At 35.5% G+C, this 60,948-nt stretch overlaps 3 protein-coding genes, 2 non-coding genes and 2 pseudogenes across 5 annotated transcripts; 3 read left to right on the top strand and 4 right to left on the bottom strand.

Moving 5' to 3' along the window:
* Positions 1 to 1,247: 1,247 nt before the first annotated feature.
* Positions 1,248 to 1,994, top strand: LOC127900729 (uncharacterized). Its single transcript, XM_052435932.1, has one exon. It carries the CDS (start codon positions 1,248 to 1,250, stop codon positions 1,992 to 1,994), a length of 747 nt encoding a protein of 248 aa, XP_052291892.1.
* A 5,203-nt stretch (positions 1,995 to 7,197) lies between these two features.
* LOC102609973 (transcription elongation factor SPT6 homolog) lies at positions 7,198 to 15,559 on the bottom strand (annotated as a pseudogene).
* Positions 15,560 to 18,683: 3,124 nt separating this feature from the next.
* On the top strand, positions 18,684 to 23,433 carry LOC127900728 (agamous-like MADS-box protein AGL11; annotated as a pseudogene).
* A 660-nt stretch (positions 23,434 to 24,093) lies between these two features.
* LOC102619108 (immune-associated nucleotide-binding protein 9-like) lies at positions 24,094 to 28,584 on the bottom strand. Its single transcript, XM_052435806.1, has 6 exons — positions 28,475 to 28,584; positions 27,677 to 27,930; positions 27,310 to 27,587; positions 25,741 to 25,905; positions 25,518 to 25,652; positions 24,094 to 24,550 (listed from the first exon to the last, which is right to left on the bottom strand). Exons 2-6 carry the CDS (start codon positions 27,909 to 27,911, stop codon positions 24,338 to 24,340), a joined length of 1,026 nt encoding a protein of 341 aa, XP_052291766.1. The 5' UTR covers positions 27,912 to 27,930; positions 28,475 to 28,584; the 3' UTR covers positions 24,094 to 24,337.
* A 3,188-nt stretch (positions 28,585 to 31,772) lies between these two features.
* LOC127900633 (immune-associated nucleotide-binding protein 9-like) lies at positions 31,773 to 36,737 on the bottom strand. The gene is made up of 6 exons (XM_052435807.1): positions 36,597 to 36,737; positions 35,380 to 35,633; positions 35,013 to 35,290; positions 33,458 to 33,622; positions 33,306 to 33,371; positions 31,773 to 32,253 (listed from the first exon to the last, which is right to left on the bottom strand). Exons 2-6 carry the CDS (start codon positions 35,612 to 35,614, stop codon positions 32,062 to 32,064), a joined length of 936 nt encoding a protein of 311 aa, XP_052291767.1. The 5' UTR covers positions 35,615 to 35,633; positions 36,597 to 36,737; the 3' UTR covers positions 31,773 to 32,061.
* A 5,234-nt stretch (positions 36,738 to 41,971) lies between these two features.
* LOC127901703 (small nucleolar RNA R71) lies at positions 41,972 to 42,078 on the bottom strand. The gene has a single exon (XR_008053947.1). It is a non-coding gene; the product is annotated as a small nucleolar RNA R71 (small nucleolar RNA).
* Positions 42,079 to 54,848: 12,770 nt separating this feature from the next.
* LOC127901657 (small nucleolar RNA R71) lies at positions 54,849 to 54,952 on the top strand. The gene has a single exon (XR_008053901.1). It is a non-coding gene; the product is annotated as a small nucleolar RNA R71 (small nucleolar RNA).
* The last annotated feature ends 5,996 nt before the right edge of the window (positions 54,953 to 60,948 follow it).

The raw sequence follows: 60,948 nt of genomic DNA, 5'->3' as shown, positions 1-60,948 counted from the left end.
TGTTCAATAGTGTGCAAGGCATGAACTCAATTACAAAAGTTGATGATAAGGGCATTGATCATTATGATATTCCTATCAATGATGAGGATGAGCATCAGTATGATATTCCTATTAACTATAGAGACAACCGACCTATTCCTCCGATGGCCTGTTCGAGGAGGAGGACAACAGTTAATCCCTTGGTGAGTCTTGCTCCAATTTTGCCTTCAAATTTCGTTGCTCCAGACTTAGTTAGAAGCTGTAATTCTGCTGACATTGGTGTGGGAAAGTTGTTCGCTGAGAAGAATGAGTTAATACTGGAATTGCCCAAAGTGGCCTTGCAGGAAAAGTTTGATTTCAAGATTGCACGGTCCACAACGACACGCTTTGAGGCTTACTGTTCTTCGGAAGCATGTAATTGACGTCTTCATGCAATGAGAGGTTCAGATGAGCAGAATGTTCCTTTGGTAGTGAGAAGAGTTGACAATGTTTATACGTGCTCTAATGAGGTTTTGCCTAGTGGCCTCCGTCAAGTTAGGAGTCGGGTTGTTGGTCATCTTATCGCGGATAAATTTATTCAGGATAAATGGATATACACGCTAAATGACATTAGAGCAGACATACAGCAAGAATACGTGGTCCAGTTAACATATCAGCAAGCATATCGGGCTAAAGAAGTCGGTCTTGAAATAGTATGAGGGAACCCTGCAGAGTCATACAACTTACTTCCCAAATACTCTCACATTTTGACCAAAGCGAATGAGGGCACAGTGACACACCTCCAGCGGGATGGAGATGATAATTTCTTATATTACTTTGTTGCGCTGGGATCTTCCATCAAGGGCTTCGCGCAGTACATTAGGACTGTGATCGCTGTAGATGGCACTCATATAAAAGGGCTATATCGTGGAAGCATGTTTGTAGCAACATATCTGGATGGTAATAATCAGCTGTATCCGTTAGCTATTGGGGTTATGGATTCAGAAAATAATGATGTTTGGGAATGGTTTATGACGAAATTACATGAAGTGATTGGTGATAAGGCAGAGTTAGTATTTATCTTTGATCGATGCACTGGCATCAAGAGAGCCGTTTTAAAAGTATTTCACATTGCTGCTCATGGGGTTTATTTTTACCATGTCAAAGGCAACATTAAGTCTAAATTCAGGATGTCTAAAGCTATTTGGGATTAATTCGAGCCATCATTTATTAATGCAGCAAAGACATATGGACACGAAGAATTTAAAAGACAACTTGAAGGGTTGTGGATGCTCCACTCGAGCGCAGCTGATTACTTAGAGAATAATGTGGGTACGTGTAATTGGGCAAGGTCTGAATTTAAAGGTAGGAAATACAACATACTTACCACCAACATTGTGGAAAGTGTGAACTCTTTAATGAGGGAACCACGGAAATTTCTTGTAACTCATCTGGTTGATCACTTTAGAAAAACATTACAGCAATGGTTTTATGATAGAAAAATTGTGGCTGAATCGATGAGTACTCGTCTAACGACGTGGGCAGATGAGATAGTCAGCGAAAGGAGAATTTTGGCCGAAAGATTGACCGTTCAGCCTATGTCTCAGCATCGATTTCATGTTTTGGATGGAGGTATGAAGGAAGGGATATTTGACATTCATGAAAGAACTTGCTCCTGTAGAGTATTCCAACTCGATCAGCTTATTTGTGCGAATGTAATTACTGTTTGTCTGACCGTCCGTGTGGATTACATAAGTCTTTGCTCTGATTATTACTCTAAATATTCATTGGTCATGGCATATGCAGAACTAGTGGAGCCGGTTAGTGACATGACAGATTGGGACATTCCAGAAGAAATCCAGAAAATCAAAGTTAACTCACCGATCGAAGCACCACCACCTGGTCGTCGTCCAGAGTTAAGAATTCTTTCTATCGGTGAGGATGTTAGCCGAAGAACTGTGAGATGCGATCGATGCAACCAACCAGGTCATAACCGCAAGAGATGTAAAAATCTCATTGTGTCGAATCCAAACTGACTGTATCATTGTAACTAATTATGGATTCTGAACTCTTATTATAATTTATTTTATAATTATATGTAATGAGGTATATTATTTTATATTCATTTGCATAATGAGTACTAAAGTAGATCAACAATTACTTATAGCTAAATATATGAATATATCAAAAGTTTATATCTATTAGAAAAGTAATCTACATCCATACATCAAGTCTGAACACAATACAATGACTTACAAGGCAATATTGCCTGTGAATATATCTACAACAATTTTCTTCCTGAAGTAATGCCCGTGGCTACTATCAAAATCAAGTTTTAGCCCGAACATCAAATGCATTGTAAACATCAACATAAATACGCCGCAATCACCACTTCCAGATTCTTGTTGGGGCACATCCTTAACGATTCTTACTTTCAAGGGTTGGCACTCTGCAACTCAAGTCGGATGTTGTAGAATCCAACATCTTGAAGCTATTGAGGGAAGACGACCTGAAGAGGTTTGAATTTACGAAAATATATTTTGTCATTGCAAAAGGTAACCAATGAGTCGTAAATCCGTACCCTCTTCGCGCGAAGAGCCGCTCAAGCTAGTACCCAATGATCACCGCCCAAATTCACAGGGATGAATATCTACATTAAAAAAAATGCTAAATTAGTATATTTTATACACAATTACCATAAGATTGAGTGACAATTCTTACCATATCGACGTCTGTAAACGGTTTGGACATGATATCTTCTCGCCCATCCATATAGCAGTTTAAGTTGTTGTCATATTATAATGAATGGACATCACAACTACCATTATTCCATAATTACTTTAGGAACACCTATTACATGATGAGTAGAAAATTAATAACATTTCGAGATATTTAAAATATCAAAATTATAGTTAATGATTATAGAGTTCGTGAACATGCCCAAAAATATGTATCTGTATGCGTGACGCGCTGCAGTAGAGCATTTGGAAACTGCCGTTGCTTTTCTCTGATCAAGCGGTAATACGTGTGAATATGCTGTGAAGGGATTAAACCAAGTAAATTTAGAACATAATCCATTGCAGTAGAAATATGAACAATATTGTAATGTACTGATCATTAAACACACTTACCTCGTCACCAAGCCACCCCATCGAAGCATTGCCTATGAGTATTTCAAAAAAATTTCAGGACTGTTAGACAGGCCGATCTAAGAAAAATTTACCGGCGAACCACTGATCAAACTCCTCATATAGTCTTGAATCTTCTAGTCCCCTAAGCAGATTCATATCCACACTCGATCTTTCATCAATTTCATAGTCCGTAATGTTGAGTGCGGGTAAAGGCCTGACATTCCTAACTCTCTTGAAATGAGGAATGAAGTAAGGACTGCCAAAGATATACGACGGTCAGTACGGACGACCAAACTTACTAACGCTGGGAGGTGCCTCCGTGAATATCTGTACACTATCACAACTTATGTCCCCATATAGAATATACAACGACATGGGGTGTGCTTGTTGTCATTACCAGCATCAGTATGCGTACCGTAGCCAGCATCAACGTTCGGACCATAGCCATCTGAGGCCTGTTGTTTCGAAGAGATGAACATATTAAAATAATTTCGGGTTTGAAATCATAATAACATAACAAAAGCATATGAAACTTGCTCACCGTGTGTGAGGGGCCAAACGAAGAATCACTGTACGCGCCATTTGAAGAACCTGTGCCAAACGAAGCCATAAACCCCATGACCGCTTCTCTATATTGTTGTGCTTCTCTGTGTTCTGCCAGAAGTTCTGACCTCAGTTCGTTAATGGAACTGTGTGCAGTCTGAAGTTCCGACCTCAACTCGTGAATGGAAGACTCTATTTTATCCAGTCATTGAATGAAATAATCATTGCGGAACTTAGTCCTTGCCTATTATTACAAAATAAGAAAGTAATGACAAAGTGCTGAAATTAGGTATATGTGATGAAACAAAATGTTCAGGACGACAGAAGTTACCTCCGGCTCATTTCTGTCATCTGAATCGTGTGTGGATTCATAATGGTCGTCGGCAGCACAGGCATCCTCAACAAGACTCTGCTGCAGTCCTATTTGGCTCGTGGTGTCATGATCCGCCTCGTTTGGCCCTGTAATGGATGCCGCGTTGATTGAAGGTTGGTGCTGCACCAAGTAAAACAGAAAACAATAAATACAAAAAAAAACAAACGTATAAATGACTTTGCATCCGGTTTTCAATGATACTATAATGGATACCCACATTACGGACCCAACTTGGCAAATATGGCACGTAATCCTCGACACTCTTCCAATAATTTGTGGCTCTTTCCTTTGCATTCGGTTTGAGGGTTTGGAAAATGGTGCCATCATGTCGTAAAGAATACCAAATTTTTAATTAGTATAACCATCTATTATTTAACTGTTATATACAGACATACATATAAATAACTTACAAGACGCTCATTGAGGTATGAATAGATTTCGCCGAAGTTTATATTTGAAGAAGCCATAGGCTTCCATTGCACGATCTGAGGACCCTTCCTCCTAATTTTCACCACACACTATGATGGTAGTCCTCCAATCGCATCAAAAACCCATGCCTTTAACAAGGAAAGATACGAAGTAAAAAATCGTGTCATTAAATAATTATTATAACAAAACTAAGTTATAAAAAAAATTCTTCACTCACATGCACTGTAGACGTAAAGCCGTAAAAATTATATTTCTCAATTCTATGTAAGGAATTTTCTGCACTTGCCCTCTTAAATTTATTGGCTTTGCCGTTCAATGCATTATCAAGGCTTTTATATACTGTTTCTTACGACAAACGACCCCACAAACAACTTTAAAAGTGATTTATGTCATCTACCCCATTAAGCAACTTGAAATTGATTTGACAATGATCTTTTCTTCTGTTTAGTACTGTATTAGCAAAGTAAAACATGGCGATTTTTAACCATCGGTGTCATCCATAGTCTTGAACTCTAAGTTCATAAATCTTTCCTCGAACTGGCCAAGATTTATATCGCGATTCCTACCTCCAAAGTACTTCTTAAGTAACCTATGACTTGTTTTATGCTTCGTCAGGACGACATTTTTGCCATAGCAAATTCCCGTTACTAGGCACCACTCTCCAAACGATAGCCGTATCAAATGGTCGGCAACTTGAAACCATAACTCATTCTTTTCATTTCCAGTGCCATAGGACATTTGCCGAAGTAATATATTGTGCACAATTACGCCTCTGAATGGATAGCTTCGGCACTGTAGGAAATGCCCAAATATATTGTCTTTGAACAATTGTAATTGTTGCTTTGTTAATTTTTCCGGAATGGCATTAACAACGACATCTAATTTGCACATACTCGTGATACAACCGGGAAAGTGATCAGCATAAGGTATATTCATCATTCCTGGTTCTTTCGTCGGTCCGGGTGGGTTATGCAATGCTATTTTTGATTTGCCCATTTATCTGGTACAAGTTAAAAGTATTATATGTTAATAAATTATGAACAGAAGCAAACAACACGCTATCTTTTGGTGCGATGGAGTGCCCGTCGCACCAAGAGGCAGCACCTCTTGGTGCGACAGGCACCAAGAGTCAGCACCAAGTTCGCTGCCTCTTGGTGCGATGGGGTGCCTGTCGCACCAAGAGGCTACGCCAAGCACGCGTGAGTTGCGCGCAGGTTGGCAAGCGTCTCGCCCGCGGCATGTGCATCTCGCGCGTGCGAATGGGCCAGTCGCGCGCATCTTGTGTGCGACAGGCGTGGCCTCGCGCGCGCGAGGCGCATGTCCTTTTCTCTTCCTTTCCCTTTCCCACATGCATCTCACCCACCACCGCCATTAAACACCACCACCACCACCACCACCAACAACAACAACAACAACAACGGCAATAACAACTCACCTAGGGTTTCCAATTTTTGTCTTTGATTTTAGAGATCTCCGAAGATTTTCAATGTGATTTAGCTTGTTTCAGCCGCCGACGATGTATACAGGATTTTGGTGATGAGATTTTGGTGAGAGGGGGAGGAATTTGCTTGAGGGAAACGTGAGAATGATGAGGGCAATTTTGTCCACAATTTGGTGTTTGGCTAATGTTGATAGAAAAAATTTGGGGGGGTTAAAGTTGAAAAACGCTTAATGTTTTTGGCTATTTTTGTAAATTTCCCGTGTTTTATCGCTTTCATTAAAAAATAAAAAATAAAACCCCAATCATTAATCCATACTCAAATTTGATTTTAAAATGCACTAGTTGGTGAAACATATTAATTAATGTCTAATTGTTTTTTGGTTTGAACTATGAGGTGATTCTGAATGGATCTCAACTATGAGAGGCATCTTTAAGTCCGTACTACAACCTAGACTAATCCCTACTCGCACCGGATCGACTCGTAAAAGATAAAGTGCTGGTCAAAATAGTAATATCTAATTATTTTTTAAAATATTAGTGATAGTTGGTAAATGTGACTAGCAATATTCCCTCTCTCTTTGAGCTCTAAAATTCTTTTGACATTAAATCCTTCACTATTTTGGAAAAAAAAAAGAAAATAAAAAAGATAGTTAAACCAACTGACCCGAACGATATATATTTAATAGTTAAACCAACTGACCCGAACGATATTTAACCTTTTTTTTCCTACTAAACTCATTCGCAAAGTTAATTAATGGCTTATGTTGTAGTCGTAGGCTCGTGAATATTTATAAATTGATCAATTGCTAATATGAAGTAAAAGATTTCAACTTTAACACCATAAATTACATACAAAGGAAAATATGAATAGCGATACCAAAACTGCCAATTGATGGGTACAAAGATTTCTAAAGATCGTTATTCCATCATCTAAGAAAGCAAATCATATGCCCACTTCTAATGAAAAAAACTGAAATGACAATTGGCTCGTCGGTTTGATTTGATTTGATTTGATTTTAATTCAATTTAGTTTATAAATTTAGTCTGGCTCGGTTTAATTTACGAACTCTCAATTTTAAAAAAGAAAATACTTTTAAATACATCGATCATAAATAATAAGTAGATGTGAGGTTATTACATTAAATAATGATCTAAACTTAAAATGTAAAACCCAACTACCTCATTAACAAAAAAGTACAAACCAAACCAAACCAAATTAATCTGCATGGTTTGATTTACAAATTCGGTTTGAATTGCCAATTGCCCTAGCAGCTTCATAAGACACATAAACCTACAGCTATTTACATATGTAAAATGGAAAACTATTTCCCTAGATTTTCATGAGAGATGCTAAAACAATACAATATCCTTGTAGGAAACTCTGCTTTCTCAATCCGTAAAAGCTCATCGACCTCTTCTTTACTGCCTTTTCTGAACTTGCGATAGCTAAGCATTGCCTTGAGGTGGGAAACTAAGAGACCAACATATCGATCCATTACCTACATTTAATAGAAAATGGAAGCAAATATGTCGGCTTTTACTTCACTCGTGGCAGGTCAGATACCAAAAGGCACATTTTCACACCCACAGATGAAAATGGTATTCTATTCCCTGTGAAAAGAAGAGTGACTGACCTCATCCAAGTCCTCAAAGGTATCCTCCCCAATCTTCAACATATTCCCAAGACGAAACAAGTTTTTGATGTCTTTGTGATCCTTTCCTAATGTAGGATGCCTTTGTGGGCATATACTCCGCCATAAACTTTGCGACTTAACATTATATAACGAGGCCTGCATGAACTAGGTGGAAAGATGATTTCACCAGCATACTTGTCAAATAATTTCTATTGAAGAAGACAAGAGAAAGGCAAAAAAAAAAATGCTGAGTAATGTAATGAAACACAGATGCATTAGCCACAGTTATGAGAAAGTCTAAAAAGAACGAATTATAGAACCATATTCTAGCAATCAGAATTGAAACTGGCAGTAGCAGTCCACCAATCTCAAAATGCATAAACAAAGAATCTAAAACGTAGTTACCATTTATGAATCAATGAATATAGCTTGAGGACCTTTCTTTTTACTGGCAAAAGAAAAGAACAGGGCTGTAGAAAGATGCAATATTTTGCATTACGTATTAAAGAGTAACTGCAAGATCTAGTCTCGGAAAGAACTTAGGAAAAAAATGTGGAGACACAAAGCCGTGCTAGCATTTGAAATTCAAGGGATGAACAAAGTCATTGCAAAGTTCAGCTTAAGATAAAGAGAACAACTCCATCTTCAAATTTAACGAGTGAGTGTCTCATACACTCGCACAGATTATTACCAACCACAAGAATGTCACTGGCTAAAAACTGTGTAGAATTTTGATGATGTAAGAAACCTAGGGCAGACTTGCGAGATACACAACTCATTTACTTTCTATGGTTCTACAAACTAAAGAAATATAGGATATCGTTCGACATAAATTTTGAAATCATTAATGCACAAACCTACTAGTATATAGTCCTGTTATCATGCCAAGATTTTCAACAATTGCTGTGCCGAACATCGCTTTTGCCATGATATTTTCTAAAAGCAATATTTCAGACATATTTTTTCATTTGGAAAGTGAAGAAAATAATACTTGTTCTTTATGGTTTATACTTTAAAAAGTATCCCATCGGTGACAAAGCCTGTTATGCAACATTATAATTGATCAATATATTACTAATTTGAGAATCAGCGGCATACCTTTATCACAGCATCAGCTTTTATATTCTCAAAGTGGGGATGAAAAGATCATTCGTTGCTTAATATGTTTCTTTGCAAACACCTTTCTGAGAGTTTTTCTTTGCTCCATCTTATGACTGCTACTGTCTTCAAGATAGACAGGATCAAGGTCTCGAATATGCTGATGAGACTGGTACCTTCACGCAGCCTTATCAGAAAAATCAGAAATCTTCTTTTAATCATCCAAATAGTCTTCTTTCATTAGCATCCCAGTCAATCGTGACTCAAGTACACATATAGCTCTTTGACCTTGCACTCTGCGGACTATGGCTTGTACAACCCTCCTTTCAGCTAGTGCGTCTTCACTTTCACCCAAAATCATATTAAATTTTTCATCTTGACTTTTGGTTCTTTGTAATGATTTCGCCAGTCCTGAAAACCATGTACAAATTTCCTTCTGATCAGAAATAATATCTCTCTTTTATTCTCACTCCTCTTCTCTTTAATATGTCTGTCCAGAAGATAGGTCTTCAATAAGTCAGGGAGGTTGCTGACATATTCTATAGCCATCTCCAATGCATCTTCAGGACCATTCATATGGCCTTCAGTGTCCCATTTATGTCCCTCCTTGGCCAACTCTTATGCAAGACCATAATATTCTGAATGTATTCTCGTATCATCCAATAAATCAGTAAATTGACTGCTTGCTGCTGGCAGCCTGCCCACTCCGCAGGACGCGCAAAAAACCAGCCACATTGACAAACACCTTTTTACCAAGTCTATGAGCTGTCACAAAGTCTTTGCAAGAAAATACTGCTCCAGCTCTTACAAGGGATCTCTGCGAAAAATGCTGCCTTTCTGGGGCCAAGGCAGGATATGAATTGCAAGGAAGCAAATAGTCGTTCACGGAGCATAGCCAAATTAATGTCCAAACCCCACCTAGTTCGTAACATCTACCATAACCTGTTCAACCATTGCATACTTCCATCAGTGTGAAGGCAGCTCATTATTCAAGTAGCTCAGTAAAGCCACGTCAGCAGCAAATTGTCAGTGAAGAATGACAGCTCAGCATGATTGGTTAACAGTCACTAATCCAGCTCATGTAAACTGTGATGTAACAAATTGTAGTTGGTTTTGGTTGTTAAGAAAGTTAGTTAGTCACGAGTTATTCACATGTGTAAGTGATTGTATATAAGCTTGTGATTGACTTATGAATTAATAAGAATTGAATCTTCTGAAATCACTTCTTCATTTTCTCTGTAATTTTCCTTTAAACCAAACAGTATATTTCTGTTTTCTTTCATGGTATCAGAGCCACAAATGGCTAGCTCAAGTAATACAACTTCAAATCAACCAATCATAAACTCAATTCCAACCACGCAAACTTCATTTACCTTTGCTGCAACTGTGAAACTTGATCGATCAAATTTCTTACTCTGGCATAAGCAAGTGTTAACGTCAATCAGAGGAAATCGTCTTGAACGTTTTATCTCGGAGCCACAAGTTGTTCCAGATCAGTATCTGTCTGGAGGATCTGGTGAGAGCATTGAAAATCCAGCTTACATCAACTGGAGAGCGCAGGATCAAACACTTCTCGGCTGGCTACTGTCAACTGTCAGTGAAGGTATACTAAGTTCTGTTCTCAACCATGACACTTCCTTTGATATGTGGAGATCTATTGAAAAACAGTTTGGAGTTCAATCTGAAGCTAAGATAATGCAACTTCGATATGAAATGAATATTCTGAGAAAAGATTCAATGAATGTTGAGGAATACTGTGCCAAAATGAAATTGCTTGCTAATAAATTAGCTTGTGCTGGTGATATAATTACTGAAAAGGATCTGTTAATGAGAGTGTTAAATGGATTAGGTCCAGGATATCTAGATTTAGCCTCAATAATCACTGCAAATAAGATGAGTTTTGATGATGCTTATGCACTATTGTTGACACATGAGGCTAGGCTTGAGCAAAATCAGAGTACCAAAACTATGTTTAATGCAAATTACAGCACAGTGAATGTGAGTCATCCCTATATGAGAGGAAATTTTAGAAGAGGTGGTTTCGGAAATGGACATTATGGTCGATCTGTGAATAGAGGTTTCAATACTGGCAGAGGCATGTTTCATAACCAATATCCAAGAGGTGTTTCAGCTGGTTTTGGTAACTTTGGGGGTTATGGCAGAGGACAAATGATGCAATCTTTTAGGCCACCTGTGAAAACAAATCCCTCACTCAATATGCAAGCAGATGAATCACCAGTTACATGTCAGATATGTCACAAAACAGGACACTCAGCAGATGAGTGTTGGCATAGATATGATGATCCACCATTACCTAGACAGTTTGGAAGAGGCAAATCCTTTGGACCTAAGGCTGCTTATGTATCTAATTTTGATCCATATACCAGTTATGCTGCTTCTCCAATTGAAGAACAATATGCTGCATCTTATCCATGCTACAATCCTATATCCTATTCATCCTTTCCAGCAGTAGATTCAACTGTTGCTGAAGCTTATCTTTCCAACTATGAAGGACCTGCTGATGAAGGGTGGTACCTTGACAGTGGTGCCACACATCACTTGACCAACAGTATGGCCAACATGAATGTCAGAGAGGAATTCAGAGGAGCTGATCAATTGGTCATTGGCAATGGACAAGGTTTGCCTATAACTCACATTGGTAATGCATGCTTTACTTATAAAGGGTCAAATATTGCATATAAACCAACATATATCTTACTCAAAGATATGTTATTAGTGCCTGATATCACAAAGAATTTGCTAAGCATATCAAAACTGACAACTGATAACAACCTTTCTGTTGAATTTGTTGGTAATGTCTGTTATGTGAAGGATTCTCTGAAGAAACAAGTGCTTCTGAAAGGAATTGCTGAGAAAGGATTGTATAAGCTACTTCTAAAACCATCTGAGTCTCTTCATTGTGCTTACCTGTCTCAATCCTCTCCTGTTCAACCTTTGTCAATGTTGTCTGCATATTTCTTTGAATCAAATGTTCCCAAAAACACTCAAAATATTGATTCCAGTTGTGTCTCATCTTGTAATGCATCAATCAATAAATTTTCTAGTTACATTTCATCTTGTGATACATTGAATAATAAAGTTCAGCTTTTACACAGACGTTTTGGACATCCAAATCCTCAAATTCTGATGCATTTGCTAAAAAATGCTCCCTCTGTTAATCTCTCCCACAATATCACAAAGCAAGCACTTGAAAAATTATGTGAAGCATGTCAAATGGGTAAAACTCACAGATTACATTTTCCTAGCACAGAAACCAAAACAACAAAACCCCTGGAACTTATACATACTGACTTATGGGGACCTTCACCAACACCTTCTAGAGATGGCTACAACTATTACATAAGTCTTGTTGATGACTTTAGCCGATACACTTGGATTTATCCACTTAAGCTGAAATCAGAAGCCTTAGATGTCTTCAAGCTATTCAAATTGCAGGTTGAAAACCAATTTGACACTACTATTAAGAACCTGCAATCTGATTGGGGGGGAGAATATAGATCATTTACACAATTCTTAAACCAATGTGGAATCATTTTCAGACATTCTTGCCCCTATACACACCACCAAAATGGGTTGGTAGAGAGAAAACATAGACATATTGTTGAGCTAGGACTTACTCTGTTAGCACAAGCCAAACTACCATTTAAGTTTTGGTGGGATGCTTTTCACACAGCTGTTTATCACATCAATCGATTACCTTCAACAGTCCTGGAACTCCTTACTCCTTATGAGAAAATTTTCAAACTTAAACCTGACTACAGCATGCTCAAGTGCTTTGGGTGTATATGTTATCCTTACTTAAGGGATTATAACAAACACAAGTTTGATTATCACTCAAGCAAATGCATTTTCCTTGGCTATAGTCCAACTCATAAAGGATACAAGTGTCTACATTCATCAGGAAAAATATACATAGCTAGACATGTGGTATTTGATGAGTCAACATTTCCTTATTCCATTGACTCAGCCTTTAACTCCAATGAGCTATCACCCAGTTCAAGTTTATCCTTGACACCTCAACAAGTGTACCAGTTATCTACATTGTCTGTAACCCCAATGTCAGCTGTGAACAGCTTATGCAATTCTCAGCAAGCAATTCCTACCAGAAGCAGTTCACAACATTCAGATAATTCTTCTCACATTGACAACCAACATTCCCATTTGCAAACACATCTACCAGCCACTGAACCACCTGTTGAGCTTCAAACTTCATCATCTCCACCTCAAATTGTACCTCCCACATCAACTTCTATTCAACCTAATACACATCCCATGACCACCAGAAGTAAAGCTGGTATTTTCAAACCAAAGCTTTATACAGCAACTCTTATTCACAAAGAACCTGACTCTGTGTATGAAGCAATGCAAAATCCAAAATGGCTTACTGCTATGAGAGAAGAATATGCAGCATTGATGGAGAATGGTACATGGTCTTTAGTTCCCAGAATAGCTGACCAGAAAGTTGTTGGAAATAAGTGGGTTTATAGGGTGAAATATAACACTGATGGAAGTGTGGCTAAATACAAAGCTAGGTTAGTGGCAAAGGGATTCCAACAGATTATGAGAGTGAATTGTTTTGAAACTTTTAGCCCTGTCATAAAACCAACAACTGTGAGAGTAGTCTTAAGTCTAGCTGTGATGAGTAATTGGAAGATAAGACAAGTTGATGTGAATAATGCTTTTCTTAATGGAGAATTATCAGAAGAAGTGTTCATGGATCAACCAGAGGGGTTTACTAGTGATGAGAAACCAGATTATGTGTGCAAGCTTCATAAGTCTCTTTATGGACTTAAACAAGCTCCAAGAGCTTGGTATGATAAGCTGAAAGGATGCTTGCTGCAATGGGGTTTTACAAATTCCAGTTCTGATACTTCCTTGTTCTTAAAAAGAAGCAAATCCTCAATGATCTTGGTACTGATATATGTTGATGACATCTTAATAACAGGGCCAAATAGTTCTGAGTTAGAAAATTTCATTGCTGAATTCAGTACAAAGTTTACTTTGAAGGATCTTGGAGCACTTTCTTATTTCTTAGGCATAGAAGTGCTATATGGTACAGACTGTATTTTCTTGTCTCAGAAGAAATACATAAGGGATTTACTGTCAAAGGTTAACATGCTCAGTTGCAAAGACATTGATACTCCCATGAGTACAGGGATGAAGTTGCAGAAGGAAGCTCAAGGAAACCTTGGTAATTATGTTGAAGATGCAACACACTATAGAAGCTTGGTTGGTGGAATGCAATACCTGGTATTAACAAGACCAGAGATTGCTTTCAGTGTGCATAAACTGAGTCAATATGTATCAGCACCAACACTGCAACATCTCATGGCTTGCAAAAGGGTGCTTAGATACTTAAAGGCAACACAAGATTATGGACTCAAGTTTATTAAAGATGGTCATCTGAAATTAACAGGCTTCATAGATGCAGATTGGGCAGGGGATTTGGATGACAGAAAATCAGTTGGAGCCTATTGCATCTATCTTGGTCATAATCTAATTTCTTGGTCTTCTAAGAAGCAACAAGTTATTGCTAGATCTAGTGCCGAGAGTGAATACAGATCTTTGGCATCAGCAAGTGCAGAGATAAGTTGGCTGCAGTCATTGTTTTCTGAACTAAGATTACAGTGCATAGAAAAACCTGTTATTTGGTGTGACAACCTTAGTGCTATTGAGCTAGCTCACAATCCAGTGTTTCACTCAAGAACAAAACATATTGAGATTGATATTCATTATGTCAGAAACAAAGTGCTTGCTGGGGATTTGAATATTCAGTTCATACCAAGTGAAGAACAGGTAGCTGATATCATGACCAAGCCACTCTCATTCACTCAATTTAGCTACCTAAGAGTCAAACTTAATGTCATGCCATGTCCCTTGAGTTTGAGGGGGGCTGTGAAGGCAGCTCATTATTCAAGTAGCTCAGTAAAGCCACGTCAGCAGCAAATTGTCAGTGAAGAATGACAGCTCAGCATGATTGGTTAACAGTCACTAATCCAGCTCATGTAAACTGTGATGTAACAAATTGTAGTTGGTTTTGGTTGTTAAGAAAGTTAGTTAGTCACGAGTTATTCACATGTGTAAGTGATTGTATATAAGCTTGTGATTGACTTATGAATTAATAAGAATTGAATCTTCTGAAATCACTTCTTCATTTTCTCTGTAATTTTCCTTTAAACCAAACAGTATATTTCTGTTTTCTTTCAATCAGGAGTGAGAAAGTTCTCGAAAGGACTAAGCTTCATGGACAAGATCTCCCTCTCAGGACCACATAATCTTGTAACCATTGCTAATGGATTTTGCACATAACACCCAAGCGCGACAGCACGCCTAACAATGCCTTGACAACATAAGAAAAATAAGTGTTCAGCAAAACAGATCTTGGTTTGGACACAGAACAGAGGACAAAAATGTATTAACCTTTCTGCCGAGGAAGCTGGTCGGATGAGATTGGGAATGTTCGTAAAGGCGAGGCAGAGATTCATCCCCATGTATAATGCTTAGCTCAAAAAAAATATCAATAGACTTAAGAGTTGAAATTTCATGACAATGGACATCAATATTTTACCTCATATATATCATCCTTCAGTGACATGCAAGACAAGTTCGCAACTCCTACGACAACAACATGTGGCTGATGGTCCATCATAAACTTCAAAAGATTTTTCTGCCCATATGCTTTGCCCTGTTGATGATGTACATTTTGAGACCAGGAAGTTAGGTATTGGGTAGAAAGCTTATCTGCCGAATCTAACATTACAAAAGTGGTTTCTAGATTTCCAGGCCCCCAACAGCATGAGAATACTATAGGAGTAGCTTCATCATCTTGTGTGATATCACTATCCTTTCGTTGGTATGGCGCCACATAAATCTTATTCCATAAATCCTTTCTGTATTCCTTGAGTAACCAGTTTTTAGCTCTGCTATTCATACTTAGAAATCACAAATCTTAAGTAGATAGCTTGTTCGGCTAACAGGAAAGTGACAGAAAGAGGAAGGAAAAATTAACTTAATCAAAGAGCTTTTTATTGATATGAATACAATGAATTACACACTGCTTGTAATCAATTTATACCGTTGATCAACAATAATAACAACATTTGTACAACTGTCATTTATCTATTGGCTAGGCTAATAACTAAACAACTAATTACAACACACTAACTAATTTGTCCAGCTCAGCAATCCTAGTCACGTTAATCTCAGCCACTGATCTGTTGTTGTTGATTAAGAATTTCAACACCCTCCTCAAGCTTAACGGTCGTGGAACAATATTAACTTTGTCTCTATAGTAATTGAAGAAAGAGTAAGTCATAGGCTTTGTAAGCACATCTGCAATATTCCATTTACTAGGCACATACTTGATCTCCACTTGTTTATTTGTCACCTTCTCTCTTATGAAATGCACATCTAAGTCTATGTGCTTGGTTTTGGCATGATACACTGGATTTGTTGCCAATGCAGTAGCACCATTATTGTCACACCAGATTATTGGTGTTTGACTGCACTTAAGCTTAAGTTCTTCAAGCAAAGCTTGAATCCAAACAATTTCTGCACATGATGTTGATAATGCTCTATATTTTGACTTTGTGCTAGATCTTGCTACATTTTATTACTTTTTTGAAGACCATGAAATAAGATTTTGCCCAAGATATACACAGTATGCTCTGATTGACTTTTGGTCATCAACATCACATGCCCAATTTGCATTTATATATGCAGTTAAGGCAACATTACCACCTGGTTTAAACAACAAGCCATAATTCTTTATTACCTTCAAGTATTTTAGAATTCTTTTACAAGCAATCCAGTGATTCTTAGTAGGTGCAGCAAGAAATTGCCTCAACTTGTTTACTGAAACTAAGTTCTGGCCTTATGCCAAATATTGCAATGCACCTATTATGCTTTTATACTCAGTAACATTAACAATCAAATTATCTTCATTTCCTGCTCTTCTTAGTTTCTATCCTGTACTCATTGGAGTATCACTTTCTCTACAACTTTTCATGTCACTTTTTGTGAGCAAATCTATTACATATTTGGCTTGTGAGAGATGTAAACGGCCCTATACACCATGAGTAACTTCAATACCAAGAAAGTAATTGAATTCACCAAGATCTTTTAAAGCAAAAGTATCTCCAAGATATTTAATGAATCTTTCAATCATTGCATTATTATCTCCAGTAATTAGAATATCAACCACATATATCAATACAACCATAATACCTCCAAGTTCATGTTTAAAGAACAAAGATGAATTTGCCCTTGAGTTCTGAAGCCCCCACTTCAACAATGCTTTCCTTAACCTATTTCAAGCCATAAAGAGCCTTAAGCAACTTACAAATATGACCAGATGAAGGTTGGACAAAACCCTTAGGTTGAAATATGTAGACATCTTCATTGAGCTCCCCATTGAGGAAAACATTGTTGATGTCTATCTGCCTTATTTTCTAGCCTTTCATAACAGCAAGACTAAGTACAATTCTCACAGTAGATTGCTTAACCACAGGACTAAAAGTACTAAAAGTCTAAAAATAATCAATGTCGGGGGTTTAATAAAACCCCTTTGCAACCAACCAAACTTTATACTTGGAGACATAACCATCTGCGTTATACTTAATGTGAAACACTCATTTACAACTAAAACTTTAGTAGCTTGAGAGGCTAGTACAAGAACCCAAGTTCTATTTTCTATAAGTGCATCATACTCAGCCTACATGGATGCTTTCCATTTAAGATTTGAGAGAGCTTGAGAGATTGTAACAGGTTCCTGTTTGTTAAGAATAGAAGAATATGCAAGATATTTTGGCTTAAATACACATGCTTTTGCTTTTATAACCATTGGATGAGTTGGCAGTGGAACTTGATTAGGAACAAATGGCTATGAAATAGGCATAAGAGGTGTAGAGGAAGAAGAATGTGGAGAATTATGAGACATATTATGATTAGAATCAGGAAAATATAGATGTAGAGGTAAAGAAGAAGAAGATGAAAAAGATGAGGAAGAACTGGAGGAGGGAAGAAAGAGCTAGGACTGTATTGAAATGAAGTTGGTATCAGAGCCAGATGGCATCATCAAGCTCAAATCAAACTACAAATCAAACCACAACCATTTCTTACACCTTCTCTACACCAGTTAAGCTTGAAAAATCCAATTATTTGATCTAGAAAATGCAAGCATTGGCATCTATTCAAGGAAATGGATTAGAAGGTTATATTGATGGTTCAATCACAACACCATACACATATCAGAGGATTCTAAGCCCTGGATTTGTGAATTGGAGACGAGCTGATCAACAGCTGTTAGGTTGGTTACTTTCTTCCATGACTGAAAGTGTTCTTGGTTGTAAAACTTCCTTTAAAGTTTGGAAAGCTCTGGAGAAACTTTATGGCTCACAAAACAAACCCAGAGCATTACAGCTAAAGAATCAAATGATGAAGATAAAGAAGAACAATCTAAGTATTTATGACTATTTTCACAAAATGAAAGGGATATCAGATAGCATGGTAGCAATAGGAGCACCAATGAGTGACTGTGATTTCATAATGAGTGTGTTGGGAGGAATTGGTTCAGAATCCAATCATGTAATAGTGTTGATCACAGGGAAATGACAAGATATGGATCTCTATCAAATTCACTCTCAATGTTAATGACACATGAAGGAATATTGGAACAATAAGTTTTAGCTGAAGCTATAGAAGCAAATCTGGCTTTTGCTGTAAATTTTTCTCAGAGAGGACCAAACAAGAAGAAATGTTCAGGTGCTTACAACTCAAATTTTGCCTTCAATCAAGATGGTTCAAGATCTGAAAATTTTGGATACATGATGCAAGAAATTTTAGAATCAACCAGCAAGGAGGAAATTATTACAGAGGAAAGAAAGTAGAAGAGGAAATAATATGCATGGAGGAAGACCTTGGAATCAAGGTGGTAGGACTCAAATGCCTAGTAATTCTTTATTACAGCAGTATCAACCTAGATGTCAAGTGTGTTTCACCATCGGACACACTGTTGATATATGTAAAGATAGGTTCAATAAGGATTTGTTCCAATAATGAGGTATCCACATCAAGGCAGTTACAATCAAGAGTTTCATCAAGGCTATAATCAGAGAAACATGTCTGCTTATATGGCAACACTAGAGACTATAATGGATGATAGCTGGTACTTGGACAGTGGAGCAACTCATTATCTTACCAATGACCTCAACAATCTTAGCTTTAGTGAACCTTATAAAGGTAATAAGAAACTTATAATTGGTCAGGTGTCTCAAACACTAATAGATCAAAGATTGAAATTTTGGTCTGTAAATATAACATTTGTGGATTTACATAAGTGCACTCGAAAGATGTGAAAATGTCAAGAACATTATCATATGTTCAAAAAAAATTATTTACTCAAATATCATATGTTTTATTATTATTATTTGAGGTGTGTATTGATTAGTACAAAATTTGTGTATTATTTTATATATGTTCCTCTGTATGATGAGTTTCCAAAACATTGGTATCTTACGATAATGAATATAAAAGGTTTTTACCAACTCTTTTTGGTGTATGTTTTATATTTTTGCTATTACAAATGTATAATACGTTTTTCCCAAAAATTTAAAATTTTTAAAGTTATATCTCACCATCCTCATATAATTATTTCTTTATGAATTTTGTAACAAATAGTGTGAATGTGTCAGGTGTCTCAAACATTGATAGATCAAAGATTGACATTTTGGTCTGTAAATATAACATTTGTGGATTTTACATAGGTGCACTCGAAATATGTGAAAAGGTCAAATACATTATTATATGTTCAAAAAAAATTATTTACTCAAATATCATATGTTTTATTAGTATTATTTGAGGTGTGTAATGATTAGTACAAAATTTTGTGTATTATTTCATATATTTATGCTCCTCTGTATGATGGGCTTGCAAAACATTGGTATCTTGCGATAATGAATATAAAAGATAAGACTACTGAGATTTGAGATTATCTACCTGCTTGTGAAACAAAACCAAATGATCGTGAGGAAATAGTTAAGCAAAACATAAATTCAAATTTGTGAATCATCCATGAAATTACTAGATTGCAATAAATAATAACTATCATTATTACTATTGCAGTTACGTGCATTGGACCTATTAGTGTTTCGTGATATAGCCTTTAACTTTCCTTCTAACTATATTTCGTTGACTTGATATGTTATATTCAAATAATGTACCAATTCAAGCAAATGAAAGTGATTGTGGCTTATATGTGATGAAGTTCATGGAGACACCTAATGAAATGTTATTCCTAACTTATAAGGTAAATTAATCATATGATTTATATTTCTTAGTTTGCATAATACTTTAATCAATATTAAATTGTGTTATTAATTCTATTATGTGTAGTGTGAATAGGATGAAGAAAGATTTCATCTTGCGCTACACCTTGTAAATAGTTATGCAAATTTGGAAAGAGATAGTGTTATACAAAAAGCATTATCATTCCGTGGTTCTACTACAAATGTTATTGTTGGTCTTGAGTCACTGCTTTGGTGAAAAACAATTTTCTTTTTAAACAATTTTGTTTCAACAATTTCAACTTTTTGATAATTAAACGAATGTCATAAATGGATATTTGTTCGTGATGAAAGTTAGACTCTTGCAAGTACATCATTTCATGGTAGCTAAAACTTTTTTAGAAAAAAAATTAAAAAATTAATCCGAAGTTGTCCACTCCAATTCCCCAGAAAAAGAAAAGGTTGTGGGCTTGTGGCGACTTTCCTATCTGTATCTAGGGTTTTAGATCATTTGACAAAATACACAGCAGTTGCAATACATTAATAATCATATTAATAATTACAGCATGCTGCATGTAGTGATCTGAAATCTGGCCTGATGGATTCTTTCCTTTTATAATCATTTACAAATTCTCAATTTTCTTTGGCTTTTGTTTCTACTTTTAGCTTTAAAAAATTTCCCATATCTTTTTCTTCATTGAAGCAATCTGAATCATATCTTTCACTTCAGTTTTCTTCAGTACTTTTGACTCTAAAAGCACCGAAAATTTTCAATTGTGCATTGGCTTCTTTCTCAGTTTGCATTAACATTTTCATGCTATTAAAGTGATGGACTTGTTTGAAGAAATTTAAAATGCTATTAGGTCTTGCTCTTTCTGCATGCATGGTGAATAGAAACCTGAAACGTGAAAGAGATTTTTACTCTTCAATGTGATGGGGATATAAAGTGCTAGCTTCTTCACTTCAAAGTTCAAATTATAGGGATTGGGCACATATAATTTCATTTATTATTAGGGTTCATGATACTAGGAACCATAGGGAGTGGCTGTCGTATGAGGCTGTTGACATAAGTAACTTGGATATTATTAGATTTGTTAGATTAAAGAAACCTTACACATTAAACTTACAATTGAAATATTAGGCGTAGAACTTGAAATGTTAGCTTGATAGGTATATCAAGAAGCACCTATTAGTTTAGTAGTTCTCATCTCAATATTCAATTGGCTTGTGGGGATAAAATTCTCTCAAACTAGAGAGTAAATAAATGCCACTTTGAACTTGGAACTAATGAACTAGCTAGATGCAGAGGGTAGCTAGGTTTAGCAAACTTATTCCAATGTCCTCCTTGAGAATAAAGAATTGAAAATAAATTAAAACATTTTTATATACGTCTTATTTAGTATGTCTTTCTTTTTATGTCTATTTTTGTTCATGCATGTAGCTGAAGGCTGAAGGATCATGAAAAATAATGGGACAGCATAAATGATATTTAATAAAGAAACAATTTTTTTTATTAAAGTTCAGCTTCCTCTGTTCTTATTCCTTTTTTATCCAAAAAAAATTCAAACAATTATGCTAAATAATTAGAAATTTATGTGTTATGCACGTAGCAGCATAAGGTCAACCATTGATAGGTACAAGAAGGCGTGTTCAGATAATTCAAATTCTGGCACTGTTACTGAGATCAATGCTCAGGTAAGTAATTCATTAATTTAAGCTATAAATTCAGGCTTTGTTGGGAATATATATTATTATGAAAAGGTGAAAAAAAAAGAAAAAAAAACCAATTAATTACCGTTTGTTACCACATAGCTAGCATTGAAATATAAAGTTCCCAATAAAAATTTAACTTCTCCCATTACATGTGACACATGGAAACAATACTATCAGCAGGAATCAGCGAAGCTGCGGCAGCAAATTCAAATGTTACAGAATTCTAACAGGTATTTTCAATTATTTCATGAACAATCATTTTCATATTAAGCGTAGTTATTAATTAATTATGCCAAAATATACAATTTCAATTGAATTTTCAATTGGTTATCTCACTCTTGAGTCTTCATATAGGCATTTGATGGGTGATTCTCTGAGTTCTTTAACTGTAAAAGAGCTTAGAAACTGGAGAACAGGCTTGAGCGAGGCATCACTAGGATCAGGTCCAAGAAGGTAATTAATTAATTGCATTATATATGCATGAAATCAACAAAAAATAATAATTGAATTTGAGAAATACACCGTTGTTTTGCAATAATACGTTGCATAAACATTATCTGTACACCCTAGGCGAATCCCACATCGGCAAAGCACGGGAGAGATGCTGGGTTTATAAGGAGTGATCCACACCTTAATTGGCAAGACGCGTTTTGGGGTGTATGGGCGCCCCAAGAACAAATCCGTGCGGGCCTTGTTAAAGCCCAAAGCGGACAATATCTTGCCAGGTCTGGGTTGGGTCATGACATTATGGTATCAGAGCGGCTCCGCGTGTCCTCTTGAGCGATGGTGGGGCAAACCTCAACGAGGACGCTGAGTCCCCAAGGGGGGGTGTATGTAACACCCTAGGCGAATCCCACATCGGCAAAGCACGGGAGAGATGCTAGGTTTATAAGAAGTGATCCACACCTTAATTGGCAAGACGCGTTTTGAGGTGTATGGGTGCCCCAAGAACAAATCCGTGTGGGCCTTGTTAAGGCCCAAAGCGGACAATATCTTGCCAGGTCTGGGTTGGGTCATGACATTATGGCATCAGAGCGGCTCTGCGTGTCCTCTTGAGCGATGGTGGGGCAAACCTCAGCGAGGACGCTGAGTCCCCAAGGGGGGTTGTATGTAACACCCTAGGCAAATCCCACATCGGCAAAGCACGGGAGAGATGCTTGGTTTATAAGGAGTGATCCACGCCTTAATTGGCAAGATGCGTTTTGGGGTGTATGGGCGCCCCAAGAACAAATCCGTGCGGGCCTTGTTAAGGCCCAAAGCGGACAATATCTTGCCAGGTCTGGGTTGGGTCATGACATTATCGGTATAGGTTCAGTACATGTAATTTATGTCATTTTGTAAATAATTTGTTGCTTTGTGTGTTTCCTGTTTTGTGCAACAGCATGAAATGCCGCCAGCTGAAAATGAGTTCTTGCAGAAAAGGATAATAATTAAAATTTATTTAAATCCTGTTTAGCCTTTTTCATTTTCTTCCAAGCTTTTATGAAACTATTCAACATTTTCATTTCCACAGGAGATTGAGCTGGAAAATGAAAGTGTGTGTCTCCGATCAAAGGTATGCTAATCAGTCCGTATATATAATGCATTTGTCTCACCCTATCCCAAAATTTCTGAACGTTATTAAAATTTCATGGTTTCTGAAACTCAGATAGCACAAATGGAGAGGTTTCAGTAAGCAAACACGGTGACTGGGCAAGAGCTGAATGCAATCCATGCATTAGCTTCTCGGAATTTCTTCAGTCCCGCTATCATCGAGGGTGGTGGCACCGCTTACTCTCACCCGGACAAGAAGATACTCTATCTCGGGTAAATAATTCTTCTATCACATTTCATTTCTACGTTCTCGCGTTGCACGTGCATCAACGTTTTCTCCCATTTGCAGGTAAGCTAGACACTGGAGATCAAGCTTGTGGCATCTCAGCACGAGATCTATGATCAAACTATGATTATCTAATGAATTTGTGTGCTACTTGGTACCTATTTTTGAAACCAGCAATATATGAAACTGGATCAGTTTATGTGTAACCTAATTACTTACGCTGAATTAAAACTGGCTGCTTCTCTTTGGGGGACCAGTGGCTACGCTAAGACTTAATATCTATATAACTAATGTTGTATGATGTTGAAGGATTTGCATTACCTATAAATTAAATACAGATTGTGTCATATATGTATAAATAAATAATGTACTTGATAAGTCTAGGCTATCGAGCTAGTTGAAGTTTGGTGTGAATCAAAGAAGGGTCATAAGTTCGGTGGTTTATTGCAAGTCTCTTGGACATTAGGAGTACTCTATTAGTCTGTTTGAAATTTTTGCGAAAGTCATGATTGTTAGAAGGGCATATCTTGGAGTGTCTGCTAGGACTGCTACCAATGTGAAAACAATATAGCGTTCATTAAGAGCTCAATGAGGAGAAAAGGAATCACATCTCTTTGGAATCACCGTGTAAGAAAATATTCAAGACGGCTCCATAAAAGAAACTTCATTTGATGTCAATACAGTTTTTCCATATAATACTATCTTAAGACAGCACTCGAGACTGGACAGTGAACATTTACATAATACAGGATATAAGCTTCTTGACTATAGTAAAACACCGAGAATAAATGCGGTATGAAGTTCAAATATTATCTGAAAAAGGAAGAGGAGACAGAAAAAATATACTTTAGGTGATTTTCACGCCAATGGCACAGAGAGCCTGCAGGTGACTAGGTCAAAGAATGGGACACGGCGGTTGTGGAGCTCGGTTACGGAGCTCCTGAGTCTCCCTCTGAGATCTTTCAAGTTTCTCTCTAAGCTTAAAAATTTTTTCATTTGACTTCATTTGAGCTAACTGTGCAGCCCCTTCTGCCTTTAATCGAGCAAGATGCTCCTCTGCCAATTGCTGTTCGAGCCTAGTTGTTGTCTCTTTGAGCTTAGACTCAACCTATCAAAAAATCATCAGTATCAACTAGAAAACATGCCACTAAGCCCAGGAGTCGCAGCATAATACAAAAAAAGATTGGGCAGTGGTAATATAAAACTCCAAATTAAGAGAAGAAACTTCTTAAGTGTTAATTTAGTTTAATCCATTTGCAAAGGGAGTTGCTAAGTTCACCATACTTGGCAAAACTTTCTTATTACAATCAATTCCACTCTCTCAATCATTGATAAATGGTAGAAACAAAAGGTTAAAAAAATAAACAGATAAACCCAAAATATAAAATATTAAAGAATCTACTAACTTTTTCATTTTGCCACACTCCAGGAATGTGGAGAGTAAAACTTATTAGCACCCAAGAAATATAGTCATTACACAGAATGTTACAGCAACTCCAAATTAGAATGTGACATAACTTGCTTATAACATTTCAATTGTTCCCACAGACTCAGGGGTGCAGAATTCCTAGCAACAAAACAACATCCAAAGTATTACAAGAAATGTTCTTATTATTGATCGCTAAACAAGTGCAGAATCCATTCTTAAGTGCAAGTCATGATGAGTAAACCACCTATAGCTACCAACATAGAGTAACACACTTAATTTCATCAAGAAACAAAACAGCACACGGCGGTCAAACAATATTCAAGGTAAGAACAACATGGTACAGCTTCAAAACACAATCAGTGAACAGATAATAACAGATTTGTCCCCATCAACTAGCAAGATAAGCCTCTTTTCAGATGGCAATCTCCAACAATCTAGGGGTAAGGACAGTGCGGCAATCTTTACCACCTCCAAGTCTCATGATTTAAAATATCATTACATAGTTTGAGAAATGATAATATCTAGGTATCTGCACGCTTTATAGGCATTTTTTAATTACACAGTTTTAAAAATGATTACCGAATCTGAGAAATGAACACATATGCATGTCATATTTTGATGTCAAAATGAGGAGCATAAAAAGTACCATCTCAGTAGTTCGTTTGAGTTGATCTTCATATGATTTTTGCATCTGCTCCTTCAGCTCTGAAATTTCTCGTTTTGAATATCCCTTGAGAGAATCAACCTCAACTTGGGTATCACGGAGTTTAGTAGCCCCTTTCTGAGTAGAAAAAAAAAAAAAGAGACATTGTCATCACATATTCAGAAAGAAGCAGCAGAGAAGTCTATTACGATAGTAATGAAGTCACCTTCAACTCAGCAAAGATTTCGTCTGTATATGGCTGCCCGCCATTCTGCGCGATGACAGAGTTAACCAGAGAAAGAAGCTTCCCAACCTGCTCAGTTCTCTTGGCCGCATCCTTAGTCTTGTTATCAAAAAGCACGCACCTATTATCACATAGTTGAAGGATTTCCTAAAATAATGGAAAAGTGATCAGGAATAAAGCAAATGTTAGCCCCTTTTGTAAGCATTGATAAACCAATCAAACACTTGTAGTCTCCAAAAGTTTGAAGATATTGAGCCGACAAAATTTGTTTTTGTTGTGATCATTAGTACTTAATATCATGCATCCTCAAAAACTATTTAAGGGCAAGCCATAATCAAATTTTAATAATCAATTCCATTCTCCTTATGGTTTGACCACTTACAATAACCTCTTATGTCCATCAAATTTAAAGATCTTAAAAGGTGATCAGCATTCCATATAACAGAAATAATAATAATAATAATCATAATAATAATAATAATAATAAAGTGATCAGGAATAAAGCAAATTGCATATTTTCGAGTGAAAAACATTGACCCAATCAAAATTAGTGGCTACAGAGCAGTAGTTGCACTAGAACAAAGCATGAAAGAATATTATTCTCATAAACGAACTCAAGTGACCAAAGCTCAAAACTGCCAAAAGACATGATCATATTTTCTGTGGCGTCTACATAATTTACCTAATTTTGCGGCATTATAATTAAAAAAATTTGATTCCTTAAAAAAAATTAGTACAATTAAAAAAAAAAAACAAAGTTCACTTTATCTTCATTTTTGTTATTTTTCTTCCAACACCTCAAAGGTTAAATCAAGCGTGCAGTAAAACAGACGAACTTGATATAAATCTTTCTCAACTTAAAAAGTTTTAGGAACCAAAGTCATCAAGTAAATGCTGAATATAGGAGATTTGCATGTTGAAACTGAAAAAATATCTCACATTGAAATTTTAGACAACAATTCTGAGGCTACGATCCACAGGGAATTTTTAAGAGAATTTTAAATCTTGTAAAGTTAGACTTGATATTTATTCAAACAATGTAATAAAATGGACCTGTATGGCAAGTCGTATCCTCCTTGGCACACTTCTAAAATCTTAAAAGTAGGATAATTTTAAGCATATTAATTAAAGAGGTACATATTTTAAGAAACAAACAAATGAACACACATTAATAGAATACGAACCAAGATTAAATAGCAGATGAAATCAGAGAATACAAATAAGAAAAGCATAAATGTTTAGCAAATGAATGAATGACTCATTCAAAGACATTAACAAACAGCTAAAATTAAGTAATGCCAGCAGAAAATTACCAACCAATCACCTCTCTGGCATATCCGACATGGCAGAAGAAAACCATTGAAAATGGAACTTTAAGATGGCCGGACTACTATAAACCTAACTAGTATTTTCAGCATGCATGTATTCATATTAAACTTCCAATAGTCCAACCTTAAAGGAGTCTAAAACTTCACAAAAGAACCAACCAAAGACAACTTGATCAAAATGACTAATGAAATTATCGAACACTAATGCAGTTCAGAAACAAACCTTTAAAGGCTTTGGACACGCACGGCCCAAATAATCTTCTAATGTTTCGTCATTATCTTCAAGTTCATCCCCTCCAGTGAAAACAACAATCATATAGTCCAAAATTTTTTTCCCGAACAAGGACTCCAAACTGTGAATTGCAGCTCCTTCCTCTTCAGAAAAACGGTTTCTAACAGAGAAAACTACAAGGACTGCATGGATCCCTTCCTTGGCCATACCAATACATTTGACAATTTCCTTACTGACAAACTCAGAGCCAGCCGAAGAATCAAAAAGCCCTGCAATGTCTCATAACATCAATCTACTTACCACCACAACATCAACAAGCATGGAATGGAATATCTAGGCACCACCATTAGTAAATTACCAGGGGTATCAATGACATTAACAACTTGGCCATCTTTGAGCATGGTTCTCTGCATTTCACAAGTTTTAGTAACCCCAGACGAGCCAGCCCTCGACTTGAAGGCTCTTCTTCCGAGAATACTATTGGCCGTCGCACTTTTACCATTGCCAGTACGGCCAACTAAAACCAAATTGCGCTCCCCATTAGATGGAGAAGTAGGCTTCCAATCGACATCAATCACTCTTCCTCCCATCATAAAAAAGATTTCAATTTACCTGCAATGCATTTAAAATATCAAACCACTTCATATTGAATTCAGTTTTTATCATTAAACAATAAGAAACAAAATTTAGCTACCATACCCTTACAATTTCACACCATTAAAACCTATATTCGTTATTACTTTAAATATTATCCAACCGAACATGAATAAATTCATAAAAAAATGTTTAAAATAAAAATCATTCAGACCCCGACAATATAGTTAAATTTGTAATCTTAATAAAAATATGATGAATTGATATATAATCAAGCACAGAATCTAAACATCACAGTTAATTAATTAATTGTGTGGATATACATTTACAAAAAAAATTAATAGCCCAAAAGGGGTTGAAGCCCTCCTGGGCCTTAATTGGGTCCGCTCGTGATTATGCATTACATCCAATAAAATTTACAAAACAAGAAAAAGAAAATCAAGTCTATAATAATAAAAAAAAAACTGAAACTGAGATTGAGAGGAAAAGGCGAGGGAAATTTAGAGAAAGCAAAGTATAAAAACAACCATGAGATGATGCGATGAACTAAGATGTTACTTACTTGTGAAGAGAGGAGAGCTAAAAAGATTGTGTTGCCTATGAAGAGATGAGAAAGGGGAAGAGGCTTGACCTAAATTTTAGGATTTAAGGTATGAAAATTATAAATTGAATAATGAATGTAATAGAAAGTTTAAATAGAAAGTTGGGAAGTAAAGAATGCAAGAGAGTTTGAATAGAAAGTTGAGAAGAAAAGAATGTAAAAGAGTTTCAATAGAAAGTTGATAAGTAAAGAATCTAAAAGAGTTTGAAGAAAAGAATTTAAAAGAGTTTAAATAGAAAGTTGAGAAAAAAAGAATCTAAAAGGGAAATAAATATGCAATTTATCTCTTTTGCCTTTCATTATTTTGTCACTTTTATTATTAAGGAGGTTGTTAATTTTTTTTTCTATTGCAACTAATATATATCACTTATTTCTTATTAATTTTATAATATCTAAAAACTCTCTCGTCGCCAAAAAAATTAAAACAAAAGAGAGGTAAATGAGTTATTTTCTTAATAACTTATCTTGGGGCTACAATATGTGTATTCATTATAAGAAAAATATTTAAAAATAACAAAAAGTACAAGAAAATATTTTATAATTAATTTTTTATGTATATTGAAACATATATGTTTATTTTTAGTACTTAAATTTTTTATTTTAATTTGTATTTATATAATTCATTTAATTTATAATAAATATGAATAAAAATTTATTTAAAAATAAGAATAATGCTATAAAATTATACTATTAAAAAATTATTGAATATTATAAAAGCAATACTAAGGTAATTAGTATATATTGATTTGAATAGATGAATACTGACGATCTCACATTATTATTATTATGGATACTCCTTTATTAAATTAGCGTATTCATACTTTATAGGGGGTTTTTGGTCATTTTATACGTCAAGGCCCCTAGACTCCCCAGAAGTAATACAACAGGAAATAGGGAATATCAATTGCCCTTTGCCCTGGGCAATGAAACATCAATCCTGTAAAGTTACCTATGCGTGTTACCCGCATAGGGAACGCCCACATGACGACATTTCCCAAGTGTAAATCTCCCATTTGGGAGTGCTCGGATGCCTCTATAAAGAAAAACACAACAGTTACGTGCGTCTAAAACTTTGCAATAAACAACATTCCAATTTCTTTTATTCTTTATAATTGATTGACTTTTGGGCTTTTTTTTAAATTCTATTTTAACTTGGATTTTAGTTTTTTAACAGTTACAAGCATCAGAGGGATTCACGAGCATATGACGAATTGAAGAAGCCTGCAGATGCGTTTGAGTTTGCTGAGTTGTTGAATGGACATCTGATTGTTAGTGAAAAGAATAATTTTGCTTAGCCTTTTGCTTTTACTTATCAATCTTAATTTGGTATGAATGAGTTTATGTTGTAAAAAATGAAAAGGGCACTTTCTGTTTGGTTAGTTATATGTGTTATTGGCTTCTCAATTAGGTGCTTAGTTTAAGGCTATTGTTGAATATGCTCCATCTCAATGTGTTCCCAAGCCTTGTTCTAGAAAGGATAGCTGTGAAGGCACCATTTTAAAAGGTAATTTATAAAAAAAAAAAAAACATAGGGTACTTTTGGGATTGAAGTGTTATGACTTTTACTTTATTGTACACTTAAGCTGATAAATTTCAAAGTTAATTAAAAGCACAACAATTACAAGTATACCTTTATTTTTTTTATCTTGTTGTTGTGTTTAGAAGTACTGTAGTAATAAGCTATATTTGGTTTTGATGTGGACAATAAAGACCTGGATTATCTAGAGTTCCTGAAGCTTATTGCTAAACCTTGTGAGAATCTACCAAATGCAGAAATTCAGCTGGAAAGAAAAGAAGCTGAGCTATCTAGTTAGTTAGTTATTTTTAGATGAATTTGATGAATATAACATTCTGTTGTCAGTGTGTATGTGTGTGTATAAATGTATGTAATTTAAGCTATAAAATAAATAAATTCTGGCACTATTGCTGAGATCAATGCTCAGGTAAGTAATTGATTAATTTAAGCTATAAATTCAGGCTTTGCTAGGAATATATATTATTATGAAAAGGTGAAGAAAAAAACCAACTAATTATCATTTATGCTAGCATTGAAATATAAAGTTCCCAATAAAAATTTAACTTCTCCCATTACATGTGACCCATGGAAACAGTACTATTAGCAGGAATTACAAGTATACATTGAATTTGAGCAATACACCGTTGTTTTGCAATAATTCGTTGCATAAACATTATCGGTGCATGCTCAGTATATGTGATTAATATTACTTATGAAAATAATTTGTTGCTTTAACTGTTTTCTGTTTTGTGCAACAGCATGAAATGCTACTAGCTAAAATTGAGTTCTTGCAGAAAAGGGTAATAATTAAAATTTATTAAATCCTATTTAGCCTTTTTCGTTTTCTTCCAAGCTTTTATGGAACTCTTTAACATTTTCATTTTCATACGAGATTGAGCTGGACAATGAAAGCGTGTGCCTCCGATCAAAGGTATGCAAATCAGTCCTTTGTATGTATAATGCATTCGTTCTCGCCCTCTTCCAAAATTTCAGCACATTATTGAAATTTCTTTGTTTCTAAAACTCAAATAGCAGAAATTGAGAGGTTTCAGCAAGCAAACATGGTGACTGGACAAGAGCTGAACGCAATCCATGCATTAGCATCTCCGAATTTCTTCGGTCCTGCTATTATCGAGGGGGCTCTGCTTACTCTCACCCGGACAAGAAGATACTCCATCAGGGTAATTAATTCTACCATCACATTTCATTTCTATGAGCTCGTGTTGCGCCTGGATCAATGTTTTCTCCCGTTTGCAGGTAAGCTAGATGCTGGAGATCAAGCTTGTGGCATCTCAGTATGAGATCTACGATCAGACTATCATTATCTACTGAATGTGTGTGCTACTTGATACCTATCTTTGAAACCAGCAATATATGAAACTGGATGAGTTTATGTGTAACCTAATTACTTATGCTGACTTATCATTGGCTTCTTCACCTTGGGAGACCAGTTATTATGCTGAAACTTAATTTCTATAAAACTGATGCCGTATGATGTCGAAGGATTTGCATTATGTATAAGGTAAATAAAGATTGTGTCAGATATGCATAAATAAATATTGTACTTGATAAATCTAGGCTATGAGCTAGTTGAAGTTTGGTGTGAATCAAAGAAGGGTCATAGGATTAATCTATTAGTCCGTTTGAATTTTTGGGAAAGTCATGATTGTTAAAAGGTCATGTCTTGGGTTGTATCTGCTACAAATGTGAAAATAATATAGCGTTCCTTAAAAGCTCAATGAGGAGAAAAGGAATCAGATAATCTTTGGATTCACCGTGTAAGAAAAGATTCTAGACGGCTCCATAAAAGATACTTCATTTGATGTCACTACAGTTTTTCCATATAGTACTATCTTAGACTGGACTGTGAACATTTACATAATACAGGGTATAAGCTTCTTGACTATAGTAAAACACTGAGAATAAATGCAGTATGGACTTCAAATACTATCTGAAAAGGAATGAGAGACAGAAAAAATATACTTTAGGTGATTTTCACGCCAATGGCATATAATGCCTGCAGGTTACTAGGTCAAAGAATGGCACACCATCCATTTTTAGGTTGCTCACGGAGCTCCGCAGTATCCTTCTTAAGCTTACCAATTTCGTCATTTGACTTTGTTTGAGCTGATTGTGTAGCCTGTTCTGCCTTTAATCGAGCAGCTTGCTCCTCTGCCAATTGTTGTTCGAGCCTAGTTGTTGTCTCTTTGAGCTTAGACTCAAACTATCAAAAAAGCATCAATATCAGTTAGAAAACATGCCACTAAGCCCTAGAGTAGCAGTATAATACAAATAAAGAATGGGGACTGGTAATATAAAACTCCAACTTAAGAGAAGAAATTCTTAAGTATTAATTTAATTTAATCCAATTACAAAGGGAGTTGCTAAGTTCACAATACTCGGCACAACTTTCTTACTTCAATCAATTCCACTCTCTCAATCACTGATAAATGGTAGAAACAAAAGCTTAAAAAAATAAACAGCTAAATCTAAAATATAAAATATTAAAGAATCTACTAACTTTTTCATTTTGTCACACTCCAGGAATGCGGAGAGTAAAACTTATTAGCACCTCAGACATTACACAGAATGTTAAGCAAATCCAGATCATTGTTGAATAGGATTTGGCTTAATGCCGGATCATTCTATTGCCTTGCTATAAATTAAAACTGTTGAAAGGAAAATCAAAAGTACGCAGCTATTTAATTAGGTTCCATGTGCCTAACTATATTTTCATAAAATCTTATTTGGAATGTGGCTATTCTTTTTTGAAGAAAATTAGAATATGACATAACTTGCTTATAACATGTCAAATTTTCCAACAGACTCAGGAGTGCAAAATTCCTAGAAACAAAACAGGATCTACATTATGACAAGAAATGTTCTTATGATTGATGACTAAACAAGGGCAGAATCCATTCCTAAGTGCAAGTTATGATGAGCAAACCACCTATAGCTACTATCATAGAGTAATCTACTTAATTTCATCAAGAAACAAAACAGAACAAGACAGTCAAACAATCTTCAAGGTAAGAACAACATGTTACAGCCTTCAAAACACAATCAGTGAATAGATAACTTAATAACAGATTTGTCCCCATCAACTAGCAAGATAAGACCTCTTTTCAGATGGCAATCTCCAACAATCATTACAGGTACCTGCACGCTTTATAGGTATTTTTTAATAACACAATTTTAGCAATGATTACCAGATCTGAGAAATGAACACATATGCATATCATATTTTGATGTCAAAACAAGGAGCATTAAAAATACCATCTCGGTAATTCGTTTGAGTTGATCATCATATGATTTTTTCATCTGCTCCTTCAGCTCTGCACGCTTTAGAAAAAAAGAAAAACAGACATTGTCATAGCATATTAAGAAAGAAGCAGCCCAGAAGTATATCACGATAGTAATGAAGTCACCTTCAACTCAGCAAAGATTTCGTCTGTATATGGTTGCCCACCATTCTGCACGATCACAGAGTTAACCAGAGAAAGAAGCTTCCCAACCTGCTCAGTTCTCTTGGCCGCATCCTTAGTCTTGTTATCAAAAAGCACGCACCTATTATCACATAGTTGAAGGATTTCCTAAAATAATGGAAAAATGATAAGGAAAAAAGCAAATGTTAGCCCCTTTTGTAAGCATTGATAAACCAATCAAACACTCGTAGTCCCTAAAAGTTTGAAGATATTCAGCTGACAAAATTTGTTTTTATTGTGATCGTTAGTACTTAATATCATGCATCCTAAAAACCTATTTAAGGGCAAGCCATAATCAAATTTTAATAATCAATTCCATTCTCCTTATGGTTTGACAACTTACAATAACCTTTTACGTCCATCAAATTTAAAGATCTTAAAAGGTGATAAGCATTCCATATAACAAAAAAAGTAATAATAATAACAATAATAGTCTGCATATATTCCAGTGAAAAGTATTGACCCAATCAAAATTAGTGGCTACCGAGCAGTAGCTGCCTCTTCACTAAGCAAATTCTTACGTTATAGAACAAAGCATGAAAGAATGCACTATTATCCTAAACAAACTCAAGTGACCAAACCTCAAAACTGCCAAAAGACATGATCCTATTTTTTGTGGCATCTACATAATTGACCTAATTTTGCGGCATTATAATTAAAAAATTTTGATTCCTTCAAACTACAAAAATTAGTACAATAAAAAAAACAAAGTTCACTTTAACTGTAAAATAACCCGATTTTGTTAATTGCAGAGCTACAGCTTGATTTTTGTTATTTTTCTTCCAACTCCTCGTAGGTTAAATCAAGAATGCAGTAAAACAGAGGAACTTGATACAAATCTTTCTAAACTTAAAAAGTTCTAAGAACCAAATTCATCAAGTAAATGCTGAATTTAGGAGATTTGCATGCTGAAACTGAAAAATGGTCTCACATCAAATTTTAGACACCAATTTTGAGGCTAGGATCCACAAGGAATGTTTAAGAGAATTTTAATCCTTGTAAAGTTAGACTTGATAGTTTATTCAAACAGTGCCTAATAAAATGGACTTGTATAGCAAGTCATCTCCTCCTTGGCACACTTGTAAAATCTTAAAAGTAAGATCATTTTAAGCATATAAATCAAAGAGGTACATATTTTAAGAAATAAACAAATGAACATATTAATAAAATAAGAACCAAGATTAAATAAAATTAAGACATTAACCTATAACTAAAATTAAGTAACGCCAGTAGAAAATTACCAACCAATCACCTCTCCGGTCAATCCCGCATGGCATAAGAAAACCATTCAGAAAATGAAGCACTATTGAAAATGGAACTTTAAGACGGCTGGCCTACTATAAACCTATCTAGTATTTTCAGCATGCATATATTCATATTAAACTTCCAATACTCCAACCGTAAAGGAGTCTAAAACTTCTCAAAAGAACCAAAGAAAGACAACTTGATCAAAATGACTAATGAAATTATCGAAAACTATTGCCATTCAGAAACAAACCTTTAAAGGCTTTGGACACTCACGACCCAAATAATCTTCTAATGTTTCGTCATTATCTTCAAGTTCATCCCCTCCCGTGAAAACAACAATCATATAGTCAGAAATTTTTTTCCCGAACAAGGACTCCAAAATGTGTATTGCAGCTCCTTCCTCTTTAGAAAAACGGTTTCTAATAGAGAAAACTAAAAGGACTGCATGGATCCCATCCTTGGCCATACCAATACATTTGACAATTTCCTTGCTGACAAACTCAGGGTCAGCCGAAGAATCAAAAAGTCCTGCAATCACTCATAACATCAATCTACTTACCAGCACAACATCAACAAGCATGGAATGGAATATCTAGGCACCAACATTAGTAAATTACCAGGGGTATCAATGACATTAACAACTTGGCCAGCTTTGAGCATGGTTCTCTGCATTTCACAAGTTTTGGTAACCCCAGACGAGCCAGCCTTCGACATGAAGGCTTTTTTTCCGAGAATACTATTGGCCGTTGCACTTTTGCCATTGCCAGTACGGCCAACTAAAACCAAATTGCGCTCCCCATTAGATGGAGAAGTAGGCTTCGAATCGGCATCAATCACTCTTCCTCCCATCATAACAAAGATTTCAATTTACCTGCAATGCATTTACAATGTCAAACCACTTCACATTGAATTCAGATTTTACCATTAAACAATAAGAAACAAACTTTAGTCACCATACCCTTACAATTTCACTCCATTAAAACCTATATTTGTTATTACTTTAAATATTATCCAACCGAACATGAATAAATTCATAAAAAAAATTAAAAATAAAAATCATTCAGACCCCGACAATATAGTTATATTTATAATCTTAATAAAAATATGATGAATTGATATATAATCAAGCACAAAATCTAAAGAGCATCAATTAATTAATTAATTGTGCTGATATATATTTTAATTTAATTATGCTTGTTTTATGAAGTTATTGAAAAAAGAATGATGACAATCAATTATGCACAGTGGCGAACCTAGACATTTTAATTAGGGGGCTTAGTTAAAAAAATCTATTTAATTTGGATTTTTTTTTAAAATGTTCACACGAATACATTTTAAGTCTCATAAACTCAAATTTCATTACTTTCTTTTAAATTCTAAATAATAATAGTAATAAACTATTTATTTCAAATGCATGAAAGTATCATTTTTCTAAGTAGTTTTCACAAAATATTAAAAAAATATTGTGGCTATTGGGATTTGAATCAGGACTTTAAAACCATCAAATAAACTCTTACCATTGAATTAAAAGTTTTTTGTTATATGAAAAATGTGTCTAAATTTTTCTAATTTAATTCTTTTAGAAAGGGCTTGGAGTACATTTAAAAGAAAAATTAATAGCTCAGAAGGGGCTGAACCCCCTCCTAGGCCTTAATTGGGTCGCCCATGATTATGCATTACATCCGATAAAATTTACAAACCGAGGTAAATAAAATCGAGTCTATAATTAAAAAAACAAAAATTAAGATTCAGAGGAAAAGGCGAGGGCAATTTGGAGAAAGCAAAGTATGAAAACAAACCGTGAGATGATGCGATAAACTGAGATTTTACTTACTTGCGAAGAGAGGAGAGCTAAAAAGATTGCGTTGCGTATGAAGAGATGAGAAAGCCTTAAATTTTAGGATTTAAGGTATGAAAATTATAAATTAAATAATGAATGTAATAGAAAGTTGAGAAGTAAAGCCTGTAATTAGAGAGTTTAAATAGAAAGTTGAGAAGTAAAGAATGTAAGAGAGTTTAAATAGAAAGTTGGGAAGAAAAGAATGTAAAAGAGTTTCAATAGAAAGTTGAGAAGTAAAGAATCTAAAAGAGGTTGAAGAAAAGAATTTAAAAGAGTTTAAATAGAAAGTTGGGAAGTAAAGAATATTAGAAAGTTTAAATAGAAAGTTGAGAAGAAAAGAATTTAAAAGGGTTTAAATCGAAAGTTGAGAAGAAAAGAATCTAAAAGATGAATGAACATGCAATTTCTCTCTTTTGCCTTTCATTATTTTGTCACTTTTATTATTAAGGAGGTTGTTAATTTTTTTTTCTATTGGAACTAATATATATAATTCTCCCGTCCCCAAAAAAATTAAAACAAAAGGGCAAATGAGTAATTTTTCTAATAACTTATCTTGGAACCATAATATATGCATTCATTATAAGAAAAATATTTAAAAATAAAAAAGTACAAGAAAATATTTTATAATTAATTTTTATTTATATCGAAGCATATATTTTTATTTTTAGTATTTAAATTTAAATTTTAATTTGTATTATTCATTTGATTTGTAATAAATATGAATAAAAATTTATTCAAAAATAAAAATTATACTATTAAAAAATTATTAAATATTTCATAAACAATACTAAAGTAATTAGTATATATTGATTTGAGTAGAGGAATACCGACGATCTCCCATTATTATTATTATTATTACTCTTATTATGGATGCTCCTTTATTAAATTAGCCCATTCATACTTTATAGGGGGTTTTTTGTCGTTTACACGTTAAGACCCCTAGATTCCACAGAAGCAATATGCAGGGAAGTAAGGACTATCAATTGCCCTTGCCCCGGGCATTGAAATATGAATCTTGTTAACTTATCGACACGTGTTACTTGCAAAGGGAACGCCCACACGACAACGTTTCCCAAGTGTAAATCTCCCATTTGGTAGTACTCAGAGGCCCCCCAGAGGAAAACACAACGGTTATGTGCATCTAAAACTTTCCAATAAATGATATTCCAATTTCATTCTCAACCCAAATTGAAAATTAGGGTACAAAATAATCAAAACTCTTTTTCGATTTTCAATTTCAATACAATCGGGACAAATTGAATGCGATGAAATGAAGAAGCCATTGCAGAGAACCAAAGTAGTGATTCGTCATTTGCCTCTTTCACTCTCTCAAAATGACCTTTTAGCCCTTTTCCACGATCACTTCAATGACCATTACAATTGGTCTACTTTCGGCCCAGAAAATCTAGGTATTGTTTCATAATTAATTGATTTTTGGGGTTTTTTTTTAATTTTATTTTAACTTGGATTTTAGTTTTTTAACAGTTACAAGCATCAAACGTATTCACGAGCATGTGAAGAATTGAAGAAGCCTACGGATGTGTTTGAGTTTGCTGAGTTGTTGAATGGACATGTGTTTGTTAATGAAAAGGGTAATTTTACTTGCCCTTTGCTTTTACTTATCAATCTTAATTTAGTATGAATAACTTGGGGTTTTTAATTAAAGATGCCTTAAAATAGGGTATTTAGTTAAATATACCCCATGCTTGAAAATTATCTGGATATACCTTTTTATGCGGTACATTGTCTAAAATATCCCTAAAGAAAAATATAAAACACAAACAACTCACCTCGAACACTCTTTACTTCTCACTCTTTTTAACTCCACACCCAAAATCACTCATGAACAACCAATACACTGGGATTTTAGTTTGCAGTTGGGTGCATTATTTATCCCATGAATATGGTATTTGAAACTTTATTTTTATTTTGTGTTATTAATTCATTTTGTTGAAATTATTTTATTTTTAGGGTTTTGTTTGGTTTGTGATAAACAATAAGCCAACTCATATTTTCATTACATTTGCATCATATCACTTTTATTTGACGTATTTTATAACTGCATTCATTGAAACCTGAATTTGTTTCCAAAATTTTGTTCTGCACCCGACATACACGACAACAGTTGTGTATGTATGGATTTACACGACTGTAGTCATGAAAGTGCAAAATGTTCCTATTATTATGACACCCTAGCATTCTATTGGTGCAAAAAATATATTTTTTTCACTAAATATGTACTCTTACTATTACTGGACTATAATCATGTGTTGTAATAAGTTACACGACTACTATTGTGTACGTATGAACTTACATAATATAATTGTGCATATATGAAAAATGTTCCAATTGTTATAAGACCTTAGCATTTTATCAGTGCAAGAAAAATATTTTTTGGAGAAGAAATATGCTCTCTAACTATTCATTGAGTCGTGTATTTTTATAACTTATACGACTTTTTTCGTGTATGTATGAATTTACACGATAATAGTTGTGCAATTGTGAAAAATATAGTGTCTGTTATGACACCTAACATTCTGTTAGTATAAAGATTATATTTTTTTTACTAAATATATCTTCTGACTATTTACTGGACTATAATTGTGTATTTTAGCAAGTCACATAGTTAATGTCGTATAAACTATCAATTACACGACTGCAGTCGTGTATATATGCAAACGGGTCCACACTTTGTTATATACCTTGTTTGTTTTTATTTTTGTATTTGTTGTATAATCATGTGTTATATTATTGCATGAAATGACTTCAGTATGTGTGCCTACTATGTTCTGTGGTGAATGGATTGAGCAAAACAACCATTATAGATTTAATGGTACGAAGGCAAGAAGGATCATGGTGTCCCATTCTACAACGTATGCACAATTGATAGAATGAGTATCTCGGGTTGTTTGTATTAATATTTCTGAATTTAAAATTAAAATGAAGTTCAAGTTCAAAACATTCGATCCAATGCCACACGACTTACAAAATAGGCTAAAAACGAGTTATTAAAAAAATCAGAGAATTCTCATACATATAAAGTGGTGACACTAAATATGTATGAGTTTATTGTTAAAGATGATGACCTTGATGGTCATGTCAACATTATTGAGAAGACATGTAGTTGTCGGGAATTTCAACTCTATCAACTACCTAGTGAATATGTGATAACTCTATGAAATGAGAGTTATCATGAAACGTTTAGACTTAAATTAATAATACTTAGAGAGTAAATGATGTACTTTCATTGCATTTTTGTTATATTTTGCATAAACATTCATCTTAGTTTATTCTTAATAAATTTTGTTTCTTTTAGAATAATTTGTGTGCTTAAATCATATGCATACTTGTAGGTGTCCAGAAGCTGAAATTTCAAGGAAGGAATGTTGATGCAATAGGCTTGCAAAAATAAGGAAAGAACATGGCCACAAAAGAATTGAAATAAATCTAGAACATTGCAATTGTTGTAGCCATTGCTATAACAACCATTGCTGTAGCAATCCTGGAATAACGACAGAGAAAATTTCGCGCTGGATACTTGCAGAATTGCGATATGCAGTTTCCTAATTTGACTTATGCGCGCCCTAGGCTTCCGTTTACCCTAATTTTCAGCTATAAAAGAAGCACACATCATAGGGAATAAAAGGAGTCATCACCCAAAGAGAAAAACCACAAAGAAACAAAGATAAAACATGATTCAAGAGAGAGATTAAGGGCTGCACAAGAGGAGAATTTGCATAAATCAAATAGGAGCTCTGTCCTTCTTATTCTTCTCTTATTTTCTTGTTTACTATTTATTCATGGGGATGTGTTTCATGGCCAAAACTTTGTTCTTTATTTTTCTTTTGCAACTCATGAACTAAATTTATTTGTAGTTGAGTGAAAAACAATCTTGATAGTTTATTGACTGAATTTATATATTGTTGCATGTTTGTTGTAGCATTTTGTTTTGATAGCTTTTATTTTATTAATTATTTCGGTTGATCACCCATTTAATAATACTAGCTAAGGAAGAGCCACAAAAGGGCCTATCTTAGTAGAACATATCAAAGCAATACTTGGTCTTAAATTGAGTTTCCCGAATTCAGTTTTACTTGAGTCCAAAAGGGCCATGCTTGATCTCACATTAGTGAAGAACTAGATATAAGGATTCACCTTGTAGGGTAATAGAACCTAAGCGTGTAATGCTATATCGAATGTTAGCATAACAACTGATCACTGTTAGGTTGCATATACATATAAGATATCCAACATGCGACAACTGAGGATACATAAGGATTCTGCCCAGTGTTGTAGCAGATGTTGTAGCAACCGAGCCAAATATTAAAAAAATAGTCAAAACTATTAAGAAAATTTATTCACTCAACTACTCTATATTTCCATTAGTTTAATCTTTGAGTTTGATGTGATAATTTACTTTGTTGCATTTTATTTATTGTGTTTTTGTTTTAATTAGTATATTAGTTTCATTAATTATTTTATTTTAATTTAGAACAAAATCTGCACTGTTAAAATTACTGTAGCAAATCCAATAACATCAATCCTTGTGGAGACAATCTTGGCTACTCATCATTATATTACTTGTTGTGTACACTTGCACATTGACACCAATAGCATTTGAATTATACCAACAAGTTTTTGGTGCTATTACCAAGAATTGATTGTTCATTGTGATTTATGAATTTAGTTTTAACGATGCTAATTTTTAATTTTATTTTAATTTGTTTATTTTGTTGACATAGGTGATCTAGAAACCCTTGCATACGCAAATATAAATCTATTGAATTCCAATTTGATCCAGAAATTGAAAGAATCGCAAAGAGATTGAGAAGAGAGCATCGTGAATTACAAGCTACTGTAGCAATGGATGATTTGAAGATATGCGAAACTTGAACACTAGAGAGGAGATACAACCAGTCAATGTACATGAAGGTATGAATGGACAACATGTTCAAAGGCAACTAGGGAACAACAACATTATGCACATGGCGAACGATAGAGATAAAGCCATTCGAGACTATGCAGTGTTGACTCCTCAAGCCATACATTCAGGAATAGTTAGACCTGATGTTCAAGCTAACAATTTTGAGGTCAAGCCAATGATGTTTCAGATGCTGCAAACAGTGGAGCAATTCAATGGGCTGCCATATGAAGATCCTCAACTACATCTTAAGCTATTTTTGGAAGTGAGTGATGCTTTCAAGATTACTGGAGCATCGCAGGAAGCATTGAGACTCAGACTTTTTCCATTTTCTTTGAGAGATCAAGTAAGAGCATGGTTGAATTCTTTTCCACCTGATTCCATCACTACATGGAATGACTTGGCTGACAAATTTTTAATCAAATACTTTACACCGACTAAGAGTGCAAAATTGAGGAATGACATCACATCTTTCCATCAACTTGAAGATGCGAGCTTGTGTAATGCATGGGAAAGATTTAAGGAGTTACTTAGAAGATGTCCTCATCATGGTATTCCTTGCTGCATACAGTTGGAAACTTTCTACAATGGTCTCAACCCAAGCACTAGATTGATTGTGGACACTTCAGCAAATGGGGCCTTGTTATCTAAGTCTTACAATGAGGCTTGCAAAATTTTGGAGAGGATTGCCAATAATAATTATCAGTGGCCATCAACTAGACAAGCTGCAACAAGGGTTCATAATATAGACATTTTGACAGTATTGTCAGCACAAGTAACCTCATTAAAAAATATGGCGAAAGCTATGACCACCACTCCAGCAACTGTCAACTAAGTTGTCGAGGTCTCTTGTATTTATTGTGGAGAGGGACACTTATTTGCTAATTGTCCTGGGAATCCAGCTTCAGTAAATTATGTGGGTAGCTTCAATAGATAGAACCAGAACAATCCATATTCAAGCACTTACAAACCTGGATGGAGACAGCACCCGAACTTTTCATGAAGTTATCAGAACTAGACTACTGTAGCACCTACTAGACAGAACAGACTTGCTCAACAACCTAGATTTTATCAGCAAAATCAAGAGTAAAGAAGCATCAACAATGATCAACTGAGCTCCCTTGAAACTTTAATTAAGGAATATATTGTGAAGAATGAAGAAATTGTCCAAAGTCATGCTGCATCTTTAAGAAACCTGGAAAATCAAATTGGATAGCTTGCTACAACAGTAAGCAATAAACCTCAAGGCAATTTACTCAGCAATACAGAAGACCCAAGAAGAGAAGGGAAAGAGCACTGTAAAATGATTAATTTGAGATCTGGAAAGGATGTTGATAGTTCAGTTGGTGTACCAAAAATAAGACTCAAGTCCACTTCAATCCAGAGAGAAATTTCTGCAGAAAATTATAATCTCGCACCTGGTAGTGAAGAAGTTATAACACCAACAACAACAAACCCAAGTAGAGCAAAAGAGAAGCAGTCTGCACAACCTACTACAACACAACAGTTTAGACATTCACTACCATTTCCTCAAAGATTTCAGAGACAACAACAAGACAAATAGTTCAACAAAATCTTGGGAGTGCTAAAACAACTACATATTCATATCCCTTTTGTAGAAGTTCTAAAGCAAATGCCAAACTATGCGAAATTTTTGAAGGATATCTTGACAAAGAAAAGAAGACTTGGAGAATTTGAGACAATTGCTCTAACACAAGAGTGCAGCCGAATGCTTCAGAGTAAGGTGCCGCAGAAGATAAAGGATTCAGGAAGCTTCACAATCTCATGCTCCATAGGCACTAAATACAGTGGCAAAGCACTCTGTGAGCTGGTGGCTAGTATTAATCTCATGCCTTTATCAGTGTTTAAGCAATTGAGAGTTAGTGAATGTAGACCAACAATAGTGACTTTACAACTTACTGACAGATCTCATGCCTATCTAGAAGGGAAGATTGAAGATGTGTTGGTGAAGGTGGCTAAATTTATGTTTCCAGTGGATTTTATTGTGCTAGACTTTGAAGTAGACACATAAGTGCCAACCATTCTAGGGAGACCTTTCTTAGCCACAGGAAAGACTTTAATTGATGTTCAAAAAGGAGAATTAACCATGAGGGTGAATGACTAACAAGTTACATTCAATGTGTTGGATGCCATGAAGAGTCCTGATGAGATTGAAGATTGTAATTTTATTAGTGTTGTGGACTTTGTTGTAGCAGAAAGATTACACAGTTGTTGTAGTAAGGAAGAAATCAATGTTGTAACATTTGAAAAACTTGATGATAAAGATCGTGGAGCAGCTAACATAACATGGTCATGGGAAAAGCAACCCTTCAGAATTGACAAGCAAATCCAACAAAGGGAACTCACTCCAGACCAACAAGAATTCAAGGTTAATGGGCCGAAAGTGAAGTACCGTATGGGAGCTAATGTGAACAGCCTACAGAAGGATTGGTTTTTGAAGGTCCAAGTTGAGCAAAGAAGAAAGGTTCGGCTGAAAGACCTAAAATCAAGCGCTAATTGGGAGGCAACCTAATAAGGGAAGTTGTTTCAAGTTTTTAAGTCATTGAATTTACCTTTTAAATTATTTAATTTGTCTTTTTTTATTTTAAGTGTGCATTTAGTTTTTTATGTCTTTGTGTTAAATTGCAGTAAGTAAAAAAAATGTGTGCAAAAAGAGCATGAGGGAATTGCTGTAGTATCACTTACAGCATGACATATAACATAAGATTATCAAACAACAGAGGCATTTCTTGCTTTTGCAGCAGCAAATGGATTGATCAAATTTTATGATAAGGCACATTTGAGAAGTTGATCAAAGAATAAGTGACCCTTTACAGCCTGTGCTGCAGCAGTGCTTCCAGCAACAGGGGAGTACCCCCTACCTGCTAGTTTATTGTACTTCTTTCTGCCAAATTTTTCTTTCATTTAGTCACGCTATCCACTTGTGAAGCTGAATATGTAGCTGCCACATCAAGTGTATAACACCCTAGGCAAATCCCACATCGGCAAAGCACGGGAAAGATGCTGGGTTTATAAGGGGTGATCCACACCTTAATTGGCAAGACGCGTTTTGGGGTATATGGGCGCCCCAGGAACAAAACTGTGCGGGCCTTGTTAAGGCCCAAAGCAGACAATATCTTTGTTGTGCAAATTTTAATGTACTCGCAAGCGCACGAATCTATTGTAGTATAGATCTATGGTGACGAGTGTCGATCCCACGAGGAGGTGGATTTTAATTGTGTTTAGAATTAATTTTGTAAATGGGTTGTTGGATTTATGGTGGAAATGATTTGGTATATGCTAAAACTTAAATTAAAATGGCGAGGATAAATTCTGAAATTGGTATTGAAATGGCGAGAATAAATTGATGAGAATTATATTGAAATGACGTACTTGGGTATCTGGATCCGTATCAACATGCATCATGGGCTAAATAATCCGTATTAATGCCAATTAAATCATGAGGGGGGAATCCACACCTCATGAACCACGCTCTAATCAATATGGTGCTAAGGGCTTATCGTGCCAAATAATAATAACCTTGTACTAGAGGGCCGGTGAAACCAAGGCGGTACTAGACAAGATTAGTATTATTTGTCGACGAGAAGTCAAAACATCCACAAAAACTAGAGGGGAAGAGAAAATAAATTTACCAAATAAAGCCCATGACACATGTTGAGACTTCACCTTCAACCCAAGCTTGAAAGAAAATTAGCCACTCATAGTTGAACTAGGGGCAAAATGGGAATTTATTAAAATACGAAGAAAATACAAGATGGAGAGGGAATTACAGAAAATGGATCCCAAAAATGGATTCAGAGATATCAAATTAGGGGGGGGAGGCCCCCTTTTTATAGATACATGGAGTAAATCATGGCCATCGGATTAAAAACAGTTTGGACGCTCAGGATTGCGCCACGTCATCAGTCAACAGTCCACGGTTTGACCACGCGGATGAACAGTAACACGGTTTGACCCGACTTTGAACAGTAACGCGGTTTGACCCGGATGAACAGTAACGCGGTTTGGTTGAAAATAATCCTGTGTGATGCATGCACCGTACACGAGATTTTTCGTCCACTGATATGCTGCCATTTCACCATCAACAGTACATAAGAATTTTAGCCCAACAGGATCGTGACACCTCATCAGTCAATGCCACATCATCGGTCAATGCCACGTCATCGATCCGTCTATGTGAACAGTGTCGTGAACAGTAACGTAGACAGTACCGTATACGTGAATAGTACCGTACATGTGAATAGTGCCATTTTTCCTTTTATGCTCCTCTTAAGGTTTTCGACCGTCCTGAGTTCAAAAGTGATGTCCGTTTTGCCGTCTGATCTCTCCTTTATTGTGAAATGACTATAATGCCCCTAAAATACATAAAATACTTAATTAAAATAAAACACATGTAATTAAATCACAAGAAGGTTAAATATATAAAAGTAAGGGTTGTTAGTAAGACTTAAAATGTAAAATGACGGTTTTCTCCTTTATAAATATGCATTTTCTAACACTCAACACACCCCCCAACCAGCTTATTGCTAGTCCCTAGCAAATAAAGCGAAAACAAAATTCAAATTCAAAATAATTTTTTTTTTGTTTTAATAGAAACACTCGTATTTATTCCATCAGATTAATGATAGCAATCAAATAAAAGTATAAGCATTATCTCCAGTCTAAAGCAACATCACACCCACATCAACCATCCACATGAATTAGCCCAGTAGACTTTGTTATAGCTACTCTCAAGAATGACATGTCAAACCCCAAAATCTCACTGGAAGTAGTGACACTCTCACAAATAAATTAATCCCAATAAAAATAGTCACTCCAATGAATGGTAATTGAGAGAGAAAATAATAAAGAAGTGATATCACATGCTCTCACCAAGATGAAATAAATATGCCCTCAGCTTAGAAATAATACGATCTCAAGTCAAATAAAATGTTAGTCAACCCACTTTATTTATCTTTTTTTTTTTTTTTAATTATGCATCACTACATCTTTTTAGCCCATATAACTAGCTTCTACTTCAAACTATAGTTCCCTAAAATCAAGAAGGACTTTTATTAGGACGAAACGTAGGCTAGGGACATGGCTAACAAAGAAGGAAAATAAGGAAAACAAAGTGTATGTTTGAGAAAAATGCAGAGAATTTTTTTTTTTTTTTGGAAGTTGCAAGGTGGATTTCACCTATTTTTATTCTTTTGAAACAACAACTTTTGTTTTTTTTTTTTTTTTTTTTTTTTTGCTTTTATTTGGCAAAACTTCACTGAACAAAATAATTATTTACATTTTCTCAAACATAAATAGGTGATGGAACTTATAAGACATCGGGTAATACTCCAAATCGGAGTGGGTCAAGATGATAAGTTGACAAAGAAAATGTTTTGTTTTTTTTTTTTTTTTTTTTTTAAAGGCTCAAAAGGGTTAACTATGGATATTTAATAAAAGGGATGGCTAGAAAGGCTCAAACGGATCAAAGATGGCCTTTCCATCGTCTTTTAGGGCTCTGAATAACCTTCCATATCTACTAGTTAGATGGGCCTCCAAATGTAGCAACACACTTTTTTTTTTTTTTTTATTAAGGGTTAACTCAAAAGAAATCTAGAGATCGTGTATACAATAATAAACTGTTAAGCTGTATAAAGAATGGGCAAAAGGGTTACTCTCCAAGAAAAATGATAGGCTCAAAAACTCACTTGGTACTTATTATGACATGTTCATTCCTTCAAGCAACTCATATATGTCTCCAACATCAACATGTAGAGTAGCAAACATAATGTAACATCACTTAAGACCAAAGATAATACAAATACTAAAATTTAAATTAATCATGTCACCCAATGTTAAAACAAATCAAATTTTTTTTTTTTTTAAAAAAAAACATTCTACCCCCCAACCTATTCTAAACATAAAAAAAAAAAAAATATGCATGCAGAAATGTGAAAATGATGTAGAAAAATTAATTTAGAAAAGTTACATTTAAAATGATAGAAAAGAAAATGATTTTTTATTATTTTTTTTAAAGAAGATGCGTTTCTAGAGGAACTACACTCCATATTCAGCCATCTTCGACTCAAAAGTTGGAAAATGCATTTTTATAGAGGATAAATTAAAAAGAAGAAAAATAAACATAAACACATAATAAAGAAAAAAGAAAATGTCTTAATTTTTTTTTTAAGTTTTTTTTTTAATTTTTTTTTAAACGATGAAGATGCGTTTCTAGAGTCACTACACTCCATATTCAGCCATCTTCAACACAAAAAGTTAGCAACAGTTAGTTTCTACAACAAAAAATTAGTAAAAACTTAACCAAAATTTCATAATTGTCGACTATTCCCTCCCCCCAACCAGAACGAAACATTGTCCTCAATGTCTGAAATGAAAGAAGTAGAGTTTAGAAGACATCACCTGGGTGGTGCAACACAGAAGAAAATATTTACAGGCGTAGAGTTAAATCTAATTTGTACTTCTTACTGCTGCTACTGTTACCATCATTATTTGGGCGCTCCAACACAAAGGTCCAGGGGTCTGGCTCCAGTTTATACGCTTGTAACAGATCAAGTAGCTCATTAGCAGTGTGAGCACAAATAAAGAGTTTTTTCACATTAGCGGGAATGAAATAGTTTTTTATTGCATGGTTAAGAAATGCGATAAAGCCATCATAAAAGTTATTGACATTTAACAAACCGATGGGTTTTTGGTGGATGTGCAGATGGGCCCAAGATGCTAGCGTGATAAGTGCCTCTAGTGTTGCAAGATCTCCTGGAAGGAAAATAAAAGCATCAGCATGATTAAGCATTTCAGTTATTCTTTCTTGCATACCTGAGACGACTAACTCTTCTCCAGTTGATGAGTCAGACGAACTGCCCAATGGTTTTAAGACTCTTGGGATGATGCCTAACACTTGACTTCCTCTGATAAAAGCTGCTTCTGAGACCATTTTTGATAACCCTCGATTACCTCCTCCATACACCAAATGTAATTTTCTCGCTGCTATGCTTCGACCAAGATCTATAGCTGCCTCAACGAACTCTTTATGTTTGCCATAGGTAAATCCAGAAAGCACACAAATGTTCTTGAATTGTCTATTGGGAGTAGCTGCCATTGTGATACTTCTCGAAAACAATTTGTGAGTGCTTGACAAAAAGGAAATCACATTTAAGAATCTTGGTGACAGTGGATCACAGTTATGTATGAGGTAACATGTCAGTGTCAAATAACGAGTAAAGCACGTGGCTCGCTAGTCAAAAAGGAAACAGTAAAAGGGAAAAAGAAAACAGTAATAAGGAAAAAGCAAACAGTAATAAAATTTTTAAAGACAATAATGCACATAATAAAACAATAGTGAAATAAAATAACAGTAAAGTGAAAGGATATTTACAGGTAGTTGCGACTGTGGCTCACATCTTCCTCTGGTTCTACGTCCAGAAACGGCTTGAACGCCCTCTATGGGTCGAGGATAGGCTTCCTATCCAGTTTTCTTATAAACTGGCAAACAGGGTCGTTTATAGTCAGATTCCCGAGACTATATCGTGCATGCTCTTTCTGGAATAATGGCCATAACTGGAGAATCGCTCCTTGCACATATCCACTGGGATGCGTTTCAAGAGACAAAAGGATATCATCCAATGACTCCTTATTCAAGCCATCCCTAATGAATTGAATCTTATCTTCCCTGTTATCAGACACCATTCCTAAAGAACATGGGTTTTTATTGCAACTCATTCTGGCACACTTATGACAAGCAACAGAAATTCTTCGAGCTCGTCGTTTTCTTGCATAATTTCCTTTACCACAACCAGGCATGTATGCAATAAATTTTGGAGGTAACTCACCTGCCGATCGTACTTTAGCCTCGATTAACCAACGGATGTCAGCAGGTATGTTATTCCTCATGAGTAATCGCATGCGTTCGGACCGAGCTTTATAGATCGTAAGGAGGGCATTCTGAGGAAGTGAAGGGAATCGCTTGTGAAGCTTCGCTAGAATCTCGTTTCTGTCCATACCTTCGCCTCAGAATATCAGTTATTATGGGAAACTGAAGTAACCGACTTGATTGTCACGGAGTACCGTTATCCGCCACTTCACCGGGGTAACAAACTAAAGCACACAAATAGAAAAACAAATTAAAACACACAAAGAAAATTAAAATCTTCCTCTTATTGAATTTACCTCAAGCTCCAACTGGATGTCGTAAACACTTCTCTCAATGTCACTGAGTTGGCGTTCTAAACCCTCAACATAGGCTACTAACTCTGGTGGTTGTAGAGCCCAAATGCGTTGTGTTTTACAAAATTGAATCTGCCTTTTGAGATGAGTTTTGACACGTTGAAGTGGTTTAAGAATGCTCAGGAGGAACGGTCTAAGTATGAGACTCATGATTAAAAATGATAAGAGAAAACTTAATGGTAAAATAAACACACTTATGCAAAAACAATTTCAATTAGCAAAAGAATAATAATAAAAAGAAAGAAAGAAAAATCAAATCAACGAAAAGAAAAAAAAATCAATTCAAATTTAGTGGGTCACTCAAATTTATTTCGGTGTCTTCTTCATGTGGTTGGTACTCTAGATATGGCTTTAATCTTTGACCATTAACTTTAAACGTGACACCATTCTTTGGGTCTTTAATTTCAATTGCCCCATGTGGAAAAACAGTATGAACAATAAAGGGACCAGACCAACGAGAGCGTAACTTACCTGGGAATAGGTGCAAGCGAGAATTGAATAAAAGCACTTTCTGACCTGGAGTGAACGATTTTCTCATAATTTGCTTATCATGGAAGACTTTCATTCGTTGCTTGTAAATCTTGGCATTTTCGTACGCGTCATTACGAATTTCTTCAAGTTCTGCCAGCTGTAATCTTCTTTCTGAGCTGGCTTGCTGCATGTCAAAATTGAATTTCTTGATGGCCCAATATGCACGATGCTCGAGTTCCACAGGTAGGTGGCAAGCTTTTCCATACACTAGCCTGTAGGGTGACATCCCAATCGGGGTCTTGAAAGCCGTTCTATATGCCCATAAGGCATCATCAAGTCTTAATGACCAATCTTTTCTGTCCGGTCTCACCATTTTTTCTAATATGTGCTTTATTTCTCGATTGGAGATCTCAACTTGGCCACTGGTTTGCGGATGATACGGGGTCGCCACTTTGTGTGTGATTGAATACTTTGTCAAAAGAGCTTTGAATGCTTTGTTACAAAAGTGGGCACCACCATCACTGATTATTGCTTGAGGGAATCCAAAGCGTGAAACAATGTTGCTTTTTAAAAATGCTATTACCACCTTGTGATCATTGGTCCTACATGGAATTGCTTCTACCCATTTTGATACGTAGTCAACAGCAACCAATATGTATTGATGGCCAAAAGAAGGGGGAAAGGGTCCCATGAAGTCGATACCCCATACGTCAAAAATCTCAACCACTAAAATTGGATTTAGTGGCATCATGTTCCTTCGTGTAATGCTTCCCATTCGTTGACACCTATCACATGAAGAACAGAAAGTGTAAGCGTCTCGAAATATAGATGGCCAATAGAAACCACATTGTAAAACTTTAGTCGCTGTTTTCTTAGCACTGAAATGGCCTCCACAAGCTTGTTCATGGCAGAATGAAAGGATATTCTGAATTTCACTTTCTGGGACACATCGTCTAACAATTTGGTCTGCACAATACTTGAACAAATACGGGTCATCCCAAAAGAAATTCTTTATCTCTGCAAAGAATTTAGCCTTGTCTTGCTTGGTCCAATGCTCTGGAAGTTTACCTGTAACAAGATAATTAACTATATCAGCATACCAAGGTAATACTTCCACATTCATTAATTGTTCATCTGGAAATGACTCATTCAATGGTAATGATTCTGTAATTGTGTCAAAATGGAGACGAGAGAGGTGGTCCGCCACAACATTTTCTGTCCCTTTTTTATCTTTGAATTCCAAGTCAAATTCCTGCAAAAGTAACACCCAACGAATTAGTCTGGCTTTTGCATCTTTCTTTGTGAGAAGATATTTAAGAGCAGCATGATCTGTGAATATAATTATTTTACAACCAATGAGATATGATCGAAATTTTTCCAATGCAAACACTACTGCTAGCATTTCTTTTTCAGTAGTTGAATAGTTCAACTGTGCATCATTTAATGTCATACTAGCATAGTAAATAACATGGGGAATTCGATCAACTCTTTGTCCTAATACTGCTCCTACTGCATAATCAGATGCATCACACATGAGCTCAAATGGTAATTTCCAGTTCGGGGGCTGAATGATGGGTGATGATGTCAACAAATGCTTTAATTTTTCAAACGCAACAAGACATGAATCATCAAAGACAAAAGGTACATCCTTAGCAAGCAAATTGCATAAGGGTCTAGAAACTTTGCTAAAATCTTTAATGAAACGTCTATAGAAACCAGCATGCCCAAGGAAAGATCTTACTTCTCTGACTGTTTTGGGTGGAGGAAGATTAGAAATGAGATCCACCTTGGCTTTGTCAACCTCAATACCTTTGCTCGAAATGATGTGACCGAGAACAATACCTTGTTTTACCATAAAATGGCATTTCTCCCAATTTAAGACCAAGTTCTTCTCGATACATCTCTGCAGAACTAGTGTTAGATGATGTAAACATTGATCAAATGAGTCACCAAAGACAGAAAAATCATCCATAAAGACTTCAAGGAATCGTTCCACCATATCAGAAAAAATGCTCAACATGCATCGTTGAAATGTAGCAGGTGCATTACATAATCCAAATGGCATTCTCCTATATGCAAATGTGCCAAAAGGGCAAGTGAAAGTAGTTTTCTCTTGATCTTTTGGTGCTATGGGAATCTGATTATATCCTGAGTAACCATCTAGAAAGCAATAAAATTCATGTCCTGCTAATCTATCAAGCATTTGATCAATAAATGGTAAAGGAAAATGGTCTTTACGTGTGACAGAATTCAATTTTCTATAATCAATGCATACACGCCATCCTGTAGTCACTCTAGTGGGTATCAATTCATTATCAGCATTGGTAACTACTGTGACTCCTGACTTTTTAGGGACAACTTGTACAGGACTGACCCATGAACTATCAGAAATTGGGTAAATGATACCTGCGTCTAATAGCTTAAGGACTTCAGTTCTAACAACTTCTTTCATATTAGGATTTAACCGACGTTGCATTTCCCTAGTAGATTTAGCATTTTCATCAAGGTGAATGTAATGCATGCAGTCTACTGGATTTATACCTTTAATGTCTGCTATGGTCCATCCTAATGCTCCTTTGTGATCTTTTAAAACATCCAACAACTTACCTTTTTGTTCGTCATTTAGGGATGATGAGATGATTACCGGCAGAGTGCTTTCTTCTCCCAAAAATGCATATTCCAGAGTGTTGGGTAATGGTTTGAGCTCGAGTTTCGGTGGTGATTCTGATGATGGGATGAGTTTCTTCTCTGATGGTGCTAGTTGTTCAACTCTTGACTTCCATTTATTAGTGTCCAAGGATGGTGCGGAGTCAAGCAGGGCGTTGACCTCATCGACCGATCTGTCAATATCAAAATTCAAATCAAAGTGAGTTAAACATGTTTGTAAAGGATCACTAAGGTTTGAAACAAAAGTATCATCAACTAATGCTTCAATTAAATCCACATCAACAATTCCATCATCTGCACTGTGAGGTTGTTTGGCAATGTTGAAGATGTTCAGCTCCATAGTCATGTTGCCGAAAGACAACTGCATATTTCCAGTCCTGCATTGAATGTGAGCATCTGCAGTTGCCAAGAAAGGTCGGCCTAGAATAATGGGGATGTGCTTCCTTGAATCCTGTATTGGTTGAGTGTCAATTACAATGAAATCAACAGGAAAATAAAATTTGTCTACCTGGATAAGCACGTCCTCCACAATACCACGAGGTATTTTCGTGGACCGATCTGCAAGCTGTAACACCACTGGAGTTGGGTGTAATTCTCCAAGTCCAAGTTTCACAAACACTGAATAAGGTAACAGATTTACACTAGCTCCTAAATCCAACAAAGCATTCTCAATTGTGTGGTTCCCTATACTACATGAGATAGTGGGGGAGCCAGGGTCTTTGCATTTTAAAGGAATTTTATGTTGGAGTATAGAACTAACATTTTCTGTTAAAAATGCCTTCTTTTGAACATGCATATTTCTCTTTTTAGTACAAAGGTCTTTAAGAAACTTGGCATAAGATGGAACTTGTTTAATAGCATCAAGCAAAGGGATATTAACACTTACCTGTTTGAAGATTTCGAGAATCTCACCTGTGGATTTTCCCTTTTTTCCTTTCGCTAACCTCTGAGGAAATGGAGCTTTGGGAACGTATTCTCGTGGGTTAGTTTCTTCTTTCTCCTCCGGTGATGAGTCCTCAACATTCACAGGTACAATTTGATTTTCTTTTGTCACCGGCATCTCCACTTTGTTGTCGACTTCCTTTCCTTTTCGCAAGGTCATTACTGCTTTGACCTCTCCATGCTGCTGTGGTGAACTGGTACTTGCTTCATGTACTCCTTTAGGATTAGGTACTGGTTGACTTGGAAATTTGCCTTTCTCAACGGTCATTGCCAAGGTCTGAACTGAAGAAGCAAGTTGTCCCACCATCTTCTCGAGGCTTGAAACCGATTGAGCTTGTGAGTTGAAGCCTGCTCTCAACTCATTTCGTAGTCCATCAATGGTGCGGTTCTGTTGCTCAATCGTAGAGTGAGTAAGATTCTTGAGATTTTGGAATGAATCCTCCCATGGTCTGGGTTGAGAGTAGTTCTGGTTCTGATTGTATGGTCTAAATGGTGGTTGAGAGGCTTGAGAAATTTGAGGAATTGGTTGCATTGGTGGAGCTGGAGCTGCTGGTCCATTCTGTTGGAGTCCTTGAGACCATGAAAAATTAGGGTGGTCTCTCCATCCAGGGTTATATGTGTTGGAGTATGGGTTGTAATTTGATGGCTTTCTCATTACACCTATGGCATTGGCTTGATCTGAGTATGAGTCATGGTCATGTGGTTCTGTTGATTTAGCAGTCGATAACGATGCTATTTGTCGAGCAAGACCTTCAACCATCTCCTTGACTTCTTTGATTCCCGAAGTTGACTCGCCAATTTGAACCTCATTTACTCCTTTAATTCTTCTAGTATTCCTGAGTGATCGACTCCGTTGTTGGGAATTATCCGCTTGTCGCTGGAAGAATTCCCAAATTTCTGATGCACTTTTTGACATTAGCTCTCCTCCACTTGTTGCCATTAGCCATTCTTGCACATTTGGTAGTAATCCCTCCAAAAAGTATTGGCATTGGTGCCATTTCTCGTACCCATGATGTGGACACTTCAAGAGTAGCCCATTGAATCGCTCCCATGTTTCGAAAAATTGCTCGTCCTCTCTCTGGGTAAACTCTGAGATTTCCCTGCGAATAGCATTGGTTTTATGCACTGGGAAATATTTATTCAAAAATTTCGTTACCATTTGTTCCCATGATGAAATGCTATTAGCAGGTAAAGTATTTAACCATGAACGAGCTCTATCTTTTAAAGAAAATGGGAATAGTCTAAGTTTAACATCATCATCTGAAAAATTCTCATATTTGAATGTTTGACAAATGGCATGAAAATCATTCAAATGATTATATGGATCCTCATTTTCTAGGCCATAAAATGTAGGGAGACAATTTAACACACTAGGTTTTAATTCAAAACTCCTAGCAGCTACATTTGGGTATCTTATGCATGACGTGCTCAAATTAGCTAAGGGACTAAAATAGTCCTTAAATGGCCTCTCCTGTGGTGCTTGTAAATCCATTTTATTTTTAACGTGTTTGTGTGTGCGAAGTGTTTTTTCTAGTTCAAGGTCTATAGGTTCAAGATTAGGTAATAATGACCTACGACCATGCATGCAAAATAAATAAAATAAAAATAAAGATGCAAACAAAACAAAAAATAAAGATGGGAACAAAACAAATAAAAATAAAGAAGAGTGAGAAATTACGATACTAACCTTATTGCGCTATTACAACCTTTCTATAAAAATACACAAAAATAAATACGTGAAAGAAATTAACTAAAAATTAAATTAATAAGATAAACAAAAAAAATTACAAAGAAAAATAAATGGAAAATTAAATTACAAAATTTTAAAGAAGAGAAAAAGAAAAGAAATACTAACCTTTAAATGTAGATTCACTTTTTTTTTCTTTTTTTTTTTAATAATAAAAAAAAATACAAGAAAACAAATAAAAGAAATTATTCACAAAAATTAATTCTATGAATTAAAATTACTTACCTCCCCGGCAACGGCGCCAAAAACTTGTTGTGCAAATTTTAATGTACTCGCAAGCGCACGAATCTATTGTAGTATAGATCTATGGTGACGAGTGTCGATCCCACGAGGAGGTGGATTTTAATTGTGTTTAGAATTAATTTTGTAAATGGGTTGTTGGATTTATGGTGGAAATGATTTGGTATATGCTAAAACTTAAATTAAAATGGCGAGGATAAATTCTGAAATTGGTATTGAAATGGCGAGAATAAATTCTGAAATTGGTATTGAAATGGCGAGAATAAATTGATGAGAATTATATTGAAATGACGTACTTGGGTATCTGGATCCGTATCAACATGCATCATGGGCTAAATAATCCGTATTAATGCCAATTAAATCATGAGGGGGGAATCCACACCTCATGAACCACGCTCTAATCAATATGGTGCTAAGGGCTTATCGTGCCAAATAATAATAACCTTGTACTAGAGGGCCGGTGAAACCAAGGCGGTACTAGACAAGATTAGTATTATTTGTCGACGAGAAGTCAAAACATCCACAAAAACTAGAGGGGAAGAGAAAATAAATTTACCAAATAAAGCCCATGACACATGTTGAGACTTCACCTTCAACCCAAGCTTGAAAGAAAATTAGCCACTCATAGTTGAACTAGGGGCAAAATGGGAATTTATTAAAATACGAAGAAAATACAAGATGGAGAGGGAATTACAGAAAATGGATCCCAAAAATGGATTCAGAGATATCAAATTAGGGGGGGGAGGCCCCCTTTTTATAGATACATGGAGTAAATCATGGCCATCGGATTAAAAACAGTTTGGACGCTCAGGATTGCGCCACGTCATCAGTCAACAGTCCACGGTTTGACCACGCGGATGAACAGTAACACGGTTTGACCCGACTTTGAACAGTAACGCGGTTTGACCCGGATGAACAGTAACGCGGTTTGGTTGAAAATAATCCTGTGTGATGCATGCACCGTACACGAGATTTTTCGTCCACTGATATGCTGCCATTTCACCATCAACAGTACATAAGAATTTTAGCCCAACAGGATCGTGACACCTCATCAGTCAATGCCACATCATCGGTCAATGCCACGTCATCGATCCGTCTATGTGAACAGTGTCGTGAACAGTAACGTAGACAGTACCGTATACGTGAATAGTACCGTACATGTGAATAGTGCCATTTTTCCTTTTATGCTCCTCTTAAGGTTTTCGACCGTCCTGAGTTCAAAAGTGATGTCCGTTTTGCCGTCTGATCTCTCCTTTATTGTGAAATGACTATAATGCCCCTAAAATACATAAAATACTTAATTAAAATAAAACACATGTAATTAAATCACAAGAAGGTTAAATATATAAAAGTAAGGGTTGTTAGTAAGACTTAAAATGTAAAATGACGGTTTTCTCCTTTATAAATATGCATTTTCTAACACTCAACACACCCCCCAACCAGCTTATTGCTAGTCCCTAGCAAATAAAGCGAAAACAAAATTCAAATTCAAAATAATTTTTTTTTTGTTTTAATAGAAACACTCGTATTTATTCCATCAGATTAATGATAGCAATCAAATAAAAGTATAAGCATTATCTCCAGTCTAAAGCAACATCACACCCACATCAACCATCCACATGAATTAGCCCAGTAGACTTTGTTATAGCTACTCTCAAGAATGACATGTCAAACCCCAAAATCTCACTGGAAGTAGTGACACTCTCACAAATAAATTAATCCCAATAAAAATAGTCACTCCAATGAATGGTAATTGAGAGAGAAAATAATAAAGAAGTGATATCACATGCTCTCACCAAGATGAAATAAATATGCCCTCAGCTTAGAAATAATACGATCTCAAGTCAAATAAAATGTTAGTCAACCCACTTTATTTATCTTTTTTTTTTTTTAATTATGCATCACTACATCTTTTTAGCCCATATAACTAGCTTCTACTTCAAACTATAGTTCCCTAAAATCAAGAAGGACTTTTATTAGGACGAAACGTAGGCTAGGGACATGGCTAACAAAGAAGGAAAATAAGGAAAACAAAGTGTATGTTTGAGAAAAATGCAGAGAATTTTTTTTTTTTTTTTTTTTTTGCTTTTATTTGGCATAACTTCACTGAACAAAATAATTATTTACATTTTCTCAAACATAAATAGGTGATGGAACTTATAAGACATCGGGTAATACTCCAAATCGGAGTGGGTCAAGATGATAAGTTGACAAAGAAAATGTTTTGTTTTTTTTTTTTTTTTAAAGGCTCAAAAGGGTTAACTATGGATATTTAATAAAAGGGATGGCTAGAAAGGCTCAAACGGATCAAAGATGGCCTTTCCATCGTCTTTTAGGGCTCTGAATAACCTTCCATATCTACTAGTTAGATGGGCCTCCAAATGTAGCAACACACTTTTTTTTTTTTTTTATTAAGGGTTAACTCAAAAGAAATCTACAGATCGTGTATACAATAATAAACTGTTAAGCTGTATAAAGAATGGGCAAAAGGGTTACTCTCCAAGAAAAATGATAGGCTCAAAAACTCACTTGGTACTTATTATGACATGTTCATTCCTTCAAGCAACTCATATATGTCTCCAACATCAACATGTAGAGTAGCAAACATAATGTAACATCACTTAAGACCAAAGATAATACAAATACTAAAATTTAAATTAATCATGTCACCCAATGTTAAAACAAATCAAATTTTTTTTTTTTAAAAAAAAACATTCTACCCCCCAACCTATTCTAAACATAAAAAAAAATATGCATGCAGAAATGTGAAAATGATGTAGAAAAATTAATTTAGAAAAGTTACATTTAAAATGATAGAAAAGAAAATGATTTTTTTATTATTTTTTTTAAAGAAGATGCGTTTCTAGAGGAACTACACTCCATATTCAGCCATCTTCGACTCAAAAGTTGGAAAATGCATTTTTATAGAGGATAAATTAAAAAGAAGAAAAATAAACATAAACACATAATAAAGAAAAAAGAAAATGTCTTAATTTTTTTTTTAAGTTTTTTTTTTTAATTTTTTTTTAAACGATGAAGATGCGTTTCTAGAGTCACTACACTCCATATTCAGCCATCTTCAACACAAAAAGTTAGCACCAGTTAGTTTCTACAACAAAAAATTAGTAAAAACTTAACCAAAATTTCATAATTGTCGACTATTCCCTCCCCCCAACCAGAACGAAACATTGTCCTCAATGTTTGAAATGAAAGAAGTAGAGTTTAGAAGACATCACCTGGGTGGTGCAACACAGAAGAAAATATTTACAGGCGTAGAGTTAAATCTAATTTGTACTTCTTACTGCTGCTACTGTTACCATCATTATTTGGGCGCTCCAACACAAAGGTCCAGGGGTCTGGCTCCGGTTTATACGCTTGTAACAGATCAAGTAGCTCATTAGCAGTGTGAGCACAAATAAAGAGTTTTTTCACATTAGCGGGAATGAAATAGTTTTTTATTGCATGGTTAAGAAATGCGATAAAGCCATCATAAAAGTTATTGACATTTAACAAACCGATGGGTTTTTGGTGGATGTGCAGATGGGCCCAAGATGCTAGCGTGATAAGTGCCTCTAGTGTTGCAAGATCTCCTGGAAGGAAAATAAAAGCATCAGCATGATTAAGCATTTCAGTTATTCTTTCTTGCATACCTGAGACGACTAACTCTTCTCCAGTTGATGAGTCAGACGAACTGCCCAATGGTTTTAAGACTCTTGGGATGATGCCTAACACTTGACTTCCTCTGATAAAAGCTGCTTCTGAGACCATTTTTGATAACCCTCGATTACCTCCTCCATACACCAAATGTAATTTTCTCGCTGCTATGCTTCGACCAAGATCTATAGCTGCCTCAACGAACTCTTTATGTTTGCCATAGGTAAATCCAGAAAGCACACAAATGTTCTTGAATTGTCTATTGGGAGTAGCTGCCATTGTGATACTTCTCGAAAATAATTTGTGAGTGCTTGACAAAAAGGAAATCACATTTAAGAATCTTGGTGACAGTGGATCACAGTTATGTATGAGGTAACATGTCAGTGTCAAATAACGCGTAAAGCACGTGGCTCGCTAGTCAAAAAGGAAACAGTAAAAGGGAAAAAGAAAACAGTAATAAGGAAAAAGCAAACAGTAATAAAATTTTTAAAGACAATAATGCACATAATAAAACAATAGTGAAATAAAATAACAGTAAAGTGAAAGGATATTTACAGGTAGTTGCGACTGTGGCTCACATCTTCCTCTGGTTCTACGTCCAGAAACGGCTTGAACGCCCTCTATGGGTCGAGGATAGGCTTCCTATCCAGTTTTCTTATAAACTGGCAAACAGGGTCGTTTATAGTCAGATTCCCGAGACTATATCGTGCATGCTCTTTCTGGAATAATGGCCATAACTGGAGAATCGCTCCTTGCACATATCCACTGGGATGCGTTTCAAGAGACAAAAGGATATCATCCAATGACTCCTTATTCAAGCCATCCCTAATGAATTGAATCTTATCTTCCCTGTTATCAGACACCATTCCTAAAGAACATGGGTTTTTATTGCAACTCATTCTGGCACACTTATGACAAGCAACAGAAATTCTTCGAGCTCGTCGTTTTCTTGCATAATTTCCTTTACCACAACCAGGCATGTATGCAATAAATTTTGGAGGTAACTCACCTGCCGATCGTACTTTAGCCTCGATTAACCAACGGATGTCAGCAGGTATGTTATTCCTCATGAGTAATCGCATGCGTTCGGACCGAGCTTTATAGATCGTAAGGAGGGCATTCTGAGGAAGTGAAGGGAATCGCTTGTGAAGCTTCGCTAGAATCTCGTTTCTGTCCATACCTTCGCCTCAGAATATCAGTTATTATGGGAAACTGAAGTAACCGACTTGATTGTCACGGAGTACCGTTATCCGCCACTTCACCGGGGTAACAAACTAAAGCACACAAATAGAAAAACAAATTAAAACACACAAAGAAAATTAAAATCTTCCTCTTATTGAATTTACCTCAAGCTCCAACTGGATGTCGTAAACACTTCTCTCAATGTCACTGAGTTGGCGTTCTAAACCCTCAACATAGGCTACTAACTCTGGTGGTTGTAGAGCCCAAATGCGTTGTGTTTT

This window comes from Citrus sinensis, chromosome 3 (genome assembly GCF_022201045.2).
Source record: "Citrus sinensis cultivar Valencia sweet orange chromosome 3, DVS_A1.0, whole genome shotgun sequence".
Taxonomy (NCBI): domain Eukaryota; kingdom Viridiplantae; phylum Streptophyta; class Magnoliopsida; order Sapindales; family Rutaceae; genus Citrus; species Citrus sinensis.
Note: the sequence above shows the minus strand (reverse complement) of the source record. Positions and strands in the feature narration are given on the sequence as shown.

Bases quoted from the DNA above. Each gene is read 5' to 3' on its own strand.
- LOC127900729 (XM_052435932.1), top strand. From the start codon at position 1,248: ATGCTCCACTCGAGCGCAGCTGATTACTTAGAGAATAATGTGGGTACG.
- LOC102619108 (XM_052435806.1), bottom strand. From the start codon at position 27,911: ATGATGGGAGGAAGAGTGATTGATGTCGATTGGAAGCCTACTTCTCCA. The intron at 27,588-27,676 runs GTAATTTACTAA...GAGACATTGCAG, and splicing joins TAATGTCATTGATACCCCTG to GGCTTTTTGATTCTTCGGCT. The intron at 25,906-27,309 runs GTTTGTTTCTGA...CCATTATTTTAG, and splicing joins CGTGTCCAAAGCCTTTAAAG to GAAATCCTTCAACTATGTGA.
- LOC127900633 (XM_052435807.1), bottom strand. From the start codon at position 35,614: ATGATGGGAGGAAGAGTGATTGATGCCGATTCGAAGCCTACTTCTCCA. The intron at 33,623-35,012 runs GTTTGTTTCTGA...CCATTATTTTAG, and splicing joins AGTGTCCAAAGCCTTTAAAG to GAAATCCTTCAACTATGTGA. The intron at 32,254-33,305 runs GTATTTTTAATG...CTTTTTTGATAG, and splicing joins TCAAACGAATTACCGAGATG to TTTGAGTCTAAGCTCAAAGA.